The sequence below is a fragment of the Electrona antarctica genome (assembly GCF_951216825.1).
Source record: "Electrona antarctica genome assembly, contig: scaffold_99, whole genome shotgun sequence".
NCBI classification, from domain to species: domain Eukaryota; kingdom Metazoa; phylum Chordata; class Actinopteri; order Myctophiformes; family Myctophidae; genus Electrona; species Electrona antarctica.
In genome coordinates this window covers 254,632-326,720 of record NW_027637089.1, presented here as the reverse complement: position 1 = coordinate 326,720, position 72,089 = coordinate 254,632, and the positions used below count along the sequence as shown (strand labels likewise).

The 72,089-nt window shown below is 43.3% G+C and overlaps 2 protein-coding genes and 1 long non-coding RNA gene across 4 annotated transcripts; 2 read left to right on the top strand and 1 right to left on the bottom strand.

Moving 5' to 3' along the window:
* Positions 1-939: 939 nt before the first annotated feature.
* On the top strand, positions 940-2,503 carry LOC306919170. Its single transcript, XR_013789481.1, has 4 exons — positions 940-1,156; positions 1,529-1,646; positions 2,160-2,251; positions 2,394-2,503. It is a non-coding gene; the product is annotated as an uncharacterized lncRNA (long non-coding RNA).
* Positions 2,504-2,961: 458 nt separating this feature from the next.
* Positions 2,962-14,396, top strand: LOC306919173 (uncharacterized protein; the record flags this gene model as incomplete). The annotated part of the gene is made up of 11 exons (XM_079532003.1): positions 2,962-3,064; positions 3,227-3,403; positions 3,503-3,564; positions 9,633-9,801; positions 10,832-11,066; positions 11,389-11,486; positions 11,641-11,712; positions 12,617-12,694; positions 13,903-13,979; positions 14,091-14,134; positions 14,311-14,396. The coding sequence occupies 11 exons, from the start codon at positions 2,962-2,964 to the stop codon at positions 14,360-14,362; spliced, it is 1,167 nt and encodes a 388-aa protein (XP_079388129.1). The 3' UTR covers positions 14,363-14,396.
* Positions 14,397-38,275: 23,879 nt separating this feature from the next.
* Positions 38,276-54,416, bottom strand: LOC306919171 (protein NLRC3-like). 2 transcript variants are annotated; one of them, XM_079532000.1, is made up of 5 exons: positions 53,079-54,416; positions 51,428-51,604; positions 44,258-44,404; positions 43,607-43,659; positions 38,276-38,851 (listed from the first exon to the last, which is right to left on the bottom strand). In XM_079532000.1, exons 1-5 carry the CDS (start codon positions 54,395-54,397, stop codon positions 38,286-38,288), a joined length of 2,262 nt encoding a protein of 753 aa, XP_079388126.1. In that variant the 5' UTR covers positions 54,398-54,416; the 3' UTR covers positions 38,276-38,285. The 2 variants fall into 2 exon arrangements, with proteins under 2 accessions (XP_079388126.1, XP_079388127.1); XM_079532001.1 differs by lacking the exon at positions 51,428-51,604.
* Between the last annotated feature and the right edge of the window lie 17,673 nt (positions 54,417-72,089).

The window sequence follows — 72,089 nt, the reverse complement described above, 5'->3', positions numbered from 1 at the left end:
TTGATAAGAGGACTGTTCGCTTTGGCCGTGTAAGTACTACTGTCTTCATTCTGCAGCATTGTAAATGTGTTAGTGTTTTCATATGCTATGCACGAAGATTCTTATGCACACCAAATCCTTGTAGCGGTGCCGGCCCACGGGAGAATAAACTGACAAGTAAATCTTGCAAAAACAAAGTGGCCGTCCTAATAAAAAGTTTGGCACTTTGACGTGTGCGGCCACTTTCTTGTGTTTGCAAGATTTTCTTCTCAGTGTTTTGATATGAACATTTCTGTTAAACTGTTTTGTTGTGTTTTTTCATAGACTGGGAAAATCATACCGGACAGCTTTCAAAAGAGCTTCTTTGAGTGGGCTGCGGTAAGACACGAAGTCGATTCTATCTGCAAGGAGAAGCCATTCAGTTGTCCTGCTTGCACACCATCAATGCTTGCAGCCTCTGTTGACGGCAACCGCAAGCTTTACCGTTTCAAGAATACAGCAAGGTATTGTAAACACCTATCGTGGTGAACGTTTGAGTGATCCCACATGATTTGTCTGGAAATGCCAGGCTACTTACACCGTTTAAAATCTTAAATTGAACATCTATTTTTTAGATCTAAGGAGCAAGCCATCTTTGACCGTGTCTTCGTGGCTAATGATGAGGATGTGGGCAGATTTGTGGATCACATACGCAGCAAAACCAAACATGTAATTGCAGACTTGCACTTCTATGTCAATATAACGTAAATAACAGTATACTATGTCTTAGATTGAGTACTGCCATGTAAAATGGACTCAATGTACTCAATATCATTATTTTCTACCATAGGTCCCTGGAAGGGGTGTGTGTGGTGGCGAGTGGTCAGCAGCCAGAGAAACTTCCCAAAGGTCCAAGAGTAACGTGGAGGAGGAGGGCCTGGAACTGGCTGTCTGTAGACATGGTGTCTTGCTGGCTGCCCTTAACATGTTTAGGGGTGAAATATTTGCATACCCCATGTTTTTACAGAAACAACTGGCATCCAAGCATGACATCACGTTCTTTTGTATGGACGTTTCCTGTAAATACTGGCCATACCTACAGAGAGTCTGTACTGACAGTCCAGAGCTCCAGCCGCTTCTGACCATGAGGCCGTTTCTCTCCGTTCTACATGCAAAAGGCCATGACTACAAATGTGAGGTTAGTGTATTGCAATTAGGACTAGGACTCGATTAAAAAAATATATCTAATTAATTTGAATCATTGTAATTAATCACATATTTGGTCAATTAAAACAGATTTTGGTATACAATCAAATCAATGAATGATCAATACATTTCCCATCATCCACTGGGCCAAGCAAAGGTGTGTGTGTGTGTGTGTGTGTGTGTGTGTGTGTGTGTGTGTGTGTGTGTGTGTGTGTGTGTGTGTGTGTGTGTGTGTGTGTGTGTGTGTGTGTGTGTGTGTGTGGGGGAGATTTGTCTTTCATTGAATTAAAGGGCCTTTTGAAACTGGCTGAAGGTATTGGCTGTAATGAATGATTGATATCCAGGTTTGTCTATCTCTGTCCAGGTGAAATGGGGCGGGTCAAATCAAGAAGGTGCTGGCTCCACACTAGGGGAGGAGGTGGAACAGTGTAATGCTTTTCTCTCCAGGATAGGAGTCACAACTAAGCACATGTCAAAAGAAGGTGCTTTTTCTTTTTTTTAACTATATATATATCAAAGCTATTGAATACCCTTTACCTCTGTGTGTTGGTTAAAAACATATTGAACCAATGAAAAGTATTAAAGGCTACTTGTGCTTCTAGTTTGTTAAAACTGCAGTGTAACTATAGAGAGAGAGAGATAATGTCATGCAGCGTCAGGGCATTAATTCACACGTGATGCATTGTGAGCTTGAAGGTCCAGCTGTTCTTATCAATAATGGCCAAAACCTACTAACTCCACTTGAGCTGGATTGGGATAAAGTGCTGATAATATAATGACGTGCAAGTATCTGATATACAGTCACAATACCAACTTTGATGAGGCTATATTGCTTTTTTTTTCTTTTTAAATGTAAGCTTTTCTTTTCCTAAATAATGAATATTTTTGGAGTTAGCCGGTTTCTGCCCAGCAGGAGAGAGAAACTAGTATGAAAGGAATGACATTATTAGAATTACTTGGGAATTGTTGCTGAACTATTCTCTGTGTGCTTGCAGGACGGAATGACATGTTGACCCTATTGTCCATGAAATGGAACCAGCAGAAATGTGACAACCTGGCTAATTCACTTGCACAAAGATACCAGAAGGTATATAGAAATGTGCCATGTGATAAATTCCACACAGACAGCTTTGTGCAATTGCTTATAGCCTTTCGACATGTAACGTTTGCATCTTGACTTGAGTTGCTGTTATAAACTTTGTGTAATGTCAAAAATCTTGTCATTTTAGACTTCTAAAGCTTTAGATGTCAAGTTGGCAGACCTGGAAGCCCTGAAAGCCAAACTTCTTCTGGAAGAAGACAAACTGGAAGAATTTGTGCAAGATGTCAAAGAATGGGCAGCTGGTAAGACAATTATAAACATTATCTGATATGAATATATCTTTTTCCTATTATTGTGACAGTAACCGAGTGTTGGGTCACTTTTATCAGGAGAAACTGACCATCAAGGCACACCACATACGTTGTGTCAGAAGATGGAAGCCCTCTTGAGTAGTATTAAAAGAAGAGATCAACGCCTCTACCGACAAAATGGTATGTTATTATACTTTAGGCATATTCAGACCTGTCTGAAACTATTTCTATACTATTACAATGTCCCTACAATAGTAAAAATGTACAGTTTCATGTGTTGTACCTCCCCAAGTGAATTCTCTCTCTCTCTCTCTCTCTCTCTCTCTCTCTCTCTCTCTCTCCCTCTCTGTTTTATTTTAATTTATTTTTTTATTTTTAGACAGCAACAAAGGACGTCATAGAATCCGCAAGAAACTAAGGCAAGAGAAGAGCACTTTGAAGGCCATGGTAGAAGAGTATAACGGTCTCGTTCCACCTGAGCAAGCAGTGTGCTTCGATCCTATCGTGGACACCGAACATCCCTGGCCGTGGCAGATTACACAAAGTGGTACGCATTTAATGTCCTATGGAATTGTTCATGTTGTTACACTGTACATTATTTCATACTGATAAATCATACATATGAAGGACAGACTATCTAAGGACAGATTATCTATGCAGCTACATTCTTTGTGCAGTTGTCTCAAACTTCCATGTCTATGTATTACAGGTTCTGTAGATTACAGCACTAAAAAGGTAGTCTTTGACAAGGTCATGGCTGTTCGAAGGCTTCAAGAAGAGAAGGTCATCCTTGTGAAAGAAATGAAGCAGCACTGGGATTCTCTCAAGGCCCGTGCCAGTGTCTTGTCAGAGCTGTCTCGCCATCAGAGTGAAGACATGTTGCAAAGTAAATATGTACCTCTACTTTAGGTTTTCACATCTTATGATTATGTTGTAAATGATGTGTTGCTTCCCTGTATAGTGACACATACTGTTCCTTTTTAAGGTGATCTACCAGAGGATGCCAGGAAGGGTCTCACCTGCCTCCTACGCAGAAAGCAGATGGAAGTAAGAGAGCTGCAGAGGCGTGCAAGGACATTGTATCGGCATGACATAGCAGAAGACAGTCCTGTTGTGGATACAGAGATATCAGATGAAGTTCAGTTCTTGAGTTCTGATTCTGAAAGTTCTGATTCAGATGGTGATGCTCTGTGATGGACTCTGGTGCAATGCACGCACGCACGCACACAGGCACACACACACATATATGTGCGCGCGCCCACACACACACACACACACACACACACACACACACACACACACACACACACACACACAGCAGCAGCAGCGTACATCCGATTTCTGAAGAGCTTCTGTTTTCTACCGGACTACCATCAGACTATTGAACAAGGCCTGAACAGGACAATGGACATCATAGGTCTTCAGTATCAAAAGTGTTCGTACAATGTATTGGCAGGGATTATATGAATTAATATAGTACACAGTGGATCAACAAGGATTGTATGAATGAATAAATGTTGATTATATCAACAATAGTACTGTCTCATTATATCAACAACAGTACTGTCTCATCTCAGCTGTCAGCCAGATATGTAAAATCTAAGTCTAATCTAAGAAATATAAATTGAAGGATATAATCACATTTGGTCTATGACTATGTAATAGCTTAGCTACACATGCACTTTAAGTACATGAGTTGTAGTTATATATATTTACTTAAGTACAGTACGACTAGAGTCCAGTTTGGTGAAATGTATGAAAGTCATTAGAGATTTAAGTTCAAGTTTGATAACTCCATCTCATGTATATGGACATTGTACACATTTGCTCAGAGGACAGTCATTTTGTGGAGAATTCAGATGAGGTTCAGTTCTTCTTGAGTTCTGATTCTGAAAGTCAGTGGCCAGTCAGTGTTTATCATGCAGCAACTGTCTACACACTGCCTACATGAGGCCAGGGGATTGACCTGCACCAACGGGAAGCCATGGACGCAGTGGACGCAGTCTCATAATCACTCGGAGGATGTTATGCCAGTATACAGCAGTCAAGCTGGCTTCTGGTACAATATATCTGCACTGGGTCTGAATGGGTGGGTTAATGTACAGTCAGGCAGGCAGTAAGGCTATTGATTTTCTATCTAGCATCAATGAATCAACTAAATGAAGATATTAAATATATACATCTATATCCAATGAATATATATATATGAATGGATATGTGCAAACTAGCAACAGTGCATGTAAGAATGAATAAATGTACAGTGTCAACAGACCTTCAACTGAGTATTGGTGGGATAATGTAGACCTTTAAGCAGTACCATTAATTAACAGAGTGTGCACCCTAGCTGCATGTGCTCAAGCAAGGTCACAGAGCGACAGAAAGATTTCTATATAGGGTCTGAGAAAGTAGAGACACGTCAGAATTCTCCATGACAGAACAAGCCTTCTGTCCTGCTTCCAGGGGCCCCGACCGTCGAGCTGATATGGAGCGAATATGATTCGCGAAATAACAGGTCGTATATATGTATCTCATATTCAAATGCTGTTCTTAGTCATCTTAGGGGAGTGCCCCCGTGTAACCAATAAATATATGCCAGTGTGGGGCTAATTGGTAACACTGAGTTCTGCCTTTCATTGTACGGTGGGATGATTTAGAAGATCAAAGCTTTGGGTAGTGGGCAATCTCTGTGTGTGTATTATGCCCCCGGACCTCAGGATAAACAGAGCACCCGCACACCGTGTAGCATCAGTATCTAGATGAGGTTGGCTACTGTACAGGGTTAAGCTCTGGCTACACTGTACACTGTTACAGTGTAGCCAGAGCTTAACCCTAAATTAAAGACATTGAACCACTATGGCCTCACATACTGTACAGAGGTACATTTTATGAACGGGCAAAGTATAGTACCTATAGGTCTCATTTGGAGTTAGGTCAGGGGAATGACACAGCCAAATGAATTGTCTACTGGCTACATAAGGCCATAGAATTGCACCAGTTTATGTTTACACAACCACTGAGGATTTCATCCCAGTACCTAAGAGCAGCCAGGGTACTATGCTATGACATGCAGCTCTGTGGAACCCTCCCCAGGCCATCAATGCATCAAAGGGAAACTGGTCACATCAGACTCTTTAATCACATTCTGTCACGTTCTGAATTAGGCTCACATCTGTGAAGAGAATGAGGTACCAATGGTGGAACTGCCAAATCTGGTGTTCTCTGGTTTACGGTGCTGGGCTATGAGCACAGGCCCTCGATCATGCCACCTTCATGGAGTCTGTTAGACTGTTTCTGATAGTTTGGTCAGAAACATGCACACCATAGCATGCTGGAGTTCAATTTGTCACCTGTCCTAGGCTATGGGCAGTGGCCTCCCCTTCTCGCACAAAGGAGCAGATACAAGGTCCTGCAGTTGGGTTGATAATCTTCAATGGTCCTTTCATGCTGTACAGTAGCTCTATCCTTAACACGCTATGTCACAGAGTTATACTGCAGAGACTATATCTACAACCTAATAGAGCGTCGCAGTCCCGCCTCCTACCCTGGCCCAGGAAATGAAACCCAATGCATTATTCTCATAGACATTTCGTAAAGTATTTATTTAAAGACGGTTACGCCGCGGACAAAGCCAACTCGAGTCGTGACAACTCATGACAACACAAACAATATTTTGGACCAAACAAATAATTACAAAGAAGAAAAACAACAAAAAAAGTGTTGTAACCTGCCGTTTTTTTCTTCTTTCTAATTATTTGTTTGGTCCAAAATATTGTTTGTGTTGTCATGAGTTGTCACGACTCGAGTTGGCTTTGTCCGCGGCGTAACCGTCTTTAAATAAATACTTTACGAAATGTCTATGAGAATAATGCATTGGGTTTCATTTCCTGGGCCAGGGTAGGAGGCGGGACCGCGACGCTCTATAGGGCCACATGTACCACTTCATGCTAAGAACACTATCAAAACAAAACTAGAGAAGGAACAGAGAGAACAATTCTCTACTCTGTGGGCACTACATTAACCTATTCTCTTTTGTCTTGCTTTTGCCTTCCAATTGGACCTGGTGTCATGTCTGTTTGCACTAAAAGAGGGGAAATTGATTGTCAAATAGCCTGCAGTAGGCCTATTTGTTATGCCTACAGTAAGCTAAATTCACAACTGGTTGTTTATGGCACATATCCCATAGTCCATAGAGGTTTGATGTAGGCTGTGTGTCAGGCTTTAAAATCCATCTCATGTCAAGTGGTTCTATAATGCATGTTTGTTTGTTGATTTAGCACTGTGGGCGAAGGCCCTTGAAGTCAGTGTTTTCCTTGACAATGTTTATATACAGTATATAAGCTTATGCCATTTTAGCCTATAGGCCACACACACACACACACACACACACACACACACACACACACACACACACACACACACACACACACACACACATTCCACTGAGTGGGCGTGGAGGGAGGATAGAAGGGGGTCAGACACCAGCAGCATTGAGGAGCCGGATAGCCATGGGGAAAAAGTGGTTTGAGTTTCGGGCCTTTTGCAGTCTTTAGGGAATGCAACCTCCTGCCTGAGGAGAGCGGGGTAAAAAGACTGCGGCCTGGGTGTGCGGGGTCACTAGCCATGATCTTCCTGGCCCTCCACAAAGCCCTACTCCTAAACAGGACCCCCCCCCCCCCCACACACACACATATATACATATTCTCACTCCCACACGCACGCACGCACGCACGCACGCACTCTCACACACACACACACACACACACACACACACACACACACACACACACACACACACACACACACACACACACACACACACACACACACACACACACACACACACACTACGAAAACAATGTCACTGTTCTCAGGTCAAATAAAGATGCGATTAAAATGTGATTAATTTAAATTAATTAATTACAAAGCCTCTAATTAATTAGATTATTTTTAGAGTCCAAGTGTGTGTATTATATTATATTATATTATATTATATTATATTATATTATATTATATTATATTATATTATATTATATTATATTATATTATATTATATTTGTGTGTGTGTGTGTGTGTGGGGGGGGGGGGGGGGTTGAATGTCAGGCATCTTTTGGTAAAAAGTGCTGTTCAGGGCTTCAGGCATTGTTAAGGACTCCAAATAGATCAGTGCTCAGGGGGCGTCTCCAGGGGAGCAGTGAGGAGAGGCACCAAACGCTAATCACCAGAGCATTGAACCCACCTGGTCTACTCTCTACCATAGCTGGAATACATTTCTGCGTAGAGACCTACCTGTAAACTTGGAACTTTGGAAGGTAAGTTGGCATTTTGAGGATGTACTTTAGTAAAATGCAAGACACGCAATTAGGGTGCAAACATGTTTTGGTTACATTAGAGTGTAATGTTTTTAAATAATTGTGTTTAGTTTTATTCTCAGCCAGGGTCAGGCCTAGCAAGTCAGGCCTAATCCTACCTATATCGAACTTGTTAGCTAAAAAACTATTTATTTTCTTCTTGTTATGCAAAACGGTGTCGTGGTGAAACAAAGCAGATGTACAATCAGTGTGAATGTGTGATACACTCCATCCTATCTCCTTATGAGAGGTTCCAAACGGAGCTATAACTACATGATCCATGAAGCTTGTAGGCCGAGGCTGTTTTGCTTCGCAACAACACCGTGATCATGAATTAACATTACTGAACTCATCATGTCTTTGTGTCAAACGCTGATTTAGTTTTTTTTTATCCATGTTTCTCCGTAAGCCATGACAAAACCCAAGAAAAAGACCTGCCAGTGTGGCCAAATCAACAATGCAAACAAAAGATTCTGTGACCGCTGCTACCTTTCCCTCACACAAGGGAAAAAGAAGGCCAAAGAAAAGGAGTTCCAGGCAGATAAATATGCTGCAAAAATAAAAAAAACACAGGAACGGCAGCAGAGTTGTTGCCTCGGCCCATAAAATGGGTACATACAATGTGAGAAACATTCGTGGGCAGGGTCCACTACCTCAGTGGTTCCCAATTATTGTTCTCACGTCAAGGACCCCCAAATTGAGACTAATTAGCCCATGGACCCCCCCATTTGAAAACATGCCAGGGAGTCGGGGACCCCTCAAAGAGAACATGTTTATAGCAGTGATTCTCAACCAGTTAAATTTGAAGGACCCCTAGTTTGACATGCATTAGTCCATGGACCCCCATTTAATGGAATTTCTATCTCTGGGACCCCCAATGTATATTGTAAAGTCAATGTTAATTTAACTGAGTGTACAAATGGAACCAAATGGACAGTTACAGACCCATAAGGGTCAATTTGGTTACAAGCTATCATTTAGCTGGGGACCCCTGGAACTCCCTCAAGGACCCCCTTTGGGAACCCCTGCTCCACCTCATTGGTTCTCAAAGGGTCCTTGAGGGAGTTGCAGGGGGTCCCCAGCTAAATGATAGTTAGGAACCAAATGGATACTTATGGGTCTGTAACTCAGAGTGTACAAATGGACCTGTTAGCCATTTGGTTCCATTTGTACACTCAGAGCTACATTGAAATATAAATTGGAGTCCCAGAGATAGTAATGATATTTTACAGGGGTCCTGGCCTAATGAATGTCAAACTGGGGATCCTTGAAACTAAAATGGTTGAAAATCCCTGCGTCTTAATGGGGTCTGTGGGATAATAAGTGTCAAACGTGTTAATAGATATCATCGATACAGCACTATCATCAGTGTCTTAACTAGTGTATCTTTTGTTTGTTTACACAATATATTTTATATACATTTTTGGATATACAAGATCTTAATATTTTGTAATTGTATATTAAGAGATTTAACCACTTCAGTCATTATATATTTCACCTTGGTCTACTCTTATTTCTCTCCACACACAACTACCGTGGAGTACTAATTCGTGTTTATATCACACAAAGATATGGCAGCTCCCCTGTAGTAGCTTTGAGGACCCCCTAGGGCTTCCAAACACCCTTTAGAAAACCTATGTTCTTGAGAACACTTTGGACATAGTTTCTTATGTGCTTGAAGATGCTAGGTTATCAGTGTCTAATTATAAACATTTGGAAGCAAGGAGTGTTCTAATGTGTGCATGTTAACCTTTTGTGTACTTGTAGGTGAGCAAGCTTCATGCCCTCGGTTACCACCCAATACTGTTTATTGGGAGGAAAACGGGGGTCAACAACACCTTCAATGCTGAGACCATAACTAAGATCTGTCCTGGAGGCGATGGTCCAACCAAACCCTTCTTAGAGAAGATGACCAGGGCATATGTGCACGTCATAAGTAAGGCACAATTCAATTAAATTGATTTTGAGTGTGCTGTGGGTGTGCTGTCATTGTTGGTCACTAGACCGGTGCCCGGCTGTACAGAACTTTCTATGAAGTGTGTTACGTAATCTCAATGTGACGTCATGGAATCTACAGGTGAGGGGACTTGGGCTCATTAGGTGTACTGGTAGAGCCTGAACCGAACCTTAGGTGCGCATCTCGTGCTTGTTCTGACTCCGCTCCATGTGCACGGTGTTGTGCATCTGTTTGCAGTAGGCTCGGGTACCTTTGAGCATGTTGGCATGAACAAAGGTGTTCTGTAACTAGTACCAGTAAGACGCCCCCTAAAGGGCGAGGTCGTGCATACATACACACGTACAGAGACTTTGTGCATTTATAGATTGATAGATATACATGCTGTAGTTAAATCTGTTGTGTATTGTCAAATTCACATCCCTTTGTATCTGTGTTGCATTGTGAGCTTGCCAATTGGCTATTTTCGCTGCATGGCATGCTCACTGCTCACGCCACTGTTCTAAATTAACCCCATAATGGAGTGATTCAATCACCCGTTCATGTCTTTCCATTTTCTATACTAAATGTACAGTGTTATTTTACATTGATGTCTAACAGATGTTAATTATTTACCTGTTATCCTAGTTTCTTTGAGGCTCTACATTATTCTCTCTGCACTCTTATGTGATCATTTAACATTATGTCAGTTGACTTGAGTTCATGCTTATTCTGCTTATTCGAGTACAGGCTTTAGTTTCAACATACTATTGGTCCGACTGTCCTTGGACCGACAACCTACCTCAAACATTCACCTAACCATAACTGCACGCGGGAGCAGTGCATGTCCGGCCGCTGTTTCCGCATGTCGGACCTTTGGTGTGTCTGATCTGCGTCTGCATCCTGAGCATTCTAATCTTGCACCTCTGCATGAAAAGCATCTGCTAAATGCACTAATTGTAAATGATTGAATGATGATTGATATGCTTTATTTGTATGTATTGTATTTATTTCAGCTTCCGAAAATATGCAGCGACCATCCACCAGTCAGCCAAGTGGAGCCTCCCCTTCTCATCCTCAGGAGACCGAAAATATACAGCTACCATCCACCAGTCAGCCAAGTGGAGCCTCCTCCTCCCCTTCTCATCCTCAGGAGACCGAATATATACAGCTACCATCCACCAGTCAGCCAAGTGGAGCCTTCTCCCCCCCTTCTCATCCTCCGGAGACCATCACTCTGACCACTGTTCCCTCATCTCCTCAAACCAGTAAGTATTAAGGCACTAAGTCAAAACTTTTTTCATTGTCGGCAGGTCAATAAGAACAAAATTGTGTAATTGCAGAGAAAACAAATGTAGCGCTTTGCAGAAGTTCATTTTGGCATGATTTTTATGTCAGCTCGGACGTGATCAAACCCTTATTTTGTAGCATTTAAGTTTTCACTATATCAGCATGTCATTCAATAAATTCATAGAATATTATAAATGCAATATAATTGTAATAAACTGACTTGCATACAAAACATTTCAGATTCTCACAGGACGCAGTGGGCAGAAGTAACTTCTCTCTCTCCCTCCTCTCCTCTAACAGCTCCACAGTCTCCTTCTCCCTCCTCTCCTACTCCACACTAGAGAACTACCTGGAGAACTTCTCCACAACCCACGCCTCACCGTCACCCACGCCTCACAGTACGTATTATTAATTACCCACACTTTGTTTGTCAAGCAGTGATGTGCAGCAAAACTAGGTGATGTTTTCAAATTCTGGGTTATTGGCTGATTATCTGCAAAATACATCATAATACATGTAGACCACTGGAATTTGTTACTTTGTACAACACAGGCGTGTCTCCAGAACCCTCCCCCAGACCCAGTAAGCCTGTGAGAGGATGTCGGCAACGCAAGAGGAAGCGAGGTATGTTGGTGAAGAGATTAAAGTGTTGCTGCTGAGCTTGACCACCTGTCCCACTGAGCAATAGCCGGCTATTAGACGTGCGTCTAAAAATGCGACAAACGGCTAAAAATGAACATTTTAGATGTTTGTTATCGTATTTTTAGATGGCCCTTTAGACGAATATTAGACATCTATTAGACCAAAAAATGCTCAGTGGGCTGGTATTCCAGCAGTCTGTTCAAGATTCTTTGCGTTGATGGAAATGGTCATCCGAAGACCTCTGGTTACGAGCCGGGACATAATTGAATTGGGAGCTCAGTTAACAGTAGGTAGCTCTGTGCCACTTTAAAAGAAAGCAAGCCTTAAAATGGATTCTAAAGGTTATTGGAAAATTGTGAAGAATGATGACGTATGCTGTGGAAAATGGTTGGAAATCACATATACATGATTTGAACATAGAAGGTACATCATTATCAGACCTAACTTTGTACCACTGAAATACTAGGCCTTAAGTATCAGATCGGGTTCTCGGGTGGCGCAGTGGTAAAGAACCGTGTTCTAGCATTTTTAAAGCATGTAATGTATGAAAATGTGTGAAACAATGGCCAATTTAACATTAAGGTGCCCAGACTTCTCAGGTACCCACTCTTCCAGGTACCTTACTCAAGATGTGAGTGATCCACAGATTTAAATAGACACCCACGGGTCACGTTACTAGTCAGTGGGTGAAACCAACACAACATGGTCATCACATGGTCAACACATCATGGACCATGTGTTGGTTCCACCTGCTCGAAACGTTGTCAATAAATAAACCTTTTGGAGCATATGAGTGTGCGGGTTCCCTTCTCTTTTCCTGTTCTACAGTATAAACCATGAGAAATATTGACCACTGGGATTTAAGTTTATACAACCTCTGTTACAGGCGAGTCTCCAGAGCACCCACCTTCAACCAGATCCACTAACCCTGAGAGTGGAAGGAAGAGTAACAAGAGGAAGCAGGGTGCGTTGGTTTTTAAGAGATTTAAAAGTGGTATTCGATCACACTAAGGCACACTAGGGCATTTCAGACGACACACTAAAGTGCCGCGGCACACGGGTTGGGAATCACTGCTCTAATTAAGGAAGATACACCATTCAGATTGTTGTCACTAGAGGCAACATGGTATACAAATGTTTCCTAAGTGGGCGACGGCGTTGGATGCCGAAGCTTGTGAACGTCCAATGGTTACTGTTGCCACGGAAACGGTTGACAGCGTGATGTCAGGCCATGACGTCACGTCACTCTATATAGTATGGCGAGCAGAGCAGAATTAGTATATTAAGACTATAATAAAGGAGGTATCTAGAGATAGGCTTTAGACTCAAACGTGACCAGCCCCGTTCCCTCCCCAGTTCCTAAGAAGACATACAGATCCTTAGGCCATAAGGCCTCCCTGAACGCGAACCCTTATAGACTCCCCTGACCGTCCCCTAAGAAGACATACAGATCCTTAGGCCATAAGGCCTCCCTGAACGCCAACCCTTATAGACTCCCCTGACCGTCCCCTAAGAAGACATACAGATCCTTAGGCCATAAGGCCTCCCTGAACGCCAACCCTTATAGACTCCCCTGACCGTCCCCTAAGAAGACATACAGATCCTTAGGCCATAAGGCCTCCCTGAACGCCAACCCTTATAGACTCCCCTGACCGTCCCCTAAGAAGACATACAGATCCTTAGGCCATAAGGCCTCCCTGAACGCCAACCCTCATAGACTCCCCTGACCGTCCCCTATACGTACAGGAGATCTCGGTTACAGTTACTGTGCTAGATCCCGCAAGAGTGTTGCTGGGACAGAGAAAGGTTAATAGTGTAGTATAAGTTTGGATATAATACAGATGTTTTAAATTTACACTCAAATCAAAGATTAGGATGAAATTCCTGTTCTTCCAGTAGAGCTGGATACACAAACGCACCATTGCTCTTCACCACTGGATGAATTGGTGACATATTTTGTGTGCATTTGTAGCTCTTTTTGTCCAGTTCAAAGAGCAACAAAAACATTTGCATTGATCAGATCTAGCTTTCCTGGATCCTTATTAAGTAACTATAAAAAACGGATTTCTCAATGACTTGTATAAGAGGAAGACTGACTATATATTTTCTTACCTGGCAGATATCAAACCCTCAGCTTTCGTTAGCTAACTTTTATTTTTTACATCCTTTTAGGCTGCAGAGCATGCTTTAAAATGGAGAAACTGAAAAACTGGATATGGGATCGCGTGGTGGACCGAAGGACAACGGAGGTAAGTCATGTTTTTTTTGTTTTGTTAACGTGTAACGTATAAGCCTCAGTTGTTGTTACAATGGCTAACACTTATTTTCTTTCTGTTTGTATGGGTGTCTGCTGTCTGTAGAAAGGAAAAGAGGTCAAGGTCGTGTGGCTGCCTTGTGTTTCATGGTAAGAACTCATCTCATTTTGGTCAGCTTTGGCTGTTTTCAGTGCACCTTATCAACATTTTTTTTCCTTAATATTTTAGTATGTGGTTTTGCTAAACTAAGTTTGATCCCATTTATATGAAATAATCTTGTGATATATGAAGTGATCTTACAGCTGTGCATTTATGGTGTTTTCAGTGGCAGGACATGGGACGACACCTGGGAGCCAGACGCTGCACAATTTTCCTGATCACTACATTTTGCAGAATTACAGTACATTACAAGCACAACTGAATAAAAGACTTAACTGAGTGGACGACTAATAAAGCATTACATTGTTTACAAGAGGTTCCACCTTGTTCAATTCATCAAAACAGGAATTCATCATACAGGAGGGAAAATAAACAGTGAGGGGGGGGGCCCTTTGAGAGCGGTTTTGAAGGACTCAAGGGATTCACATGTCTTAATGTTGGTAGGGTGTTCCACATCGTGGCATAGGAGCGAAAATAATTTAGTCCCTTGTTTGTGCCGAATCTGGGTTGCACATGGTTTGTTGGCCAAGGGCCACTGCTGAGAGAGAGATTAAATGGGGACCTCCTCTATACTGTTTTATTGTGTATACCGGTAACATTGTTTTATAGTGTTGACTGTTTACACAGTACTGTATGTTCTAAGTAACTAAAGTTCAAACAACCAGTCTTGTGATCACATGACTCTCAGTCCACAATAGTTGGCCTACCCATCTTTTTTTCTCTTTTCACTGTTTGAAATGCATTATGTTTTTGTATGCTGTGTCCTCATGTAAGTTTTGTTTAGGGTTCAAGGTTCAGGGAGCATCTCTGCTAAATCTACTATGCTGATGTTCCCCCAGAATGGGATTTGATATACCTTATTAATCTCAGACAGTTCAACCCTGGGCAGATGAATATATCTTTTACCCTCCTGCTCAGCTCTTCATCTGTGTGGAACGGGTGAGAGGAGTTTGCCATGCTGGTGTCCCTTGCTGTGTGTTCCCAAAATAATTTGGGATCCACTGCCTTAGGAATCCTGGACCTGCTGTTGACACACTAATCAAAAAATGGTTTTATTGCAATTGGTGTTGCCTATTTATAATTTCCTTTAAGTATATAATTTGTTGCCTTAGTCTCTTAGTGTCATGCAATTTGTTTTATACTATAGTAGGTAGCAAGTTTACATAGTGGCATGCATATGTATTTTAATATAAGGACAGTTTTAAATATATAAATAATAACTACAGCCTGACTGATAACACATTAGGTAGTAAAGTTTGTAACGCAATCATAACCTGGCTGGACTATAAAAATTCATTCATATTTTTCATTCAAACTGGACGCAATGTTTTCCATTATGTAGAACATAAACAAATAATGAATATCTATAGGCATATAAACCCATTGATTCCCTGAATAAACTCATGTAAGTATTCACATTATGGTGGAATAGTGGACTATTTATTTCTGTCATGAACATTTACACTGGAGCTGAATTAAGTTATACAATAAAGAATCAATGTTTATTTGTCTATACTCCGATGACCATGTAATGTGGTCAATGGTCAGTCTGCTCAAGACAGACTGTTGAATAACTCAATTTCAAGGAACAACAGGGGTCGCTGTTTTCCTGTTATTTGCCGATGGGATAAACATGGTCAACAAATATTAAACTTTATACAGGTGAGAAAAAGCCTTGTGATGAATTTATATAAAAACAGCAACACAATATAATGAAGTGGTTGAACATCTTTTGTGCTATAAAAAGCATGGGGTGACTTGGAGATTGGTGACATCAGACAGGTTTGTTGTGTGGGGGGGAGCGTTCATAGCAACGCCCATAGCAACCAGCAAGTAGTAACAATAAACTATTAACCACGGAAAACATCGTCGTTCTAAAATACCCTCACTGAACGAAGGTTGTTATGATAGAATACACACATCTTGTTAGAAAGTGTTATCCAAATGAGTTTCGATGCTGAAATCATCTATAAATATCGCATTTACACTGTTTTGTTTTGACAGATAGTCACGTGACTGACGTCATTCATCAAACAATAAAATAAAATAATGTTTTGGTACTGTCTTTATCCACTCAAAATATAACTTTTGCGCATGCATTGCACACCATTTGTGTGCAAAATCATGTTATTTTTTACACAGAGTGAAGAGATGAGGGTTGCGTCACAAATTACTGTATAACATTATTTTATATTTAATATCAAGCCAGCCAGTACAAATCATTACCCAGAATGCATCACGACTGCTCTCATAATAAATAATAGTCTTTTTTATCCTATTCTCCACAAATACAAATCTTAATGGACCTACATTTAACAGAACTTATATTTTCTAGTTGGATGTGAGACAAATCCTATTTTAATGTAATTTAATTTCATTACGTTTCAATACGAATTGGATTAGTTGTTTCGCGCATGCGTACTGTGTTCACCATTGCTATATGGACGCGTCAGACTGAAGCGTCCAAAAATGAAGCGGCTGGAGGAACCAAAGGCTTCATAATTTGAAGCATAGGAGTACTGACAGATCTTCAAAAAAGGACGAGTAGGGTGTGAGATTATGTTATCTAGACAGGTACATGGGTATCTTGGTGGTGTATCGAATCTTGTGGACCAGACCCATTGCAAGATGCTGTACTCTGTCGTCGACCCTAAGCCATTCCAGCCTGTCGAAGTGGGCAGGGGTGAGGTGGGTTCGGGGGGCGAGGTCAAGTAGGAGCCTGACCAATTTGTTTTGGGAAGTCTGGAGCCTGGTTTTATAGTGGAGCAGATTACTGAAACGATCGTTCACTTGATCATACAAGCACCAAATTTGGCACACAAGTGCTTCAGAACCTACTCTCTCAGAAAAGTACGTTGTCCACTTGAAAAAATAAAATGGCCACCATTTTTCAAGATGGCCGCCTTTCAAAATGGTTTTAAACAGTGTTTGAACTATGGTTTGATTGAATAATCTTATTGTGATGGCCTATACATCAGAATGTATGTTTCTGAGTATGATAAATCCAATTCTGCATTTAGAAAATCAAAATTATTGAATATTATGATGATACAATGGGAATTAAACGAAAAGCTGGGGCAGATTAAGTCAGTATTCCATAAGAATCTTTCACTTGGTGGTACAAGCACCAAATTTGGCACACATGATGTCCAGGATGTATTTCTATGAAAAGCACCTTATCCAGCTGAAAATCCAAGATGGCTGCCAGCATTCAAGATGGCCGCCTCGTCAAATGCAAGAAAACAAAACAAAGGTTTTCGAAGTAGGATTCAAATGTGTTAATGATCCAAACATCAAAATGAAAGTATTCTGACTAAGAACTTAATGGTGTTGGAATTGAATTCCAATATGGCCGCCAGTTTGCAAGATGCAGTTATTACGTGACTCAAAATTAGCGTTTTCGGAAGCTGTATGATTGTTGAAGGGCAACATCATTATTTTGTTGATCATGCATTGAAATGCTGTGATCAAGCCCTATTGGTTTGTAATTTTGTATATAAGAGTGATGTCAAAGCACAACCAGGACACACTGGTGACATCACTGCTGTGAGACTCTGCATGGGGTTCAGTGTCGGCTTGTAGCATAGCTGTAGTTGTGGTTTACTAACTGTTGTAGTGTACTCACTGTAGTTTGTTGTATACTTTAGTGTCCTAAATGCTAATTAGCCCCTGTATGTATATATCTCCACTAGAAGTTTAGTTAGTTGTAGTATTGTAGTTAGATAGCCGCACCTGAATTGACAAGATGTGCCAGCGTGGGAGAGCTGAGACGAGGGTAACGGGGCTTCAGTTACCTGGATGGTGTACAGATCGCACAGGACTTAAATGGCACTGGATGAACGGTCGGGCTAGGTGTAGGGCACCAGATGCTTGAACCTAGATCAAGGTTCAAGGTTGGACTTTATTGTTACATCTTATGTACAGGTATATAAGAGTAAAACTTATTTTTGTTTGGCTTCCTTACAGACAATGCAGCAGCATAGATAGCATAATATTCAAACAACAAAAAACACAGCAAGCACAGCAAAACAAAGGGATAGAATAAAGAGTGCTAGAAAAATATTAACATATGTACATGTTTCCCTGTAGTAGCAAAGTTAGGTAAACTCGCCCTGGTTCTTATCAGTTCGTTCATGTATCTGATTGTTTGGGGAAAGAAGCTTATTTGCAGTCTATTTCCAGTGGCTTCGAGACTGCGAAAACGTTTTCCATGTGGCAGCATCTCAAACAGTCTGCGGTTGGGATGGCTTGGGTCCCTCATAATTCCACGACGAGCTTTGCTGACACAACGGTCGTCATACAGGGCTTCGATGGGGGGGAGATCACATCCGCTGCACTGCACTCTTTGAATTTTTGCGTGTCCTTCACCAGGATCATTCTGAATTTCAGCTGCTCTCTTAGTGGAACGCTGGAGTTTCAGTTGCTAAACATTTGCCCGACAATTTTGGTGATACTTTGTACTGTTTTGCCTCAATGTATCCTCACTGCCACCTCCATCATCCAATCTGGATGAGTCTAACATGATGGGCAACAGGTGTATTGCCTGAAATACAGGGAGACTTCAACTCCTCTTTCGTATCTGTTTGACACTTCCAATCAGTTTTAGTAGCGGAACATCTTGTGTTATACAGTTAAAGGCCGGGGGCTATATCCTTTTACCACCCAACCGTACAAACATCAAAGCACATTGAAATATGGGATGCATCTACGTTCAAGCATCTGGTGCCCTACACCTAGCCCGACCGTTCATCCAGTGCAAGTCCTGTGCGATCTGTACACCATCCAGGTAACTGAATCCCTGTTACCCTTGTCTCAGCTCTCCCACGCTGACACATCCTGTCAATTCAGGTGCGGCTATCAACTAAAATGCTACAACTAACTAAACTTCTATTTGAGGTATACAGGGGCTTATTAGATAGCATTTAGGACACTAAAGTATACTACAAACTACAGTGAGTACACGACTACAACAATTAGTAAACCACAACTACAGCTACGTTACAAGCCGACACTGAACCCCATGCGGAGTCTCACAGCAGTGATGTCACCAGTGTGTCCTGGTTGTGCTTTGACATCACTCTTATATACAAAATTACAAACCAATAGAGCTTGATCACAGCATTTCAATGAATGGTGATGTTGCCCTTCAACAATATCTGTGATCAGACGGCTTCCGAAAACGCAAATTTTGAGTTGCGTAATAGCCCCCATCTTGAAAACTGGCGGCCATATTGGAATTAAATTGACACCATCAGAATACATTCATTTTGATGTTTGAATCAATGTGTGGATCACACATTTCTGTTCACTAAAGTTCTACTTATTAATTTGACGAGGTGGCCATCTTGAAAACTGGTCGGCCATCTTGGATTTTCAGCTGGAAAACATACTTTTCCTAGAAAGTACATCCTGGACATCAAATGTGCCAAATCTGGTGCTTGTACCACCACATGAAGGATTATTATGGAATATGGACTTAATCTGCCCAACTTTATCGTTTAATTCCCATTGTATCATCATAATATTAAATAATTTTGATGTTCTAAATGCAGAATTGGATTTCTCATACTCAGAAACATATATGTTGATGTATAGGCCATCAAAATAGGATTTTATAGCTCAATATAACTCAAACACTGTTTAAAACCACCTCGAATGGGGGCCATCTTGAAAAATGGTGTCCATTTTGTTTTTTCAAGTGGACAACGTACTTTTCTGAGAGAGTAGGTTCCGAAGCACTTGTGTGCCAATTTTGGTGCTTGTATGATCAAGTGAACGATTCTTATGATATATTGACTTAATCTGCTCCACTATTAAGGGCCTTTGAGGTGCTGTGGTACCAGGAGGTGCATGCATAGTCAAAGAAACCCTGTACAAGGGCTCCTGTTAAGGTCTTCAAGGTGTTTTTGTTGACCAGTGAGGAGACCCTGTAAAGGAATCTTGTTCTATGGTTTGATTACGTTGGTGGCCATTTTATCACCGGAAAGATTAGCCTCCAGGATACAGAGAAGATTGGGAGCAAACCAATAGGAAGTAAAATTGGAACGATACAGAGAAGATTGGGATCATAGGAATTTAAATTGGAACGATACAGAGAAGATTGGGATCAAACCAATAGGAACTGAAATTGTAACGATACAGAGAAGATTGGGATCATAGGAAGTGAAATTGTAACGATACAGAGAAGATTGGGATCATAGGAGATGAAACTGGAACGATACAGAGAAGATTGGGATCAAACCAATAGGAACTGAAATTGGAACGATACAGAGACAATTGGGATCAAACCAATAGGAACTGAAATTGGAACGATACAGAGAAGATTGGGATCATAGGAACTGAAATTGGAACGATACAGAGAAAATTGGGATCAAACCAATAGGAACTGAAATTGGAACGATACAGAGAAGATTGGGAGCAAACCAATAGGAAGTAAAATTGGAATGATACAGAGAAGATTGGGATCATAGGAATTTAAATTGGAACGATACAGAGAAGATTGGGATCAAACCAATAGAAACTGAAATTGGAACGATACAGAGAAGATTGGGATGATAGGAAGTGAAATTACAACGATACAGAGAAGATTGGGATCATAAGGAAGTGAAATTGGAACGATACAGAGAAGATTGGGAGCAAACAAACAGGAACTGAAAATAGAACGATACCGAGAAGATTGGGAGCAAACCAATAGGAAGTGAAATTGGTAGGATACAGAGAAGATTGGGATCATATGAATTTAAATTGGAACGATACAGAGAAGATTGGGATCATAGGAAGTTAAATTGGAACGATACAGAGAAGATTGGGAGCAAACCAATAGGAACTAAAATTGGAACGATACAGAGAAGATTGGGATCAAACCAATAGGAACTGAAATTGGAACGATACAGAGAAGATTGGGATCATAGGAAAAAAAATTGGAACGATTCAGAGAAGATTGGGATCAAACCAATAGGAACTGAAATTGGGACGATGCAGAGAAGATTGGGATCAAACCAATAGGAACTGAAATTGGAATGATACAGAGAAGATTGGGATCAAACCAAAAGGAACTGAAAGTTTACGTTCCTTTTGTCGATACGGCGCTTTCAGCACCAATTTTCTTGTTAGTTAACACCCATCCTGACTCCCACAGTGGCGTTCCCTCCCCAGGTAACCTCAACCGTGAGACTCATGGATGTCCAGACTGAGACCTCTATCTATTTGGTCAAGCCAGGATGCTCCTGTGTCATATAATAAAATTGGAACGATACAGAGAAGATTGGGATCAAACCAATAGGGCCTGAAATTGGAACGATACAGAGAAGATTGGGATCATAGGAAGTGAAATTGGAACGATGCAGAGAAGATTGGGATCATAGGAGATGAAACTGGAACGATGCAGAGAAGATTGTGATCAAACCAATAGGAACTGAAATTGGAAAGATACAGAGAACATTGGGATCAAACCAATAGGAACTGAAATTGGAACGATACAGAGAAGATTGGGATCATAGGAAGTGAAATTGGAACGATACAGAGAAGATTGGGAGCAAACCAACAGGAACTGAAATTAGAACGATACAGAGAAGATTGGGAGCAAACCAATAGGGAGTGAAATTGGAACGATACAGAGAAGATTGGGATCATATGAATTTAAATTGGAACGATACAGAGAAGATTGGGATCATAGGAAGTGAAATTGGAACGATACAGAGAAGATTGGGAGCAAACCAATAGGAACTGAAATTGGAACGATACAGAGAAGATTGGGATCAAACCAATAGGAACTGAAATTGGAACGATACAGAGAAGATTGGGATCATAGGAAATGAAATTGGAACGATTCAGAGAAGATTGGGATCAAACCAATAGGAACTGTAATTGGAACGATGCAGAGAAGATTGGGATCAAACCAATAGGAACTGAAATTGGAATGATACAGAGAAGATTGGGATCAAACCAAAAGGAACTGAAAGTTTACGTTCCTTTTGTCGATACGGCGCTTTCAGCACCAATTTTCTTGTTAGTTAACACCCATCCTGACTCCCACAGTGGCGTTCCCTCCCCAGGTAACCTCAACCGTGAGACTCATGGATGTCCAGACTGAGACCTCTATCTATTTGGTCAAGCCAGGATGCTCCTGTGTCATATAATAAAATTGGAACGATACAGAGAAGATTGGGATCAAACCAATAGGGCCTGAAATTGGAACGATACAGAGAAGATTGGGATCATAGGAAGTGAAATTGGAACGATGCAGAGAAGATTGGGATCATAGGAGATGAAACTGGAACGATGCAGAGAAGATTGTGATCAAACCAATAGGAACTGAAATTGGAAAGATACAGAGAACATTGGGATCAAACCAATAGGAACTGAAATTGGAACGATACAGAGAAGATTGGGATCATAGGAAGTGAAATTGGAACGATACAGAGAAGATTGGGAGCAAACCAACAGGAACTGAAATTAGAACGATACAGAGAAGATTGGGAGCAAACCAATAGGGAGTGAAATTGGAACGATACAGAGAAGATTGGGATCATATGAATTTAAATTGGAACGATACAGAGAAGATTGGGATCATAGGAAGTGAAATTGGAACGATACAGAGAAGATTGGGAGCAAACCAATAGGAACTGAAATTGGAACGATACAGAGAAGATTGGGATCAAACCAATAGGAACTGAAATTGGAACGATACAGAGAAGATTGGGATCATAGGAAATGAAATTGGAACGATTCAGAGAAGATTGGGATCAAACCAATAGGAACTGTAATTGGAACGATGCAGAGAAGATTGGGATCAAACCAATAGGAACTGAAATTGGAATGATACAGAGAAGATTGGGATCAAACCAAAAGGAACTGAAAGTTTACGTTCCTTTTGTCAATACGGCGCTTTCAGCACCAATTTTCTTGTTAGTGAACACCCATCCGGACTCCCACAGTGGCGTTCCCTCCCAAGGTAACCTCAACCGTGAAACTCATGGATGTCCAGACTGAGACCTCTATCTATTTGGTCAAGCCAGTTGCTCCTGGTTTCGGGAGAGAAGCAGGAGGAGGAATGGAGGAGGGGGAAATGCAGTTGTCAGAGGAGGATTCTGATCATGACAGTCAAACGTGCAGTGATGGAAATAAGGATGGATTTAAACAAGAAAAGAAAAGAAAGAAAGGAATGGGATCAAACAATTCAGAAAGTGATGAAGAGAGATTCATTATTGGTATGAGAGCGGAGGCGCAGGTCGACGGCATTTTTAATGACCAATATGCGCTGGGAAAGTTTGTTGAGAAGAAAGTGGGGGAAATTAAATCCTTGAGGGTTACTAGGAGTGGTCTGGTGATTTTTGAGTGCCGTGCAAAGCAGGTGAACAGGGCTCTGAACATTAATAAATACGGGGAGCATGACGTGAGTACCTTTCGCCTTGAAGGTAAACGGAGCAAGGGAATTATAAGTGGAGTTCCAATGTCATTGAAGCCACAAGCGTTTGTGAGCCTTGTTGAAGGTGTGTGTGAGGCAAAAAGATTGTCCAGATTCCGAGATGGGAAACGAGAGGAAAGTGGGTCAGTTTGTTTGACGTTTGCAGGAGAGCATTTACCCCAGAGAGTGTACCTGACTTACATGAGCTATCGGGTCAGGCCATATGAAAGAGCACCGCTCAGGTGCTATTGTTGCCAAAAATATGGCCATGTGTCAGCAGTGTGCAGGGAGAACAGAAAGTGTGGGAGGAGTGGGGAGGAAAATTGCAAAGAAGAGGAATGTTAAGAAAGCCAAGAAGAACTAAAGTGTGTGCACTGTGGTGGGGGACATTACACTGGATCAGCTGTGTGTCCTAAAAGAGAGAAGGAGATTATGGTGAGCAGGGTTAGGGCAGAAGGGAAAGGACTGTCCTACGCTGATGCTGTAAAGAGAGTGGAGAGGAGCAAGGCCAATGATGGAAAAGCACCAGTGGAAGTACAGCAGGCAAATGAGGGGGGAAGCAATGTAGGCTTAAGTGATAACAACATCTGTATGGACAAGAAACGGTTCTTGGCATTCATTGCGATGATCATAAACTGCGCGGCTGACATACAAACCAAGTCGGAACGAATTAAGATGGTGCTGGAAGCGGCGAGGAGGTTCCTAGGTGTACTGGATGTCACTGCAGAAGACGTGGATATTGTACTGAGAGAAGAATTCACACCATCTCAGGCCACAGGGTCTGGGATGTAGCGCACAGAATGGACAAAGGAGAGGGGGGTCACTTTGGAGTGGGCACAATTAAGTTTGCACAGGACGGTGATAAGTTATAGTATAGAAATAAGTTTTAGTTTGTCTGATCCACACACGGATCAGAAGGGGGCGGTAATGCAACTATTTGGATGCCAACCGCCATAAAACCCCACGAAGAAGAAGAAGAAGAAGCCAGTTGCTCCTGTGTCACCTTCTGCTGCACATATAATAAAATTGGAACGATACAGAGAAGATCGAGATCAAACCAATAGAACTGAAATTGGACCGGTACAGAGAAGATTGGGATCATAGGAAGTGAAATTAGAACGATTCAGAGAAGATTGGGAGCAACCCAATAGGAACTGAAATTGGAACGATTACAGAGAAGATTGGGATCATAGGAAGTGAAATTGGAACGACGCAGAGAAGATTGGGATCATAGGAGATGAAACTGGAACGATGCAGAGAAGATTGGGATCAAACCAATAGGAACTGAAATTGGAAGGATACAGAGAAGATAGGGATCAAACCAATAGAAACTGAAATTGGAACGATGCAGAGAAGATTGGGATCATAGGAAGTGAAATTGGAAAGATACAGAGTAGATTGGGATCATAGGAAGTGAAATTGGAACGATTCAGAGAAGATTGGGAGCAACCCAATAGGAACTGAAATTGGAACGATTACAGAGAAGATTGGGATCATAGGAAGTGAAATTGGAACGACGCAGAGAAGATTGGGATCATAGGAGATGAAACTGGAACGATACAGAGAAGATTGGGATCAAACCAATAGGAACTGAAATTGGAAGGATGCAGAGAATATAGGGATCAGACCAAATAGGAACTGAAATTGGAACGATGCAGAGAAGATTGGGATCAAACCAATAGGAACTGAAATTGGAACGATGCAGAGAAGATTGGGATCAAACCAATAGGAACTGAAATTGGAACGATACAGAGAAGATTGGGATCATAGGAAGTGAAATTGGAACGATACAGAGAAGATTGGGATCATAGGAAGTGAAATTGGAACGATACAGAGAAGATTGGGAGCAAACCAATAGGAAGTAAAATTGGAACGATTCAGAGAAGATTGGGATCATAGGAAGTGAAACTTGACCAACCTTCACTCTTGCTGCTAATGAGGGTTCTTCTGGCAAGTTGCCTTTGCAACTGTTCTTCTCCCCACAGAGCGGTCAGTCTGAACCCCAATTTCTCGGGTAGTGACTTTGTCACACTGACTCTATGGGCCCTATTATGCGTGTCTTAAGTACCAGGTCTTATTCCTTAACTTAAGACCTGGAGGCGTGATCAATGCCATTTGGCTATTCTGAGTGGCCAAATGGCATTGACCACGCCTCCAGGTCTTAAGTTAAGTCATAAGACCTGGTACTTAAGACACGCATAATAGGGCCCTGTGGGCCCTATTATGCGTGTCTTAAGTACTGGAGGCGTGATCAATGCCATTTGGCTATTCTGAGTGGCCAAACAGCATTGACCATGCCTCCAGGTCTTAAGTTAAGTCATAAGACCTGGTACTTAAGACACGCATAATAGGGCCCTGTGTCTCTCTTGTGGATGGAAGGGCCTGCTTTGTGAACAGATAAGATAACATTACATTACATTACATTACAGTCATTTAGCAGACGCTTTTATCCAAAGCGACTTACAATAAGTGTATTCAACATAGGTAGGGAACAAAAACTACTAATCACCAGAAGTCTTTAGTGCATTTTCTGCAAAAACAAGCAACCAAGAGTATACCTAGCGCTAAGGTAAAAGTAGAATATATCAGCTACCTATTTCCTTAAGCAGATAAGACAAAAAAGCTAAATCAAATGAGCATGAGCTATAACAATTAAGTGTATCGACTAAACAAGATCCAATAAACAATACAACAATAGAAAACAAGCGTTCGTATAACTAGTTAACAACAAGTTGGTCAGGCAGAGAGGAAGGGTAGTGTTTCCTGAAGAGGTGGGTTTTCAACCTGCGGCGAAATATGGGCAGTGACTCTGCTGTCCTAACATCAGTGGGAAGTTCATCCACCACTGTGGGGCCAGAACAGAAAAGAGTCGTGACCGTGTGGATCGGCCAGAAGGACCCTTGAGTGGCGAGGCAATCAGTCGCCCCGAGGTGGCAGACCGAAGTGGTCGGGCAGGGGTGTAGGCATCGACCATAGCCCGGAGGTAGGAAGGAGCTGTTCCTTTCACTGCCCTATAGGCTAACACCAGGGTTTTGAACTGGATGCGAGCCGCTACGGGGAGCCAGTGTAGAGAACGGAGAAGGATGGTTGTGTGGGAGAACTTGGGGCGGTTGAACACCAGACGAGCCGCAGCTTTCTGAACAAGCTCCAGAGGTCTGATGGCAGATGCCGGAGCACCAGCAAGGAGGGAGTTGCAGTAGTCCAGGCGGGAGATGACGAGAGCCTGGATGAGCACCTGGGCTGCCTTCTCCGTGAGGAAGGGGCGAATCCTCCTGATGTTGTAGAGGAGGAATCTGCAGGACCTTGTCACTGATGCGATGTTTGCCGAGAACGTCAGTTGATCGTCCAGGGTCACACCCAGATTCTTCGCAGTCCGAGTTGAGGTCACCACAGCATTATCAATGGTGATGGCCATGTCTCGGTGCGGACAGCCCTTCCCCGGGAGGAACATCAGCTCGGTCTTGTCCAGGTTGAGCTTCAGGTGGTTTGTCGACATCCACTCCGAGATGTCAGCCAGACAAGCAGCAATGCGTGCCTCCACTTGGGTATCAGAGGGGGGGAATGAGAGGATCAGCTGGGTGTCATCGGCATAGCAGTGGTAGGAAAAGCCATGGGAGTGGATGACAGCACCCAGAGATGTAGTGTAGAGAGAGAAAAGAAGAGGACCCAGAACCGAGCCTTGGGGAACCCCAGTTGTGAGCCTGTGTGGTTCTGACACAGACCCTCTCAGCATCACCTGGTAGGAGCGACCCGTCAGGTAGGATGCAAACAGGGAGAGTGCAGAGCCTGAGACACCCATCCCCTCGAGGGTGGAGAGGAGGATCTGATGGTTCACCGTGTCGAACGCTGCAGACAGGTCCAGGAGTATCAGGACGGAGGAGAGAGAGTTCGCTCTAGCGGCATGGAGCGACTCCGTCACTGCCAGCAGGGCAGTCTCTGTCGAGTGACCCACTTTGAACCCAGACTGGTTGGAGTCCAGGAGGTTGTTCTGGTGGAGATAGGAGGACAGTTGTTTAAAGACAGCACGTTCGAGAGTTTTAGATAGGAAGGATAGAAGGGAAACCGGTCTGTAGTTCTTGATCTCAGAGGGGTCAAGTGTCGGTTTCTTCAGGAGGGGGGTTACTCTGGCAGTCTTGAAAGTAGAGGGAAAGTAGCCAGATGTCAGAGAGGTGTTAATAAGGTGGGTTAAGAAGGGAAGAAGTTCAGGTGCAATAGACTGCAACAGTTTAAATTACTTGTTCAGACATACTTCTGCTCATGAAAACAATAGTGCAGGCTATGTCCTGATCAATAACACCCTCGTAAATCTGCATGTAAAAAATAAAATAATGTGAATGTCCACTTGTAATGGCCTACATAACTGTAGCATCAGTCTTGAGACCGCCCCTTATGCCCCTATACACTTGGGAGGAGGTAAACCCTTACCTGGCTACAATACATGAAATGCACATGGTGTTTTGTGACAGTCAGTGAAGATGCATTGTACATGTTCTATTGTGTTCTGTTTATCATCACCAGAAAAATGTTTTTTTTTCTCATTCAATTTTTATTTGTTTTCTGATCAAGGACAGCATAATCACTTTACAGTGTACAAAATTGAACTCAAAACACTCACTCACACACTCACACGTGTACGTACGTACGCACGCGCGCACGCACACACACACACACACACACACACAAAACCCCCTCCCTCCCCCCCCATCCTATTCACAGAATAATCAACCCACAACACATCCATTACATCACCGGGTCAGTAAGTCTTTCAGGTCTGATATTAGGTCTGTCCACATTGAAATTGTGCCCTCTTGGGCCTGATTGATCCTCGCCGACGACAATTCCAAATAAGCAATGTCCAGAAAGCTTCGCAGCCAATGTGTTTTTGAAACATCATGTGGGGGATTCCAGCGTTGTGCTATGATCTTTTTGGCTGCCGTCAGCCCAGCCAACCAGACCTTCCGTGTCCTTGCCGTAAGAGTTAACATAGAATCATCGTTCAACAGATGTACATATGGATCCATCGGAAATTGTACTCCCAACAGATCTGTCAAAGTCCTTGTAACTCTTCCCCAAAACTCGAAAATCCCCGGACATTCCCATACCATATGAACAAATGAGCCCAGGGTTCCCGGGGCACAGAATGTGCAGTGTGGGTCAGGTGCCAATCCCATTCGGTGCCTAATTCTCGGCGTTACATACGCTCTGTGACAGAACTTATAATGTATATACTGATGATTTGGATTCTTTGATGCTCCAGCCACATTATTCCAAACGACCTCCCAATCTATTTCCCGCCCTTCATCAGCTATATCCCTATTCCAGGCCATCATTCCTGTCGAGGGGGCATATTTCTGGGCATTTAATTGATCATATAAATATGACACAATTCGTTTAGGGGCATTTTGAAACAAGGTAAGAATGGGATGGTCCTTCAATTCTGCTCCCCAGGGAACCCCACAGGCTCTACAAGCAGATCTAATTCTGAAATAAAAGAACAGAGAATGCCTATCAATCCCGTACCTGTTAACTATGTCTTGGAAGTCCATAATATTATTTGAACCATTAATATCTTGAAGGGTCCTAATGCCCTTCTCCTCCCAACTCCTATTAGTGAATGGCCTCCCCCCAGATAGCATATAGTTATTGTTCCACAATGGAGAAGATTTACACCACTTAGTTCCAAACCCTATATATTTCTCTACCGCTCTAAACACTTGAAGTAGATATGAGAACATTGGTCCATAATACAAATTACATTTCTTAATTGAAATACCCATCAAAAGAAAACCTCTCATTCCCACAGTGTCTAATAATTCCTGTTCTAATTTTTCCCAAGAAGCTGTCTTATCCTCATCCATCCAAACAATGAGATTTCTCAACACATAAGCCCAATGATACAGTTTGAAATTAGGACATGCCCATCCCCCATCAGACTTCCCATATTGAAGCACTGACCATTTAATACTAGGTCGCTTATTATTCCAAATATATTTCCTTAATAATGTGTCCAGCTTTTTCCAATAATTCGCTGGGGGTGCCAGCGGCACCATTGAGCTAATAAAATTAATACGGGGCAGGACATTCATTTTAACCACTGCTATACGTGCCGGTACCGATGATGGTAAGTGTTTCCATCTGTTAACATCTTCTTCTACCTTTTTGGACACCAGTGAGAAATTTGTTTTAGCTATAGTAGCCAAGGAAACACTGATTTGAATACCCAAATATAGCACTTCAGTTTTAACTATAATCTGAGAGGGGATGGTCACGTCACTCCGATCAACATTTATAAGCATTAAAGCAGATTTCGACAGATTGATCTTGTAACCTGAGAAGTACCCAAACTTCTCTATAATTTCTAACACAACCGGGAGTGATCGTTGCACATCTGCCATATATACAAGTGTGTCATCCGCGTATAGCGAAATCGAATGTGATGTTGTTCCCACCGTAATCGGAGAAATCCGAATACAGCTCTTAATCAACTGTGCCAGTGGTTCAATGGATAAATTGAAAATTAAAGGTGAGATCGGATCCCCCTGGCGGACCCCACGTTTTATGTCAAATAGTTCTGAAAAACCTCCTCCGACGTTCACACGGGCTGATGGATTAGCATATAGGGTTCGAATCATTCTGATAAATCTTTCTCCAAATTTAAATTTCTCTAATACCTTCCAAAGATAAGGAAATTCCAGACGGTCGAATGCTTTTTCTGCGTCGACAAACAGTAGGCCGCAAGCAGGTGGGATTTTGCCTGTTGCACTTAGGATGTGGAGGAGCCTGCGAATATTGTCTGCCGCCAGGCGGTCCTTAATAAAGCCGGTCTGATCCGGACTAATTAATTTCCCAATAACCGTCTCAAGCCTACTGGCCAAAACTTTGGAAAAGATTTTTAAGTCTGCATTTATTAATGAAATTGGCCTGTAGTTTGCACATTCCATAGGATCTTTTCCGGGTTTTGGAATGACCGTGATCAGAGCTGTATTCAGGTCTCTATGAAAGAATCCACTTTCTATTGCGTAATTCAAAGTTTCCAACCAAACTGGACCAATGATCTCCCATATTGCTAAATAAAGCTCCACTGGAATACCATCTATACCGGGTGTACGTCCCTTATTGGTGTCTTTAACTGCTTTGAGTAGCTCTCCTAACGAGATGGGTGCATCTAATTTAGTGGTGTCCTCCGCTGTTAAACTAGGAAGATCTAGATCTCCAAAGAATTCTGTAAAGTCTTCCTCTGATGGGGCACTACCGCCCGTATACAGCTCCCTATAAAAGTCCTTAAAAGTATCATTTATTTCCTCTGTTGAAGACACTACACCTTTGTTGACACATCTAATAGCTGGTATGTTCCTTTTGGATTCCTGTCGTTTGAGCGTTAGCGCCAGTAAATGGCTTGGCCTGCTGCCCTCTGCATAATACTTGTGTTTAGTTATATGAATCATATATTCTGCCCTGCGTCTTAACAAATCGTTCAATTCAGCTTGTTTGGTTTTGAGCTCATTTTCTGTTGACATGGTGTAGCCTCCTTCAAGTGAATCTTCCAATTCTTTGCATTGTTGTTCCAAACGGGTGATATTTTGAAGTCGTGATTTATGTAAATGAGAGCTATACCATATTGCGTTATTTCTGATGAAACCTTTAACAGTTGCCCAAACCACTGTCACATCCGTCACACTATCCCTATTTATGGAAACAAATTCAGACAATTTTGTCTTCAATTGTGAAATAAATTCTTCATTTTTCAGCAAAGTATTGTTAAACCTCCATCTAGACGTTTTATTTTTAATATTTCCATAGTTAAAGGAAGATATCACAGGGCTGTGATCAGACAGTAGCCTAGGCAAAAAGTCAATAGAATGCACCGAGGACAGCAAGCCAGATGAAATAAGTATATGATCGATGCGACTGAAGCTCTTGTGTCTAGGAGAGAAGTATGTGTAGTCCTTTACAAGTGGGTTGTGCACCCTCCACACGTCCACTAAATTTAGATCTTTTATAAAACCATTCAAAGCCTTAGACGCAGAATCTTGAGAACTCGCCATAGTTAAAGAAGATTTATCTAATTTTCCATTAATCACAGCGTTCATATCGGAGCCCACATATAATTGGTAATCATTCAGTTTTAGCAGTTGTGCGGATATTGAGGGAAAGAAATCAGCTTCAAAAATGGTTGGTGCATATATACTGATAAATGCAACCTTTTTACCTTGAATGGTTGTACAGCAAAATGTCATACGACCCTTCCTATCTGAGCCTATTTTATCAACAGTAATGTTTATGTTACGTTTCATTAGTATCATCACTCCCTTTGCGCGAGAGCCATCCGAAGAGGCCGTCACCATTTTATAGAACTTATTTTGAACCCTGGGTGTGTCTTCAAGTTTAAGATGTGTTTCCTGTAAAAGCGCAATGTTAATATTCTTCCTGCGTAAATAATCTAAGACCTTTGAACGTTTTTGTGGTGTATTTAGACCTCTGACATTAAATGATATAACATTCAAACTCTCTAACCCTCCTGAACCTTGGTACTGTTGTGAGTTAGTAATGGAATTAGGATGCGCCCCCCCCCTCCCTCCCCTGCCCCTAAACCCCCCCGCCCCCCTCCCCTGACTTTGTAACATCAGTGAGCAACACTTAGCAATGTCTACCACTGAACCCTGTCCGCCCCCCCTAATATTAATAAAACAAAAGTAAAACATACCCACAGGCAGTTATCAAAAGTAATAAAAGAAAATTAACATGTAAAAACCCTGAAATCGCCTTCTAAATCGTATACAAACACAACTCAAATAACCCCGTCCGTCAGAATACACTCAATAATAACCTAATTAAACCGTTGCCCAGCTATGACGTCAGCCCCACTGCATCCACCTCCACGATCCCCAGAACAAACATAAAATAAAAACATCACCCGTGGCGCATTATAAAAACAAACCTTACATAACCATCCACATGATGTAAAAACATGAACCCTACTCCCTGGTAAAAAATAAAATAAAATAAAAAATAAACACATTTTCAGACTGTATTTTCTCTCGTCCCATTGTCTCTGTACAATAGTGCAATTGCTATGCATTGCCCAAAGCAATAATAATAATAGTAACGTATGATATAGGTGCCTTGGGCTTTCTTTGAATGAAAAAATAAAAATAGGAGCTACAAATTAAGCCCCCGATACAGCCGAATGTCCGCGTCTATTCTTATCCTGGTCGCAGGGATAGATACAGCTCACCCTTCGCCATTACGCCTCGCTGGTTTCCTCGTCGCCTCGTCCCCCGTCGTCTAGCCGCGCTCCGTCCTCCACCGCCTCGTCATGTACGTTCTCGACCCGTACCGGAGCCCCCAGAATGTAGATCGCCTGTCTCGCCTCCTCCGCCGAGTTGAACGTCATCTTTTTGCCCTTGTAGTTTACCTTCAGAATCGCCGGGTAGACGAGATATGACTCTATTCCATTCTGCCATAATTTAGAGCGGATTTCTTTAAACGAGCGGCGATCCTTTGTCGTACCGGGACTGTAATCTGCGAAAAATAACAGCTTGGCTCCCCCCGGGAGGACCGGGTTGGCCTTCCTCGCTCCCTCCAGTATCGCCTGCCGGTCGGGGAAGTGTAGTAGCCTGAAGATCATCGTTCGCGGCCCGGTCTGCTTGTTGGAGTAGATCCTGTGCGCTTTATCCACGGTGACCACCGCGTTACGCAGGGTTTTCAGGGTTGGAATCCACTTGGGTAGCATCTTCTGGAGATAGCCTCTCGGATCATCACCCTCTGCCCCAAGCGGGAGTCCAACCAATCTCACGTTATTAAGCCTGGACCTATCTTCTAATTCGTTCAGCTTCTTCTGCATTTTCAACATCTCAACACAGCCGGCATCATTGTTTCTCTCGGTTTTACGCACGTTGGCCTCCACGCTATCCAACCGGGTGGAGAGCGCCTCAAACTTCTCAGCGTGGTCGCCCAGTTGCCCTTTCAATGACTTGAGAATCTTGCCATTTTCTGCCAAACCTTTCTGTATCGGTTCCAGAGCTTGCCCAATCGCCTCTTTCACGAGAGAGGAGACCATTCCTTGCCACGATGCTAGCTGTGTCTCAATCGTTTGCTTAATTAGCTTAGCCATATCCTCCGGAGAAATGCTAGCTTCAGTAGCCAGTGCTACACGAGGTTGATTTCGTTGCGGTGTGAAGGCGAATGGATCATTTGCCCCGTCCATAATGTGAAACTGGGTCTTTTGGTTATATCAACGTTGAAAAAATGAACAAAATAAACGGTCTGTGAGTCAGAAAAAATACAAAAAAGAGGAAACTTTATCAGAGCTCAGTGCCGTGCGGCCATCTTGCTTCGTGCCTCACGTGACTCACCAGAAAAATGTTTGATACTTTGGCAAATTATTTCAGTGGACAACAAAACACAGGCATAACTTTATCAATGAGCAGAGCGCGAGATTTCCAAATTACTCATATCCAGGAAACACACTGCAACCAGACTAGGCTACTACCATCACTTTTCGTTACGGTGCAATACTTTCTGTATTTGGTCGATGGTCAAATCATGGTTGGTTGCACTGTGTTACAGTGGATGATACGATACACACTACAAACGCTACGTAACATTGACCATTTTGTCGTTTAGCAGAAAATAGAGCCCAAACTACTACACATAAATAAAAAAGTATAATTATAATAACAAGTACTGCTGGAAACTTACATGGGAAGCAACAGGCCTGTTGACGACGGTAGTGATACAGGTGGGGGGAGAGGTGTTGGAGGGAGTCCGGCCCCAGCGGCGATATATATGGTCGGCTCGGCACCACTCACTAACATCAGTGGGTTGTCTGTAAAACCGAGCTGTCTCCGTTGCCAGTTTGAGAAACAATCGGAGGTGAAATGTTGGCTGCAGAGGTAGGCAGTGGAGGTGGTGATTTGTAAATCTCTCCCGCCGTGGCGCTTCACAAACTCCATCCACCTCTGTCTCATTTCCTCGTTTTTGGGGAACGCGAATAAACAAATGGAACCCCCTTGGCGAGCATGGAAGGCAGGTAAAACGCATTTGCGCCAAGGAGCCATGACAACGATAAAAAAGGACAACGAGCAAAAGCTAAACCAACAAACAGGAAAAAGTACCGTCTACTAGCTGTAGGGACTCTGTAGTGGTGGTGGTAGAGGGAGCGTGGGGACATCAACCACACACAGCACAGCAGGCTAGTAGCTAGCCAGGTAGGGGGCGGAGCTTCGGCAGTAGGCTCATCACATTTAAATATCACCGTGATACGTCACGCGGTGATATGATAATCTCGACCCCCCCGCAGATAATGATCAAAAAAACGCAAAGTGGTCTAATTCCATAGTGCTGTAAAATAAAGTTCCAATTTATTTTCCAGGGTTTCATAGATGACCATTTTACATGTTTAATATGTCTATAAGAAAATAGCTTAGTTTGCTTTACAGCCACTTTAAGTTATGATGACTAAAACTAAGACTGTATATTGCCAAGATCCAGTAGAACTGAAAGACAAGTAATTGTGTTTGGTTGCGCCCGGGTGTGAAGCTCAGCTTGTAGATCTGCTATTTTCAGCATGCAACCAAGTGCAAAATCAGCCATTACGACACCATCAAGGCAAAACACATTTTAGTAAATTGTAGATTTAGAAGAACTTGCACTATAGTTGACTAAAACTAGACTAACACTAAAGCATTTTTAACTGGAAATAAATTACATTTTACTCAAGACTAGCCTATGACTAAAACTTAATCAAAATGTGCTGTCAAAATCAACACCACTCAATAATGAACATGTTGTTCATTATTTTTGAGTGGTGCAACCACTCCAAGGAACAGCTTTGTCCCTATGTCCTAACCTATGTCCTACTCCTAACCTATGTCCAACCTATGTGACTATGTCCCTGTGTCCCGATGTTTAGAGTACCAATAGGGGGTAATGTTAACGAAGTCCACACCCACAACACCAGAGGGAGTGCAACGAACCATGTACAACCCAGATTTGGCACAAACAAGGGACTAAATTATTTTCGCTCCTATGACACCAAAATGTGGAACGCCCTACCAACAGTCATTAAGACATGTGAATCCCTTGACTCCTTCAAAACCGCTCTCAAAGGGCACCTACGGACGGCTGCAATTCGAAACTGGCCCCCGTAAAATCTGAATCCCCCCCCACTGCCCCCCCTTTTTATCCTCACTGTATATGTTTCTGTTCCCTTTTTACCTCCTTTATGATGAATTCCTGTTCTGTTCTTTGACTATATAGAAGTGTCTATTTGTACGTCTCTAAATGTTTTGATGAATTGAACATGGTGGACCCTCTTGTAAACAAGTGTAATGCTTAATTGGGTCGTCCACTCACAGTTAACAGCCTTTGTATTGAGTTTGTGCTTGAAATGTACTGTAATTCTGCAAACTGTTAATATTTCAATCAATCAATCAATCAATCAATCAATCAATCAATGCTGTTGCACCACTCGCTTCAGACTGGTCTGATTTTTTTCATTCTATCTACATTTATACTATCCATTTTAGCGATCTCTATGTTTCTATCTTCCATTTAGGCTCTGTATTCCATCCGGTATGTATTATGTTTCTATTAATGGGGTGTAAGGGGTATTCTGTCTCTATTATGCACTTCTCCATTAGGGTGTAAGGTATATGCACACACTTTGTTGTGATGTTACAAAAATCAGTGGTTCACAAAACATTTCATGTCAAGGACCCCCAAAATAATGTCAGGGACCCCCATCTGAACACGATGTTGTACCAGGGACCCCCATCTGACACTATGTTGTACCAGGGACCCCCATCTGAACAGTATGTTGTACCTGGGACCCCCATCTGAACACTATGTTGTACCAGGAACCCCCATCTGAACACTATGTTGTACCAGGGACCCCCATCTGACACTATGTTGTACCAGGGACCCCATCTGAACACTATGTTGTACCAGGGACCCCCATCTGGCATTATGTTGTACCAGGGACCCCCCAATCCCCCATTTAACACTATGTTGTACCAGGGGACCCCCATCTGAACATATGTTGTACCAGGGACCCCCATCTGAACATATGTTGTACCAGGGACCCCCATCTTAACACTATGTTGTACCAGGGACCCCCATCTAAACACTATGTTGTACCAGGGACCCCCATCTGACCATGTGTTGTTCTAGGGACCCCCATCTGGAAATATTTTGTTCCAGGGACCCCCATCTGGAAATGTTTTGTTCCAGAGACCCCCAGAAGAGAAGATTTGTGTTATTTAAAATAGTTTAAAAATATCAGATCTACAAGACCCCTGGGGGTCCCCAGACCCCCTGCAACCCCCTGAAGGCTAAATGTGTTGATACCCAAAACTACATAGAAATCAATCCAGAGACACTTCTATCATGCATAAACATTTATTTGATGTTATGGTTTCAGAAATGCTTCCAGAGCATTAGGAATATAACATGTGTATCTGCTTATGAACGCTAGACATTTACAATGTACTTTATGAACGCTAGACATTTACAATGTACTTTTATACATCAATATTGTAACAAGAACATTACAGAGTACAACTGATCCATTTTTTTTTCTTATTTTTTAATGAAATAAAATACATGGAAAAAGTAATAAAAAACATGGCCTCCTCTCGCATCAGAAGGACAATGTCAAAAGCAGAGACGTGTGTTTTCAACCAGTCTAACATTCATTAGAGTTGGAAAAGCGTCTGAAAGAGTCTCCTGCCGACAAGCTCCCGTCGCTTGCCATGGATATCGCCGTGCCGACTGGTCAGAAACCCGTGGATGAAGAAGCTAACATGTTGGGTGGGTGGCCGACCTGGGGAATCGTGGCTGTCTGCGTGGTCGTTATGAGAGGGTCAATATACACCTGGGGAGTCGTGGCTGTCTGCGTGGTCGTTATGAGAGGGTCAATATACACCTGGGGAGGCATGACTGTCTGCCTGGTGGTGATGAGAGGGTCAATATACACCTGGGGAGGCGTGGTTGTCTGCCTGGTGGTGATGAGAGGGTCAATATACACCTGGGGAGGCGTGGCTGTCTGCGTGGTCGTTATGAGAGGGTCAATACACCTGGGGAGGCGTGGCTGTCTGCGTGGTCGTTATGAGAGGGTCAATATACACCTGGGGAGGCGTGGCTGTCTGCGTGGTGGTGACTCCACTGTAGAGTGGATCTCTAGTCTGCTCGTCATGTTGTACAGAAGGTCTGTCTGGACCATATTCTCACTTCCTGAACCAATCCATCAACTCCAATTAAGCTCCAACTCCAAATCAACTCACAAAACTAAAGTGGAAAAATAAATGCTGTGTGTGTTTTGTAAAGTATAACATAATGCTTAAAACACCAAAAGGGGTTCCTGCCCTGAATGGGTTAAAAACCAGGAAGTGACGCCTGGTGTTTTACACTTCAGAAACAAGCCCAACATTAAACAACCCGCAACTATGGATATTTACAAGAGACTTTACAGGAAAACACGGCCAAAGTCGCTTACAATAAGCATACCTGGCAACACTGCAAACCAGCGCTGCAAGCTAATTTGCATATGATCAAAAACCATGTTTCATTGGCCGACTGGCTCGTGCTGAACTAAAGGACCTCAACGTTCAATAGAAGGACAAGGTATCTCTCTCTCCCCTTTAAATGATGTCTCTCTCTCTCTCTCTCTCTCTCTCTCTCTCTTTCTCTCTCTCTCTCTCTCTCTCTCCTCTAACTCTAGCTGATCAGAGACATTATCTGTCCTCACAAAGACACACTGAGGAGGAGTCATAAAGCGTAAACCCAGGGTAGAGAGGTTCAGTGAATGTGGTCTGGAAGGTGTAAATGTGTCTCAGTGAGTCAGAGGACACTTCATAGAAGGACAGAGTCCCTGCAGGGCAGTCTAGATACACTGCTACTCTGGAGACAGGCCAACCCCTCTCATCCACTGCTCTGCTGGAGTCAGAGGGAACAACAGGGAGGCGAGTCACCCTACTATTGTGAATGACATAGTAACCACCTCCAGTACAGACCAGACTCCAGGAATGATCATTGTATCCAAGCCTACTACCCTCTCCTCTCCTGCTGATTGGTCTGTAAGCCCCTCCTATCACAACCCCTCCACTCCGCTCTACCTCCCACAGGTAACGACGTCCAGACAGACCTTCTGAACACAGAACCTGATAACGACTATCATCAAATCTATCAGGATGGTCAGCGTATGACTGAAGCTCCTGTGACCTTGTGACCTTCCTGTTGTCGTCAGACAGACAGAGTGTTCTGCTTGCTGTGTTTGGGTCCAGAGTGAGACGATGGGAATCTGATGAGAAAACAATACAGTAAAAAACATTAAATATTAAACATATTTACCTGTCTCACCCTCCTCCACCCCAGCTACCCCCTGTCTCACCCTCCTCCACCCCAGCTACCACCTGTCTCACCCTCCACTCCAGCTACCCCCTGTCTCACCCTCCTCCACCCACCCCAGCTACCACCTGTCTCACCCTCCTCCACTCCAGCTACCACCTGTCTCACCCTCCTCCACCCACCCCAGCTACCACCTGTCTCACCCTCCTCCACCCCAACTACCCCATCTCACCCTCCTCCACCCCAGCTACCTGTCTCACCCTCCTCCAACCCAAATATCCCCTGTCTCACCCTCCTCCACCCCAGCTACCACCTGTCTCACCCTCCTCTACCCCAGCTACCCCGTGTCTCACCCTCCACCCCAGCTACCACCTGTCTCACCCTCCTCCACCTCAGCTACCACCTGTCTCACCCTCCTCCACCCAAGCTGCCCCCTGTCTCACCCTCCTCCAGCTACCACCTGTCTCACCCGACCACCCCAGCTACAACCTGTCTCACCCTCCTCCACCCAGCTACCACCTGTCTCACCCTCCTCCACCCCAGCTGCCCCCTGTCTCACCCTCCTCCAGCTACCACCTGTCTCACCCTCCTCCACCCAGCTACCCCCTGTCTCACACTCCTCCACCCAGCTACCACCTGTCTCACCCTCCTCCACCCCAGCTGCCCCCTGTCTCACCCTCCTCCAGCTACCACCTGTCTCACCCTCCTCCACCCAGCTACCCCCTGTCTCACACTCCTCCACCCCAGCTACCCCCTGTCTCACCCTCCTCCACCTCAGCTAACACCTGTCTCACCCTCCTCCACCCCAGCTACCACCTGTCTCACCCTCCACCAGCCCATCTACCACCTGTCTCACCCTCCTCCACCCCAGCTACCCCGTCTCACCCTCCTCCACCCCAGCTACCCCCTGTCTCACCCTCCTCCACCCCAGCTACCCCGTCTCACCCTCCTTCACCCCAGCTACCCCCTGTCTCACCCTCCTCCACCCCAGCTACCACCTGTCTCACCCTCCACACCAGCTACCCCATGTCTCACCCTCCTCCACCCCAGCAACCACCTGTCTCACCCTCCTCCACCTCGGCTACCACCTGTCTCACCCTCCTCCACCCCAGCTGCCCCCTGTCTCACCCTCATCCAGCTACCACCTGTCTCACCCGACCACCCCAGCTACAACCTGTCTCACCCTCCTCCACCCAGCTACCACCTGTCTCACCCTCCTCCACCCCAGCTTCCCCCTGTCTCACCCTCCTCCAGCTACCACCTGTATCACCCTCCTCCACCCAGCTACCCCCTGTCTCACACTCCTCCACCCCAGCTACCCCCTGTCTCACCCTCCTCCACCCCAGCAACCACCTGTCTCACCCTCCTCCACCCCAGCAACCACCTGTCTCACCCTCCTCCACCTCGGCTACCACCTGTCTCACCCTCCTCCACCCCAGCTGCCCCCTGTCTCACCCTCCTCCAGCTACCACCTGTCTCACCCGACCACCCCAGCTACAACCTGTCTCACCCTCCTCCACCCAGCTACCCCCTGTCTCACCCTCCTCCCGCTAGCACCTGTCTCACCCTCCTCCACCCAGCTACCCCCTGTCTCACACTCCTCCACCCCAGCTACCCCCTGTCTCAACCTCCTCCACCTAAGCTAACACCTGTCTCACCCTCCTCCACCCCAGCTACCACCTGTCTCACCCTCCACCAGCCCATCTACCACCTGTCTCACCCTCCACCACCCCAGCTACCCCCTTTCTCACCCTCCTCCACCCCAGTGCCTGTGTTATGACACTATAGGGTCATTATGTATTTTAGTGTTGGTATTACTCTGCATTTTCTTCCTTCCGTGTGTGTGTGTGTGTGTGTGTGTGTGTGTGTGTGTGTGTGTGTGTGTGTGTGTGTGTGTGTGTGTGTGTGTGATGAGGGACTGATTGAGTGGGTGAGTGGTTACCAGCTTGCATGAACAGACAGAGTGGTGTATGTGTGTGATTGGCTAATTTCTAGGAGGACAAGTGATATATATGATATATGATATGATATGATATGATATAGTACTTTATTGTCAGTTCACACTGAAATTTGTCTTGCGACACAGCAGCCAAGTATGCATAACACATATACACACATTTGACATTTGACACAAATAACAAGACAATTTACACACATAAAGACATGAAGACAAGAGCAATATCCACCGCTTAGATTACCCTGTCTAGATTACCCTGTCGCTACTACAACTCCTGATTAAGCCTCAAGGTCGACTGGTGGACAAAGGACCTCTTTAGTCTGACCTTATTGTATGCGGGTACACCATATCTCCTTCCTGAAGGTAGCAACCTATATTCTCCATACAACACATGCTTAGTATTAGAGGTGATATTCCTTGCTAACCTTAGGATGCTGTTATCATACGTGGATGTATAAAGTTTCTGAAGTTGTTGTCCAACAATCTTTGAACAAATGTTCAGTTTTTGCAGCAGTTGTGACTTTAGGGCTGCAGACAAACATCCATACCAGGTGGTACTACAGTACTGAAGAACCCTCATAATAACAGAAGTGAAAAACAAAAGAAGAATCCGTCTACTAGCACCGAAGGATCTTAGACGGCGAAGGAAGTAGATTATTTGCTTTGTTTTCTTACACACTGAATCAATCTGATCGTTCCATGACAATAGATGGTCTATTACTACTCCTAGGTATTTGTACGAACATACCTGGTTGATCGGTTCACCATGAATAGTAATGGGGGATCTGTGTATCTCTGGTCCACAAGATTCGATACACCACCAAGATACCCATGTACCTGTCTAGATACTTCCTTAATGTTAACGAAGTCCACAACCACAACACCAGAGGGAGTGCAACGAACCATGTACAACCCAGATTCGGCACAAACAAGGGACTAAATTATTTTCGCTCCTATGCCACCAAAATGTGGAACGCCCTACCAACAGTCATTAAGACATGCAAATCCCTTGACTCCTTCAAAACCGCTCTCAAAGGGCACCTACGGATGGCTGCAATTCGAAACTGGCCCCCGTAAAATCTGAATTCCCTCACTGTATATGTTTCTTTTCCCTTTTGACCTCCATTATGATGAATTCCTGTTCTGTTCTTTGTCTATATAGAAGTGTCTATTTGTACGTCTCTAAATGTTTTGATGAATTGAACATGGTGGACCCTCTTGTAAACAAGTGTAATGCTTAATTGGGTCGTCCACTCACAGTTAACAGCCTTTGTATTGAATTTGTGCTTGAAATGTACTGTAATTCTGCAAACTGTTAATAAATATTTCAATCAATCAATCAATGGTGGTGTACCAAAAACAATCTCTTATGTCTTTTTTGTGTTAATGATGATAGCGTTGTTATCACTCCATTCAACCACCTTATTTACTCTGTGTTGGTGCAGTCCAGGATCACTGGAACTATCTAGGAGAGAAATCAAAACTGTATCATCTGAGTATTTTAGAATGTATTGGTCTGGTGTGTCAGTGCGACATTCAGACAGGCATTTCTCAATACGACAGCTGTCAGTATAAAGGGTGAAAAGTACAGCTGAGCTCACACACCCCTGGGGAGCACCAACATTGGTAGTTAATGCTGATGAGAGGGTTGTGTTCATTTTCACCATCTGTACTCTCTTAGTAAGAAAAGAAGCATACCAGTGAATTAAGTATGGTTCAGTTCCAACTGTACCATTTTTGACACTAGTATATACTAACAAGATGTTGTAACAGTATTCTTTCAAGTGATTTCATAATCACTGAAGTGAGAGCTATGGGTCTTATGTTCTTAGTGGTTTTATGTGTGAGTTTTTTTTAAAGCAGCCAGCTCAGATGCAAAGTTTTTAAGGAGAAAAGCACTAAATTCATCTGGCCCATTAGCTTTCCTTGCGTTAGTACAGAAACACTTTCCTTATATCCTCTTCAGTGATGGTAATTCTGTCTGAGGGGGCAGGTGTTACAGCCTTCAGTATTTCAGTGCACTTTGAGGAATTGTCCAATGATTCAAATCTGGCGAAAAAGGTATTTAGGTCATTAGAAAAGCCAAGTTCATTTCCGGTCACAATAGGTTTCGTTGGGGTTGACATTCCTGTCATAGATTTCATAGTATCCCATGCCTTTTTGTAATCATTGGCATTAAACGCATCCTCCAGACGCATCTTCCAGACGCAAGTGATGACAAGTGTTGCATCGCAATGCGTTGTAGAAGCTTGTAAAAGCTTGTAGATCTGCTATTTTCAGCATGTAACCAAGTGTAAACTAACACTAAAATATAACTAAAACTCAATTAAGTTGTATTCAAAAGTCTATGACTAAACTAAAATCTAAACGTTGCTGTTAAAATCAACACTGATACGTTTTGCAGAGACCTGAGACCAGATTCTACAAAATGTATTTTTCTGTTTTCTGAACTTTAGTAAATGTAGTTAGTTACTTTCCACCACTGCACATGCCAGTAGCAACACATAGCAGACAGACAGACAGACAGACAGACAGACAGACAGACAGACAGACAGACAGACAGACAGACAGACAGACAGACAGACAGACAGACAGACAGACAGACAGGCAGGCAGACAGACAGACAGACAGACAGACAGACAGACAGACAGACAGACAGACAGACAGACAGACAGACAGACAGACAGACAGACAGACAGACAGACAGACAGACAGACAGACAGACAGACAGACAGACAGACAGATACTCACATTGTGTAAGGAGTTGAGGATTAGTCCCGTGTTCATGCCCTCCATGTTTCACTCTGTAGGAAGTAGAACATCAATGTATCAATGTCTGACTGTCTAACACAACGTCTCTGACACTACAGTGTTTCTGCTACCATTATCTTCACCAGGGCAGGCAGCCTGACCGGACAAACTCACTGCCACCTGGTTTAGACCAGAGGATTTAGGAATTCTTGTTGTTTTTACATTTCTACAGAATAATGTGATTTCTTCCCATGGTACTGGCCAGCAGGCTGTGGTCATACAATGGTACACTGAGGACACTCAAATGGAACTGCAACAGTATGTGCTGCTGAGAAACTGTCATGAAATGACTGAGAGGGAACCTTCTGTGTCCTCTCCTGTTAGACCTGCTATTTGAGCTTATCTGCTATTTGAGCTTGTAGATCTGCTATTTGAGCGTATCTGCTATTTGAGCTTGTAGATCTGTTATTTGAGTTTCATCATAATGTTCAGGCATACTACGGTTCATGTGGTTAATCACTGACTCTAAAAAGTTGTTTCATGCCAAATTACAGTTTACATGTGAAGTGCTACAACAATTTTGTTTTTCTTCATATAATTGTATGTTTCAATTAAAAGTACATAACAGACAGACAGACAGAGTCTACTCACTTGAGCGTTTCCAGTCCAGAGAAGTTCTCCAGTCCAGACACCGGCAAGACGTTGAAGGTCAAGTCTAATTCTCTCAAATGAGGATTAGATCTGAGAGCTGAGGCCAGACGTTCACAGCTTCTCTCTGACAACCAGCAGTTCATCAGTCTAAATGAGAAAAAAAACACCACATGTTTGATTGTCTGCTATAAAATACATGATTCTGGATAGAAGACAGTGAAGCTGATAACTGGTGATGTCACAGACACAAGGACATCTGCTGGAGCAAAAGACAATACCATTTTTTTGTATTGTCACTGTCATTTTTTAAACATGTTGATAAATCAATTCTCATCCCTAGCAGAACATATTTTCAGTCTGCAGACAAATGCATTTCAATTTGGGGATACTTGACATGAAAACGTTTGACAACCAATGCTGTAGACTCAGAGCAGGGGTCTTCAACAGGGGGTCCGGGACCGCCAAGCGGTCCTCTGAGTTACTGCAGGGGGGTCGCCAAATCTTCTTATAATAGAAGTGTATTACTATGATATCAACCTTATTCACACTCTACCAATAAAGCATCACCACAATATTAATAGTAGTAGACATAATAAACTAGAAAAGTCGCAATTTTGAAAAATTGCAAAGTGTGGTTGCCACAGTCGCTTACATATGCCCCTCCCACTAATATTGCTAGCCAGTTACAATGTCACGTCACCCCTGTGATCATGTGTAAGTAATTTGGAGGGGATTCATCCCCCCAAAATCATTTTTCTGCAAGAAACGGTTACATTTTTCGCATTTGCGGCGCCCCCTATGGATGAAAATAGAATCGCTATTGGCTTTTGGTTGATTAAACCATCCGCGACATCTGATTCGAATTTGGGATGGATGGACATTCCGTTCGTGATTTGTGGCATTTTTTGTATTATTGTATTTTTTGATTTTACGACCTATGGTTCAAGAGTTATAAGCCAAAATGTAAAGTGGGCTGTTATAGCGCCACCATGAGGCCGACCGATATAATTATAAGTTAAATAATTGTATTAATTATTTTGAATTTACCCCCCAAGTTTTTTAACTAGAGTGCTTACGGTCTCCGAGCAAAAAATACTTCAATGTGAGTTTTCGCATTTTCCCATTCATGTCAATGGGGACATGTAATGCACGGATAAATTAATATCAATTAAACTATACATTTCTCTTAGCAAAATACAAGCACACAATTCCCGATTTTTCCGGTCAATTTGACATATGGCTCAAGTGCGTACAGTCAAAACTGTGGGAGTAGTGCAGCAAAGTTTGTCTTACTCCAGTAAATGAAATAATAACTAGAAAGCAGTTCCTGTAGAAACTGCGTGGGCTCGCCAAAAAACGCAATGTATAAAGTTAAGTTAAGCAATTACAGCTTGTTCGAATTGGTGGTCTAAATCCATAAATGAGATTTCGGGACTGTAGCATGCTGCAAACAAGAGTTATAATTGTGTAAAGGCCAGCCAATAGGAAGACAGAGGGGGCGGGGCTTAGGCAATTACAGCTTGTTGCTATTTGTGGTCTACGTCCATGTACCAAAGTTTGAGGCTGTAGCATGTTGTAAACAAAAGTTATAGCTGTATAAAGGCCACCCAATAGGAATACAGAGGGCTTAAGCAATTAAGCCATTCCAGCTTGTTCCTCTTGATGGTCTGTCCATGTACAAAATGTCGAGGCTGTAGCATGTTGTAAACAAAAGTTAAGAGCTGTGTAAAGGCCAGCCAATAGGAAGACAGAGGGGCGGGGCTTAAGCAATTAAGCAATTACAGCGTGTTCCTGTTGGTGGTCTAAGTCCATGGATCAAGTTTCAAGACTGTAGCATGCTGAAAACCAAATATATAGCTTGTGTAAAGGCCAGCCAATAGGAAGACAGAGGGGCGGGGCTTAAGCAATGAAGCAATTACAGTGTGCTCCTATTGGTGGTTTAAGTCCATGGAGCAAGTTTCATGACTGTAGCATGCTGCAAACAAAAGTTAGAGCTGTGTAAAGGCCAGCCAATAGGAATACAGAGGGCGGGGCTTAATCAATTAATAATAATTAATAAGCAATTGGGGGATTCAGATTTTTACGGGGGCCAGTTTCGAATTACAGCCGTCCGTAGGTGCCCTTTGAGAGCGGTTTTAAAGGAGTCAAGGGATTCGTATGTCTTAATGACTGTTGGTAGGGCGTTCCACATTTTGGTGGCATAGGAGCGAAAATAATTTAGTCCCTTGTTTGTGCCGAATCTGGGTTGTACATGGTTCGTTGCACTCCCTCTGGTGTTGTGGGTGTGGACTTTGTTAACATTAAGGAAGTATCTAGACGGGTACATGGGTATCTTGGTGGAGTATCGAATCTTGTGGACCAGACCCATTGCAAGATGCTGTACTCTGTCGTCGACCCTAAGCCATTCCAGTCTGTCAAAGTGGGCAGGGGTGAGGTGGGTTCGGGGGTGAGGCCAAGTAGGAGCCTGACCAGTTTGTTTTGGGAAGTCTGGAGCCTAGTTTTAAGGGCCTTTGAGGTGCTGTGGTACCAGGAGGTGCATGCATAGTCAAAGAAGCCTTGTACGAGGGCTCCTGTTAAGGTTTTCAAGGTGTTTTTGTTGACCAGTGAGGAGATCCTGTAAAGGAATCTTGTTCTTTGGTTGACTTTTTTTATTACGTTGGTGGCCATTTTATCACCGGAAAGATTAGCCTCCAGGATGGAACCTAGGTAGGTAATTTCATCAATGTTATCACACGTAAAGTGTGATAACATTGTCACCCACTCTAACCAAGAAGCCATTTGTCTTGCTGAGATTACTATTAGATCCAAAGAGAATGGATTCAGTTTTTCCCAGGTGTAAAGATAGTTTGTTATCAGCGAGCCAGGTGCAGATTCTACCGAGTTCAGAGCTGAGGGCATTTTCAACCTGCAGTTTGTTCCTCTCCGATACCAGCAGTGCTGAGTCATCTGCGAACAGGAACAAGTTGCAGTCACAAGCTGAAGTCATGTCGTTTACATATATTAGGAACAGTAGAGGCCCTAGTATGCTTCCTTGTGGGCTCACTGGGAGGGGGGGGGGACAGTGTTCCGTTCACTTCCACCATCTGTTCTCTCCCCTCCAGGTAGGATTGCATCCAGCTCACTGATGTGCTATCGAAACCAATTGCTTTTAGCTTGTTAACCAGTATGGAGTGGTTCACGGTGTCAAAAGCCTTTTGGACGTCCAGCATGACCATGCCGCAGTATTTGCCAGCATCCACCTCTTGTTTGATGTGGTCGCTCAAATAGAGAAGGCCTGTGTCAGTGGAGTGGGATGTTCTGACGCCAGATTGGAACTCGTACATTAATTTATTAGTGGCAAGATACTTTTCAACCTGTTCATAGACTATTTTTTCCATCACTTTCGAGTTGGAGCTTAGAATAGAAATAAGGCGGTAGTTGCCGGGGTCTAATTTACTCCCTTTCTTGTGCAGGGGGGTTACTTTGGCCAGTTTGAAATCTTGGGGGACCTGTCCCTGTTTGATGGAGAGGTTTACTATGTGGGTGATGATTGGAGCTATAGAGATGGCTGAGTCTCTTGAGAAATTTGGAGGGAATATTGTCATGGCCAGTGGCCTTGTGGGGTTGGAGGGCACTCAGTTTCTTAAGTACCTCATCAGTTGTTACCATAACTAGTTTAAAATCGTCTTTACAAACACCTAGGTTTCTGTAGATGGTTTTAATGTGCTCTACACCGAAGAGCCCAGAGTGGGAGGGCAGATTGTTAACCAGCGTTGTTGCTATGTTTGTAAAGAAGATGTTCAAGTAGTTGGCCACATCAAGCTTGTCAGTGATGAGAGTGTTGTTCGCTTTAATGTTTATGTTTGAAAACCTGGTTTTCAGTTTCTGACCGCAGCCTAGTTGGTTGTTGAGTAGCTTCCAGAGCTCTCGAGGATTGTCTTTGTTTTCCTCAGCTTTATTATTAATAAAGTTTATTTTGGCGGATTTGGTCATGGCAGTAACAATATTTCTTAGCTTGTTTCGTTGGGTTTTTAGGTTGTCCAGCTGAGCTTGGAGATCACTGTCGAAGCACTTGGCAAACTTTGACTTGCATTTTAGAATGTCTCTGGCTTTCATTGCAGTCAGTATGTCTGAATTCATCCATGGCTCTGAGCGGGTTTTGACCCTGATGGTTCTCAAAGGAGCCATGTTGTTCAGTACTGATGTAAATTTGGTTTTGAAGCCACGCCAAGCATCTTCGACAAGTGTGCTTTTAAGCTCATCGGACCAATCCAGACTCTCCAATTATTGGTTAAAGACCTCACTAGAGTAGGTTTTGAGGTCCCTTGATATGACTGCTTTGTGGCAGCCAGACTTTAGTTTTTGTTTTTTGCGGGTACAGAATAGGATTGGAGAATTGGAGATTCTGGATTTGTCCGAGGTCAGAATGAGATCAATGCTGATGAAGCTGTGTAAAGGCCAGCCAATAGGAAGACAGATGGGCGGGGCTTAATCAATTAAGCAAGTACAGCGTTCTCCTATAGGCCTATCTCACAGCCCGCTTTCCACGCCCACTTCCGGTAAATAGTGGTGTCATTTAACATTAGCATTTACACGTTTTTTTCTCTGGAGAATCAAGTACATTTTCTAATGTAAAAATGTGATATTATTATGAAGCAAACAAGATGGTAAATCAGCTCGAACAGATAGAACAAACCTTACCTTGAGAAAACAAAAGTTGTAGACTTCTTAAATTACCTCTGTTAACATGTAGTGTCTATGGAGTGACGTCACGCTATCACCACTAACCCCGAAAGGGGGTGTATTAAAGGGGCGGGGAAATTCTGTGAGATAGGCTTATTGGTGGTCTAAGCCCATGGAGCAAATTGCAAGACTGTAGCATCCTGCAAGCAAAAGTTAGAGCTGTGTAAAGGCCAGCCAATAGGAAGACAGGGTTTGTGTGTGTGTGTGTGTGTGTGTGTGTGTGTGTGTGTGTGTGTGTGTGTGTGTGTGTGTGTGTGTGTGCCTGCCTGCCTGCCTGCCTGCCTGCGTGCCTGTGTGCGCTTGCATGCGTGTGCATGCGTGTGTAGAGCCTAATTGCACAAACAGCAGATCTACAAGCTCACAAGGTTTCGCAGAGCAACTTATTGAGATCTTGTAACTCTAATGTCAGCCCTGTAATTAAGCCCTTATATGTCTCAGCTGTGGGAGAGTAAAACAGTGCCAGCACTATGACTGGGAGATTTCAATGGGCCTCAATGGGAGAAACCTATGCCCGAACAAATTGCTCTATCGCAAAAAGTAAAAGTCAAATGCAAATATTTCTTTCGCTGTGAGTGGCCTGAGACAATGTGCGATTGTGGTGTTGGTACGATCAAAAATGTGGTTATAAGCTTGACTGTATTTGTGTCACTTAAAGGGCCATAGTTCACATTCTGTATGTATCTGTGCTTTGGTGGTCACATTGTGTGAGAGAGGAGGACATGTGTGGCTACAAAATGACCAAAGAACATGCGTGTGAAGTGAATATTTTGTCCGGTACGACAATTTGTTTGTTCCAAGGAAAGAATTTCAGTTTCCACCCACTAGTCTACAAGGGCCCGCACTCTAAGCGTGAACTAATTAGGCCAAATGGCCTGCGGTTGAACTGTAAAACTGTGTAACGTATTCGAATACGGTTTGAACCACGAAAAAGTCCAAAGTCGTGTGAGCTTGCTAAAGTTTAAATCACGTTTCTACGACAAAGTATGCCAGAGTAATGAGGCTGCAAAAGTGAGGTTGATTTGGGATAAAATCCCATTCATTGTCTATGGGAGAAGAGAATAATAAATCATACTATAATTAAGCCAATGTCTGAATGTCTGAATGTCAGAAACACTCACATAGCTCCACACTGCCTGCACCAAATCACTCCCACTTTTCACACATAATTGACCATAATAATATGGAGGTCTTAACGAAGCCCCTTTTCCCATTTCACAAATTAAGAATTGCTTTATTAGTGAATTAAAACGCCGACCTAAAACGCGCAACCTCGCACCCTCACACACCTCCGCCCCTTAGCGACACCTGCATCACAGGCCACCGTTCTCACTGTTACCCCACTGGCATGCTTCCTCTAGCTACCGCCGCAACACAACAAACAGTGCCCTATACAATTTGGCACTGCCGCCACGGCACACACACGCAACAACCACGGCGCGCACACACACACACACACACACACACACACACACACACACACACACACACACACACACACACACACACACAGCTACCGCCGCAACACAACAAACAGTGGCACACAGTACACAGGACAACACACTTTCTTTCACCCGTCGCAAAGTTCGACTTTCGCAACGCACGCATGCGTGGGTCCATACACACACTGACGGAGCCACAGCTTCATTCACACGTTCCTTCCGCCAGCCCAGGTAAACAATTCCTTCCAGCTACTTTCGCAACGCATGTGTGTGTGTGTGTGTGAGTGTGTGTGTGTGTGTGTGTGTGTACGGTGTACTTTCGCAACGCACGTGTGTGTGTGTGTAGCTACTTTCGCGACACGCGCACGCGCGTGCGTGTGTGCGTGCGTGTGTGTGTGGCTCAATCATAGTTTAGGGGTCCTGCATGGGGGGAGTTCCCCCATGTCCCCAGCTAAATGATAGTTTAGAACCAACTGGGGTCTTTCATACTTTTCAAATGGGGGTCTGTGGGCTAATAAGTGTAAATGTTACAGTCCTTGCCATGAAAACATTTCCCTACCATGCATTTATACGAATACTTTCATGTTATAGTACTGTTTTTATTCATAAAAAAAACCCCACAAAAATATATTATACAAGTTAAAATGAATGGTAATTACTATTTCTGGGGTCAATATCTCACAACGGGTAAGGACTAGTAAAGTTAAATATCTAAAAAAGCATAAATACCTGCAAAGAGCTGAACATGTTGAAATTTGAACTACATTTCTAGCATAAAGTATGTGGAAGTAGTAGGATTTCGAAGAAAGTGAACTCTGTGGATAACAATAGTGTGCTCGCTATAAAGCGAGCCCATAATAAATATAAACTGGCAATAACTAGTGTGTGCTCGCTGGAGCGAGCCCACAATAAATATAAATTGTCGATAACAAGTATGTGCTCGCTGGAGCGAGCCCACAATAAAGTGTTACAATTACAATAGTCTGGTTTAATAAAACTAATATCTGACCGTAGAGTCTCCAGTCTACAATGTGGACTCCTCAGTGCTTCACAGAGCAGATCCAGGTTATCGCCCAGGTGGTTGTAACTGATGTCCAGGTGTCTCAGATGGGACGGATTAGAACTGAGAGCTGAAGCCACAACTTCAATGTGTTCCTTCTGGAGGTCACGGCCAAAACCAACAAGTCTGTAATGACATATTAAATGTAAATCAGAGATGATCAAAACAGGTCAGACCAAGTTCACTGTCAAGGAAGTAAACTTAGAGATCTTCTATTGCAGATCTACAAGCTAACAATGTGTCACATTGCGAGGTTGCAGATTGGCTATTTTCAAAAACATATTTAAGTAAATTGACAATAATAAATTAACACAATTATGGTGTGGGGGTCCCTGGCACACAATGTATTCAGATAGAAGTCTGTTACATAATACATATTTATTTATACAAATTAAGTCCTTGGTTTGAGAACCACTGGTTTACATTAAACACTGTAGAATGAACCACCAAGGAGTCTTTTAACAGACCTGAGGCAGATTCTTAGAAAATGGCTTCTAAATCATCAGTTTTCTGAAAAACCCTATGTTTCTATGTTCAGTGTACTAGTTCTCAAACTATTTCATGTCAAGGACCCCCAGAATTATATGTAATTGGCTGCGGACCCTATCTGACAATATGTTGTTCCAGGGACCCCCCAGAAGCAAAGACATGAGTTAAAAATGTTCGCTCTGTTTTCACGATTTTTCAAAAATAGCAGATCTACAAGCTCGTAGCGCGTTGTGCTATGAGCTTGTAGATCGGCTATATTTCAATAGTTATGTATGTAGTATGACATACTACATACTAACTAACATATATCGCGGCACTAGGTGCGGCGCTACGAGCTTGGAGATCTGCTATTTTTCAATAGCTAAAGTATAACATAATGCTTAAAACACCAAAAGGGGTTCCTGTCCGAAATGGGTTAATTTGTGATGATTCCACCTCTGTGTGCGTGTGCACTGTGCACGTGCATGTGAGTGCGTGTGTGTGTATGCGTGCGTGCGTGTGTGCGTGCGTGCGTGCGTGCGTGCATGCAGCCGTCCATGCATGCGTGTGTACAGTACGCAAGTGTGTGTGTGCATGCGTGGCATGTCTGTTTATTATTTGTATTAATTTGTAATGAATGAATATAGTAGAATAATATTAAATAGGGATGTACCGATGAGACATTTTGTCCGATATCCGATATAATTAATTGCTGTTATGGCCGATATCCGATATAACCTATGTCGATATGATCTCATTCTGTATTAAGAAAATATAATCATTTTTGCCATTCTGAAAAAGGCTTATAATCCAACTTGTTGACTGTTTTGAAAGCTTCCCCAGAAAACATTTTTTCAGCCTTCATCATAACAAAAGGCTTTTCAGGCTTTATTATTTTTTTCAACATAATAATTATAAAATAAAATATCTGCTAAAACCGATATATAATTTTACCGATACCGATATATCCTTTTAAGGCCAATATCGGCCGATACTGATGTGTTTGCCGATTAATCTCCCATCCCTAATATTAAATATACCGGTAGTAATATTTATAATGAATGAATATAGTAGTAATATTATATACGAGTCATTGGTGCTCAGTAATGTTGTTATTCACAGGACTACTAACCTGGCTGTTGTGCAGTTCCTCACAGCTGGGATCAATCTCTGTCGCCCCCCTGGTGATGTGTTGTATTTGTCCAGGTCCAACTCCTCCAGAACCTCCTCTGACATCAGCAGCATGGAGGCCAGAGCTGAACACTGGGTCTCAGAGAGTTCCTTCCCTGATCTGCTCTCTGACTCCAGGTACTGTTGGATCCCCTGACTTACTGATGGGGCGTTCATCTCCATCAGACAGTGGAAGATGTTGATACATCTGTCAGGAGAGGCACGGCGATCATCCATCTCCTTCAGGTTGTTGATGGCTCTCTGGATCTCCTCTGGACTGTTCTCTGTCTGACCCAGCAGGCCTCCTAACAGACTCTGGTTGGACTGCAGTGAGAGACCATGAAGGAAGCGGACAAAGAGGTCCAGGTGACCATTCTCACTCTGTAGGGCTTTTTGCATGGCTCTCTTCAAGAAGTCCTCCAAGGAACTGACACGGCTGGTTCCCAGGAATGTCTTCAAGACCTCCCTGTTCCTCCGAGTCCTCTGAGTGAAACGGTGGAACCATAGACTCTTGTTCCACTGAGTGAAACAGTGGAACAGGTAGACTGCAGCCAGAAACTCTTGGAGGCTCAGATGAAAAAAGCAGTAGACAGTTTGGCGGAAAAACACATCATCTTCTTTGAAGAAGGTTGTGCAAAAGCCAGAGATCAGCAAGTCCTTGTCCACATCAAGACCACACGCTTTGAGGTCCTCCTCATAGAAAATGATGTTGCCTTTGTACAGTTGGTCAAACGCCAGCCTGCCCAGCTTTAGAAGAACTTTCCCTGCATCCTTTATGAGCTTCTTTTTGTCTTCCTCATCTACTTCAAGATCTTGTGTCTTCTCCCGCAGTATCTCACCGATCAGGAAGTAGCGGTACATCTCAGTCAGGGTTTTGGGCAGCTTGTATTTCATCTTCATGCTCATCACAACTCTAGCAAGGAACCAACAGAAGACTGGGATTTCACACATGGTGTGGAGGATCTTTGATTTCTGGATGTGTGAGTAGATTGAGCTGGCCTGGTTCTCATCACTGATGCTCTTCGTGAAGAACTCCTTCTTCTGGTCATCTCTGATGAACCCTCGTACTTCTGTCATTCTGTTAACAAACGCCTTAGGGATCTGATTGGATGCTGCAGGTCGTGAGGTTATCCAGATGTGAGCAGAGGGGAGCAGCTCTCCCTTGATGAGGTTTACAAGCAGATGTTCCACTGGGTACGAATCCACCAAGTTCATGAGGCCAAAATCTGTTTTGAAATCGAACTGGAAATAATTTTCATCATATCCATCCATAACAATCATGACTTTGAAGGGGCTCTTGTTGTAGTGTCCTGACTTCTGCAATACCTTGAAGATGTCATTAAGAACGTCTTCTGCAATACTTCTGGTTTCCTTGATGCATTTGTGCATTAGCTGTGCCAAAGTAAAGTTATGTCCCTTGAGAACATTTAACTGGCGGAACTTGAGCAGAAACACAAGGTGTGGATCTTGGGGGAAACATTTCTTGGCCCAGTCAGACAAAAACAATAGTATGAGGAACGTTTTGCCAATTCCTGCACAGCCAACAGTCAGCACTGATCTTATGTCTCTTCCAGAAGGGTCTTTGTGCATTTTACCAGGTTGGATATGTGTTCCATCTCCTGCCTTATTCATCTCCATCTGTCTGACCTCATGGTGGCTGTGGATGTCTGTGTCTTTGATGTCTACATTGTGGGGCGGGATGAAGACCTTTTCAGGCTCTGTGCCCAATTTTACACATAGACAAGTACTGCTCATGTTGTCCTGAAGCTGGTCTTCATAGTAAGTAATGGGAAGCCCTGATGTTTCCACCAACAGACCTGTAGGAAACAAAGCAATTCCATGTTGAGAGAGAGAGAGAGAGAGAGAGAGAGAGAGAGAGAGAGAGAGAGAGAGAGAGAGAGAGAGAGAGAGAGAGAGAGAGAGATTTGGCACATCTAACACATCCTAGAAGGGGTGCCCAGAGGAATATGAAATAGGAAGTGAGTTTTTGACACAATTGATTGAAAGTCCTTCATTGGTGCTACTTAGCCCCGCCCCCTCTTCTCATACGTCCATATTTCATATTTTTTGCTATGAAGTTCTATCAAAACTTATCACGCTTTCAATGAATTATGCAGTCAAACAAAGTAGACATTACTTCCAAAAAAATCTATAAAATGTATTTTCTTTACTTTCTTACCTGGCAGCGCAACAGAAGGATTCCATTCGCTGAGTTGTGGATACGTGACGAGAATCTCTGGTTTTTGGAGAAGTGTAAGGAACTGAGATGAAGTTCCCTCTCCTCTACTAATCACTGTATCAATAAGCTCAATACAAACATCTTCTGGCTGCGCTGTATGCTTCAGTTTTGTATAAACTCTATCATCAATAATTCCCTCACAATGAGCATGCTGTAGAATGTGGAGATCTGATCTGAGCCACTTGATCAGTTCCACCTTGTTGGCCACCAATATCTTCACAGACGAGCCCTATAGAAATGAGGTATTATTATTATATTTTACACTATGCAAATTAATTGTAACAATGACACCTTATTTTGAGGGTATCCGGAGAACTCGCCAGTTTACCATCTTGTTGGGGCGAAAAGGGGACAGCACTCGCACAAATTTAAAAAAAGTGAAGACATGTCGCCGGAACTGTAGACAGCTCGCCGGGATCTGGACAGCTCGCCGTGGTGTGATATGATATAAATATGAGAGAAGACTTACTAAATTAAGTTGTGATTGTGTCTCACAATCTAATGAAATATGTGAACCAAAAATGTCTCACATGCTAATGTCTTGATGGAAGTACTAAACAACTATGAATAGAGATGCTCCGATCGATCGGTGTCCGATCATGATCGGCCGATAATGCCTCTATCGGGTCGGATTTCTCAAAATAAATCAAAATCCTTTCCGATACGCCCTGCTTAATGTCCTGATTGTCACGTATCCGACAAACTTTAAACTGAGCAGATTGGACCTCCCGTTCCAGAGATAACGGCCAAAACGTCTTGAAAACCACCACCACCACCACCACCACCATGAAATAGCTGGGTGACAAACGCAGTGTTGACAAACGTGCCTCTGTTTAACGTAATCAAAGCCCCCCTTGCAAATAATGCACTCCCTTCCCAGACCCCGGATGTTTACTGCAGTGGAGTACCTGCCTACCATTTACATTTCACTGCAACTATCATTAGCATTCTCCCTCTGGGAGAGCTCTCCCGCCCTCTGGGAGAGCTCACCCGCCTCTGCGACATGTTAGGTGAGATATCCGGCGACATGTCAGGACATTCTGGGACCTTCGCGACGACATGTCCGGACATTCTGGGACCTTCGTGGCGACATGTCCGGCGAGATCTCTGCACTTTTCGCGGCGAGACGGAAAACTGTCGAGTTCTACGATATTCATTTTGAGTTGCTATTTGCCAGTAAACCAACCTGTATAGAATCTACGTGAGAGGAAGCCATGGTCTTCTCTGGATGAGGCACAGCTGTTGAACAAAGAAGAAATGTAACCTTTTCTCATTGGAAGGTGTGTAAACTCCACATCAATGGACAGAACTCGACGCACGCCGCGATCCCGTCCTCCCGACTCCCGAAAATTATCTCGCTTTTATCTGAATGACTGTCAAAGCACTTATTTAAATGGTGAATGATTAAGCCCCTCACGCCTATAGCCTACAATTGCAAATAGGCAAGCTGTATGCTTGTCATTGTCACTTGGAAATAAAGGCGTGCAGTCCATTTATGCCTAAATATCTTTTTTTATAATATCACAGGGATTATATAGGCATCTGATGTCACGCTCATGCGCTCCCAAATCATCTCACAAGTGCGTTCACGTATGCATGTTTAACAAGGCCAGTAAAGCACCAGCTGTTTGATTAAACCCTGTAAGACCCAACGATGCTTCTCGGTAACATTTTTATTTTAATTAATTACTTAATTATTATTATTTTTGTCTGTTCTTTTTTCACCTAAACATCATCATTGATGTTCATTGTTTAGTCTTGCAATGCCATTGGTCATGATATTTGCATATAAATACCCCCCACAGAGGCACACATTTACACAATTTCAAAATCTCTGGACTTTTTAATCTAAATTAACCTATGACCTTTAATCTTTAACCCTGATAAAAGTAACTAAAATGCATGTAATACATATATTTGTGTGATCATTATAATGTCTAGAACATGTATTATGTATTATTGTGAAAGATATCCACCGAATGTAAATTATTAATGTATTATTATTATTTTAATAATTATTATAAATGTGCATACAATTTCCTTTAAATTGCACAAACTAGTACATTGTAAACTCAATGAGTCTAAATGTTGTGTGTAAACTCCATATCAATGGACAGAACTCACGTACGGCTTGCGTACATTTATTCAGAAGGTTTTAGTCTTCATGCTGAATCAATAAATAGTTCCCAAATCTCAGATAAAATATGTAGGCATGTGTCCCCAACATTGGTCAGCAAATAAAAAATGATAGCCTATATAAAAGCCAAGTATCACTTGGCCTAAATGCATGCATTCTAGAGGCAAGTTAGCCTAGAGTCCCACACAGAAACTTCCCCTGCAAGCCAGACACCTTTTTATTTATTTATTAGGATATTTCTAGCATGCGTGATTGCGCTGCTCACTCGACAGCTTTCTACTCGCAGTGCAACGTGTTGTGAGCTTGTAGATCGGCTCTCGCGGACTCACGCTGCTCACAATTATAATAAGAACATGCACTTATCTGCATTCTGCACTGTACGAATCCAACGTTGTTTAGTGTAGTAATGTCTGCAGTAGGCCTATTTAAATTGTTTTGTTATGGAGCTCCTTTGAGTCAATCAGACCGTCGGTGTGTGTGTGCCGCTGAACCGAGTCCAATCTGGGTGAAATTCACATTGGAAAATGAATATAACGGCGCACCTTAATTAATTATAATATGGGCAACTGTAGCTGTGTAGGCTGTAGGCTACTACATTGATCTCATCATGAGATCAATCAAGTTTGACATCATGAAATGAACCTGCACTTACATCTGACAAAGAGGATATAGGCTACCCGCCGTATATGCAGGGTTGGGAAGTAACGGATTACATGTAACGCCGTTACGTAATCAGAGTACAAAAAAACGGTAACTGTAACGTTACAGAAACGTTACAGAAACGGCCGTATAGTAACGGGGGTTACAGGCTTGATTACAATCTCCCCTTCCCCTCATCAATTTTAGGGCTACAAATAAGTTAAAACACCAAACAATAAAGTAACATTGCGCTAGAAAGCTGTGTGTGTGTGTGTGTGTGTGTGTGTGTGTGTGTGTGTGTGTGTGTGTGTGTGTGTGTGTGTGTGTGTGCGCGTCTGCGTCTGTGTGTGCGTGCACCTATCTGTCTGTCTGTCTGTCTGCCTGCCTGCCTGCCTGCCTGCCTTCCTGCCTGTCTGCCTGCCTGCCTGCCTGCCTGCCTGCCTGCCTGCCTGTCTGTCTGTCTGTCTGTCTGTGTCTGTGACAACATGGTGTTAAAGTGCTAGTGTTTTCCTTCTTTTGTTTTAATCAATATTATTTTGTAGTCTTGCCCTACAGCCTACAGCATGACTTTGGCTAGGGCCTATCTTTATCCAAACCGACCGCAGCTTAAATAGGTGAAATTCAACTGCGACGGCACGGACTGCGATGCGATTATTGTTTCTTTAAAAAAAAAACACTGCCTAGCGCGAGGCTTCGCATGCGCGAGGCCCTGTGCGGCCGCACCACTCGCACTACCCTAAAAGCGGCCCTGACTGTAGGGGATTACTTTTTAAAAGTAACCTTCCCAACCCTGCGTATATGGTTGAACATATAAATAGCTATATGCTTACGTGTCCATGATCAGAACAAATCCATTCTCCACATGACATTCAGATAGATGACAGTGAGATGATATTATATAAGGCGGACTTCCCCGCATGAATCAATGCAGCTCTGATAAAAAAAAGTATTGGATATCTATTTGAACTCTGCAGGCGAATGTGCAATTGTTCTTTCCTTTTTTTTTCAATTCATCAGTAAGGGCTTTTATCATTGCCGAGTTGTAATATAGCATTTGGTCGTGTGGTGAACAGTACAAATTAACTTCTTTCTCGTTTTGTGAAAGTAACTGTAACATCAGTTAACTTATTAACGTTCTGACATTTAACAAGGAGTGAAGCAATGCGTGCCAAGTTGGCAAGTTTCGTTTATAATTATATACATATAACTCGCGCTGTTTGCTTGAAGATCTGTCCGTGCAGAGACCCGCCTGTGAAAATTAACTTCTACAAGCTCATCGCGGCTGTTGTATATAATTTAAAGCTTGGGAATCCTCTGTGCAGACTATGATGACAAATTTCGATATTTCCTGTTGCCTTATATGGTGTGGAATGGGCGTGGATGTTCCATCTAACCAGGCGACACCAGGCGAATCGGAAAAATGCGGAAAGGATACACTCGGCGATCTGCACAAATTAAGTGATTACACCAGCTTCCCTGAATAACACGGGAGCTAAGCGTAGGTTGAGAGGACGGATTAATACGATATCATTACGCATCTGTTTACACATCATTTACACTGTGACGTATTTCTCCTTTTTGAATGAGGACCACTGAGTCTAAATGTTGTGTAAACTCCACCTCAATGGACAGAACTCACTGGCCCTCATTTATCAACTCGGTGTACGCCAAAATATGGGTGCACGCCGGAATTACCGCATTTCCGCAAAACCTTGAACTTGAACGTGTGCCAGCAAATCACGCTGGGAGCTGTCGTACGCTTTGTCCTCACCTGTTTTTCTGTCGTACACAAGCGGAGCAGCATTGTCTGAACTGCTGGCATGCTGTCACAGGCATCTAAACATATGTTTTCACTCCTAAAATGTATAAAACTAATAATACATGTGAATAAAATATATTTTGTAAAGGCATGTCATATGAAATTGGTAGGATATTTCCAAGTGTGCAAGCAATTCAAATTGCGCAATTAAAGTTAGATGCTTAACCCTCTTATGGCCAAGTCTAATTAACAGTGGATTGTGCCTTCTGCCTATTCATGTTTAATTTGTAATTTTAATGCCAATAGAAAAATCTGTGATATACAAACTATATCTCATTCGGAAACGGCAATCCTATAGTATTATACCCAGTCCTGATGGTGGCGGTAGCGTCACCACTGTGCCGTTTTTGACCAAATAGAGCGAATCTGGCGATGTCACTTCCGGTTTAAGGAATCACAACATCCAGGACTAGTTTGGACTGGTGCAGCACTATCAGATGTCCGGAATGCTAAGCGATCATTGTTTATTTTAATAACTAAGTCAAATTAAGCTCTAATCAAGCCCAAGCAGATTTTGGCCGGTTTTAGGTAGATTACATCAGCCGTTAGCCAAACAAGCTAATAGTTGCTACATTTTGTTATATTAAGCTCCCGATTATAGGGGATTAAACGATTACGTCAATTACGTCAGTGGCCATAAGGGATTTATTGATATCAATACGCATAATATGTCACTGGCCATAAGCCGGTTAAGCCATTTAAACAGTGTTTTGCATGAGCGCATACATGCGAGGATTTGTGCTGTCTGTGCTGGAATATTTCCATGACGGGACGTTAGAGAGTATAGTGCAGTGCTGCAGCTGCACTATACCCAACACGGGTAACCTACTGTAGCCTAATCTACAGCAGGCCGATGTTTTTCTGGAGTTACGGTATGTGCAATCTCCTCCTTGTTTAATAAACCTGACGCGTCGCTCGAATGCCAAATGTACCGTGCCAGCGCAAGTGGGAACCAAGATAGGTATAGGCTAACCCAGCCAGCCCACCACCACCAGTGCCAGTGAGTGCCACATGAGGCTACGGTTTTGGCTGCACATTCATATAATTGACAGTTGACAGCCCAGCCACTGCAGCGACTAGCGACTGCGAGGCAATCTAAATAGACTGTTGAACGTGCATGGTCAGTTGGTCACAGACCACGGTGTCACGGACGGACCACAGTGAGACAGACAGACAGACAGGACAGGAGGGAGGAGATGCACCTATTTGCAAAACAGCAGCGTGTGTGTGCGCCTATTTGTTATTTAATTCATGGTTCACAGGTTCAGGTTTTCGTTCACTAATATATCTTGTTGTATATTAAATTAATAAAGACTTTAATAATTTAATATACCGGTAGGCTACAACAGTACAACTAACTATAGGCATGCCACGGTATGAGATTTTACAGTACGGTACGGTGCCGGTATTGATAACCTATACCTCGGTATTCCACGGTATTTATATATAAAAAAATAAAATAAAATAAAAAGATTGCCCCCCCCCCCCCCACCTATGTCTAGTGACTACCCCCACCTCCTTATAAGCCCTTCTTTGTTCCCCAACCTGTAGGCCTACATATCTTATTTTTTTATTTTTACCTTTTATGATAATTTTGTTATTTGTCATGTGACTTGTCATGATTATGAATTGAAACCGAATGGAAACAAGACAGCAAGGACTTTTTTCAGTGATCCCTTTGGACATGTGTTTGACTGTACCCTATACTGATTACATTTCTGCCAATAAAGTATTCAATCAATGAATCAATAGCTATTCCCCACTGTATTTCACTGTACTATGGCTCCCCCTAATGGCCGTTTTGTACCCTGCACGCTGGATCTAGTGATCTACGCTGGAGGTAGTGCAATCTGCGCATGCTCACAACTGCGTGCCTCTGTGTTGACAGTTCACACTTTTAGTTTAGTACATGTGGAAATATGGAATATACAATTGGATCTGGGTGTCTTTCAGCAACACTAACTCAAAGGTAGGAAGCAACTTTTCAATCTACTGCAGCTGTGGTGAAAATAAATGTTTTGCCTTAGTCTGCGAGTGGAGTTGCACTGCATGCGCGCAGCATGCGCCGCCCACCAACGCTGTATTATAAGCTCGGAAATCTCACGGTATCAACACCGTGGCTGTTCCTGTCGCGGTATTACCGAAATTCGGTAAACCGCAGCATGCCTACAACTAACACAGCAGGCGCGTAGCGTAGATCAAATAATTGACTGGGCAAATTAGCATCCCTGGCCGATAGGTGTGAAGTGTGAACTGTGAATGGTTTGGGGGACCATTTAAAACAAAGGCGGCCTGCATGCTGTGGTTTACTAACCAGAAAGGCAAGCGAGGCGAGAGGAGAAACAGACAGGGTAGGCCAGGGTAGTTACAGCTTTATTTAATTCATGCAGGTGTTCGTTCTTTATATATTTAAGATACAACACACCAGTTGGGCTTGCAAGTTGCATGTGCGTGCATCTGTGTGTGTGTATGAGAGGGGGGGTGAGGCGGGCAGCAAGGCAAGCGGGGGAAACTTTTTTATTAGCTTTTTCCATCGTGGAACTATGGTTACCATGCGTTGTTTGGTCGTATTGCAGTTGTGCATGTCGCAAAAACGAGGGCGAGGCTTGATTTCATAGGGTGTGCCAGATTGATTTCAGCCGTCACATTTATCACTACTAGGAATGAAATTAAGTCACAGGCATCTAAACATATGTTTTCCCTCCTAAAATGTATAAAACTAATTATACGTAAAAGCGCTTTTCTCTTCTGGGAAGCAATGAAAGCTATAGCTGCTGTCTCAGCTGTCAGCAACATTGTTGTGAGGAGAGCTAGCTCTTTGAGTTAGCCAGGTGGCTAGGCTAACCCCAAAGGAACAGACTGCCTGCCTGGGAACTACTATTCTTGGAGCCATGGCAACACTGTGGACGCTGCTTGTGTTGTTCTTGGTCTTTGGGGAACTCCTGTGCACAAGTGGGTTTGAAACTCTTCCCACAAACACGGCAGTGCTCCGTGCCTATACGAGAGAGGCCCTGCTCGCCCTTCGGTCTAAAGGGAATACACCGCCAACGAACCTCCCCGGGCCGTCATCAGCAGCTCTGCCGGGGGAGCCAGACGAAGGAAGAGGGGTAGGAAAGGTGGCGTCCGGCAACGCGTCCGCAGAAGAGGAAACAAACCTCCGCTGCCTTCGATCATCTTGAGCAACGTGCGGTCGCTTCGAAATAAAATGGATGAGCTCCACGTACACACAAGATTTAGCCACGAGTACCGGGAGGCTAATATCTTGGTGTTTACCGAAACGTGGCTACGAGAGGACATACCGAACTCCATGCTGGAGCTGGAGGGTTTCTCATCAACACGGGCGGATCGGGAGGCTACGTCTGGGAAGTCCAAAGGAGGAGGACTCAGTGTGTATGTGAGTAACAGTTGGTGTAGCCAATACACGATCAGAGAGAAGTACTGTGACCCGGACCTTGAACTGCTTTGTCTCTCTATGAGACCGTTCTACCTTCCGAGGGAATTCGGTAATATTGTTATTTGTGTAGCTTATGTACCGCCTAGTGCAAATGCAGCTAGAGCTGCAAATAGACTAGCGGATTGTGTACACTCACAAATGCAACGTACGCCTGGAGCCCCTATCTTCGTACTGGGGGATCTGAACCACTGTAGACTGGAGCCAGTACTACCTGGGTTTCACCAGTATGTGAAATGTGGTACAAGAAACAAAAATGTGCTAGACAAATGCTATGGCAACATCAAATATGCGTACAGAGCCAAGGTTCTCCCCCCTCTTGCCAACTCGGATCACTCTACTGTCCAGCTCATGCCCACTTACAAATCTGTCTTAAAGTCCAGTAAGCCTGTCCAAAAAACGGTGATACAGTGGTCAGAGGACAGTGTGGAGGCTCTTAAGGGCTGCTTCCTATGCACGGACTGGAGCATTTTTCATGATCTCGAACTGAACGAGGCTACAGAGACCGCAACGGACTACATTAACTTCTGTGTGGACAATGTCGTCCCTAAAAAGTCCATTCGCCACTTCCGTAACAACAAGCCCTACATCACCAAGGAGGTAAAAGCCTGTATTAACAGCAAGAAAGTGGCTTTTAAAAATGGGGACAGGGGGGGCATGGCTGTGGCCCAAAGGGAGCTCAATAGGATGTTGTCCCTGGCAAAAAGAAACCACCGTGCTGCACTAGAGCAGGGGTTCTCAACGTTTTTGGCCGGGGACCCCCGGAAATGCTTTGGCAATGTCTCGGGACCCCCGCCCCGCCCCCTCCCGACCCCCAATATAAATTGACTGCTACAATAACCTTAACCCATTTTGGGCGGGAACCCCTTTTGGTGTTTTAAGCATTATGTTATAATTTAGCTATTGAAAAATAGCAGATCTACAAGCTCATAGCGCGCCACCGAGTGGCGCGCTACGAGCTTGTAGGTCTGCTATTTTTGAAAAATCGTGAAAATAAAATTTAAAAACCTTTTTTTTTTTTTTTTTTTTTTAATAATTTGGGGATTCCCTCAAATATTTTGGCGACCCCCCGAGGGGTCGCGACCCACGGGTTGAGAACCCCTGCACTAGAGGAGAGTGTCGGCACCATGAACACTAAGGGTTTATGGGATCATATGAAAAAAATAACGAACATGAACACAAACCGAAATCCCATTGCTACACTTGATGAACTAGCTAAAGCCAATGAACTGAATGACTTTTTCCTCCGTCATGACACTGACTCCTTAGAGCAGGAGTCTGTGGACTTTAATATTGATTCTATCATGTGTAACGCTTCTGATCGACTTCTCATTGATCCCAAACAGGTCCAGAGTGTCTTTAGCAGGGTATGCAACAAAAAATCAACAGGGCCTGATGGTTTGCCTGCCTTGTTGTTGAAAAAGTGCTCTGAAGAGCTTACAGCTGCCTGGTGCCCTATTTTCCAACAGTCTGTAGACAAACACATGGTTCCTGATATCTGGAAAAAGTCTTTAATTATTCCTGTTCCTAAAGTATCTTGTCCCTCTGTGAACAAAGATTACAGACCTATTGCTTTAACTTGTGGGGTTATGAAATGTTTTGAGAGAATCATTGTAAACTCACTTAAGTCTCAGGTGGCTTCCTTTATGGATCCCCTTCAATTTGCTTACAGGGCTGGGCGCAGCACGGAGGATGCTGTAGTCAGTATAACCCATTTAATTAGCAAGCACTTGGAGGAGCCTAACGGCCGGGCTCCACCGGGCGCGTCAGCGTCGCGTCTCCGTCACCGTCAGGGAATGTTCCCTTTTTAATCAATGAAGGGTGGCTCCACTGCCCGCGTTGACGGAGACGCGACGCGTGCATTAAAATTGAACCGGTGCGTTTTTTGACGCGACGCGACGGAGACGCAACGCGTCCGGTGGAGCCCTGGCGTTAGGCGTATGCTCGTGTCCTTTTTGCAGATTTCAGTTCTGCTTTTGATACTGTAACGCCAGGGCTCCACCGGACACGTTGCGTTGCGTCTGCGTCGCGTCAAAAAACGCACCGGTTCAATTTTAATGCACGCGTCGCGTCTCCGTCAACGCGGGCAGTGGAGCCACCCTTCATTGATTAAAAAGGGAACATTCCCTGACGGTGACGGAGACGCGACGCTGACGCGCCCGGTGGAGCCCGGCCGTTAGGCGTAAGCCCTCTGTTACTTGTCCAAAAGCTAAATAACATGAATGTAAACCCATTCATCATTAGATGGTTCTACTCCATGTTAACAAACAGATCTCAACAGGTCAAGGTGAACTCAGTACTCTCAAGCTCTACATTGTGTAGCACAGGTGTGCCACAAGGGGGGGTGAGTTCACCATTTATTTTCACTGCCTACACAAATGAATGCAGAAGCAGTCAGCCAAACAACTACATCTTGAAATGTTCTGATGACACTGTAATAGTCAGCCTGTTAAGGGGTGTTGAACACCCTGTGGGTTATATCAGTGAGATCAATAACTTTAAAGACTGGTGTGATAATAGCCACCTTATGTTAAACACCACAAAAACCAAAGAGATGATCTTCGATCCTAAAGGTGTCCACATCCATGACCCAGTGGTCATGGGGGGCATGCAAATTGAGCAGGTTGTATCAAGTACCTGGGGATCCAAATGGACAACCAGCTCAAATGGAACATCCATGTGGACTATCTGTGTGCCAAATTGGCACAACGCTTGCACTTTCTCCGCAGGCTCAGGCTCTTTGGTGTGAGTAAGGGAGTCATGTCAACTTTCTATGATGCAGTGCTAGGTAGCATTATTAGATATGGCATGTCAGCTTGGTTTGGGACACTCTCTGTCCAGCTCAAATCTAGAATAGCAAAAATGGAAAAAACAGCCATGAAGGTAATTGGTAGGAAAGATTCTCCATCTCTTCAGACAATCTTTGAGAAAACGGTGCTCAGTCTGTCAAAGAGAGTGTTGTCTGACCCTTCACATATATTATCTTCAGAGTATGAGCTGTTACCCTCTGGTAGACGCTACAGAGCGTGTCGTTGCAAGAGCAACCGCTTTAAACTTTCTTTTCTTCCCACTTCAATTGTCCTACTAAACAACCGCCACATAGTTCTTAGTGGGGAAGGGACTTATTGACCTTCATCAGTTAGTTAATGCACTTATACCTGTGATACTATAAACTGTGAATACTCTAGTACTTTATATTTATATACCTCCTCTGATTGCAATTTTGCACCGTTCTTGTGATACTCTTGTGATACTGTACTTGTACATTGCTGCTATTGTGTATTGTCTACTGTGTATTGTCTGTCTGTTTTAAAAAGCGTCATGTACTACTGCACTTTTGCCCAAGACAAATTTCCCCTTGTGGGACAATAAAGTATATCTCATCTCATCTCATGTCATATGAAATTGGTAGGATATTTCCAAATGTGCAAGCAATTAAAATCGCGTTACCACGCGTTGTTTGGTCGTATTGCAGTTGTGCATGTCGCAAAAACGAGGGCGATGCTTGATTCCATAGGGCGTGCCAGATTGATTTCAGCCGTCACATTTATCACTGCTAGGAATTAAATTAAGGAAGGATCAGCTGTTTGCGATCACTTTATAAATGCCGGGGCGACGTGGGTGTACTACAAAACTGACGCTCGAATTTGGGGCAGATTTTACACTCAATTGATAAATGAGGGCCAGTGAGTCTAAATGTTCTGTGTAAACTCCACATCAATGGACATAACTCACTTGGTACAGATTTTGGCCTCGCTCTGCTCCCTTTCTTATTATGGAAGCCGTGGTGAACACTCACTCATATGGCATACCACGTTCCTGAATATTTTAGCATTGGGGGAGTGTCCATATGTTAATTATTTTCGCTTTGCGCAATTTGCTATTAAGCCCCTTGACCTAAAAACACTCAACGCATAACGATTCCACCTGGGTCTGACCACCTCTTAAATGCAAAAAGCACTGTTTGATTTTACACTTGAGCGGCTCTGGAGTGGAGCGGCTCGCTGCTGGAGTGTTGCCATGTCTGTTTATTATAAGCGGCTTCTTTTTCTGTAAAGTTGCTTGTAAATATTGGTAGTTGTGGTTGCTTTTCTTGTTTCTAAAGTGCTTATTTGGACTTTTCTCCTAATGTTGTTTAAACCAGTGATCCTCCTCACACAGCGACATTCCCATGTCAAGGACCTCCAGATGATTGCATTTGCCCAACTAAGCTAATCCAAAAATATTTTGGGCCAGTGACCCCCATGACAGATTTGTGTTTTTAAATGTTTCAATAAAATGTTTCAAAAATATTCCACAATTGTCACTTTTTTCAAAGATTACTTTTGAAAATAGCAGATCTACCAGCTCACAATGCATCACATTCATTCATTAAAACTATGAACTCTGACTGCAGGGGGATATATATTTATAATGATCATTATAACAATGTGCAAGAAAATATGTAAAAATAAGGAGGAACTTTATATTTGTGGACAATCAAAATATGTTGGAAATTTTAATGTGGTGTCATTAAAATTAATCTTGATATGGCAGACTCACTATCTAGAAAATAAAAACATGGCACTTCATTTAAAATAGGTTGCAGACCCCTGTTATATGCGCTTCTTTTGGGATTATTTGTATATACCTATTTACTTGTTTATATGAGACATGGCAACAGCTCGCCTGCTGTTGCAACAGAGGGGCGGCTTTCTGTTCAAACGTTGAGATTGTAAAGGGTCATATATTGTTCATTTCTCAACCTTTTTTAAAGATTAAAACATCTCCATAATCCTTGGGTCGTTTGCTTTCATACGCTGTATCACACCCGACTCAATTCTTCTTCAATAAAATGCTACGAGCGAAGACCATAACATCGGGGCCGCAGCATTACGCATGGCGCACGTAGTAGGTGCGGCGGTGCCGGTGGCATTTCAACTCATTCCTTCGTCGTGACTCGAATTAAATAAAATACAATACACGTTATTTTACTGTAGTGGAGCAGATAAGTGCACGTTATAGCAAGAATCGTTCAAATGGTGATACAAGCATGACATTTGGTACATATACTCTTCAAATCCCACTCTTTTCAAAAATACCGCTGGCCACGCAGAATTCCAAGATGGCGGCCCCAAAAATCCAAGATGTCCGTCCAGAAATGAGGTTTTTCCTTTATAACTTGAAATGCATTGATGTTAAGCCACATAAATGTATTGAAGGCGAATATAAAGTTGGCATCTATTACGGGTCTTGAGATACAGCATATAGGTACTTTTACAGACTCAGGAAAGCTAGAAATTTGTAACATTGATTGTTGTTGTGTGAAATGTGAATAAGTGAATATGGTAATACAAATGTTATTTTCGTAACCCCATATTTTCAGTAAGGTTATAACATAACATTCTAAACGCAAGATGGCGTCCAAGATGGCTGCCATTAACTTGACGTAATCATATTTTAGCAACTATGACACATTACTTTTTGGCGTGCACCTGTTTTTGGTCTATGAATCGAATTATAGGTACTTTTACAGAATTGGGAGAGCAAAAATATGAGTTTGAGACCCACACAAGTGTAGTGTTACACCTCACAGAGCTGTACACACGAGACCCAGTTTAGCACTTGCACCTGCCTTGCTGTTCGCAAGATTTGGCTATTGGAGAGTTGGCTGTCCAGAAGACCTGCCATTCCTCACCAACCTTCTGCCATTCCCAGTCTGCAGGGTCCTCTGCTTCTGGCTGACACTGGTTTGCCTGGGCCTACACACAACCAGCCTGGTACGCAGCACGCCCATGGTGTGTTGGAGCAGAGCTGCTCTGGTTGGTGGGATTGACTCATAAGGCCTCTGCTTTCTGGTGAACATGTCAAGCCTGGCCTCATCCACAGTAACAGCTGTGCTGGATCTGTCATACATAGTATGACAAACTTCTCCAGAATCTCTAGGTCACTATACTCCACTGTGGGAGGGTAAATACCCAGTTTGGAGAATACAGGCGAGGCCTCTGGACATGTCCCATGTCTGCCAAGCAGCCCCATATCCATTAGCTAGTAAACCATAGTTGTTAGTTAGTGATATAGTTAGATAGCCCACCTGAATTGGCAGGGTGTGCCAGCGCGGGAGAGCCGAGCCAAGGGTAACGGGCCTTCAGTTACCCGGATGGTGTACAGATCACACGGGACTTAAATGGCACTGGATGAATAATCGGGCTAGGTGTAGGTTAAACAATAACTGAACCTAGTTTTATCCCATACAGGAATGTGTGTTATTTGATTGAACCCAAAATGGCAGATTCAAACCCCATGTTTGTAAAAACACAAACTGACTTGTCTAAATGTTGTCTTTGTCAAAAAGACAGCACAGACACAGACCTACAATTAATTTGTCTTTCATACTCCCTATATATCTGGATTTCATAAACATACCGATGTTTCATAAAATCCAGCAAATGCCATTGATCCTGGATCCAGCAAGGCTGGATGAAGGTCCTTCCCTGTTGCATTGAGCAAGGGTGGAAGATTGTACTCTTGCCAGAAGTCTCAGCTGAACTCTATCCGTGAGACGTATGTCCCACCAGTTGACAAAGAACCTGAGGCAGACATTCTCATTGTAGATGGGTCAACTTTGGTCCATGCCCTGCCACCAAAAAGATCCAAGACATTTGAGGACTATGCAGATCTCGACTTCCTACCAGTGATACACATGTACACCAGCAAGTATCTGGTCTTTGATGTGTACAGCCCATAAAGTCTTAAAGCTGAAACCAGGTCCAAACGTGGCCAGGGAGGAAGACGCAAGGTGACAAATAAGAACACCATGCCATCTAACTGGCATAACTTCCCGAGGCACAATGACAACAAGACAGAGTTGTACCACTTTCTTGGCGACAAGATTGCACAAATGTTTGCTCCAAATATTATGATTGTCACAAAGGGATCTGTCCTCAGCACTCATGAAACTAGTCTTGATGGACTGGATAAATGCTCTCACGAGGAAGCTGACAGCCAAACATGCTGCAGAACATGGTAGCCAATCCATCATAATCAAGGTAAATGACAGATGTTCTTGTCTTAGCACTAAGTGTCATTGCTGCTCTTCAAGAGGCTGGACTACAAAAGATGTGGGTTGCATTTGGGCAAGGTCAGACACTGATCAATGTGCATGACCTATTTCACTATGTTGGCCAGGAGAAGGTCAAAGGCATGCTATTCTTTCACGCGTTTACAGGATGTGTCACCGTGTCAGCCTTCCGTAACAAAGGCAAGAAAACTGCTTGGCAGACATGGGACATATGTCCAGAGGCCTGTATTCTCCAAACTGGGTATTTACCCACCCACAGTGGAGTATAGTGACCTAGAGATTCTGGAGAAGTTTGTCATACTAATGTATGACAGATCCAGCACAGCTGTTACTGTGGATGAGGCCAGGCTTGACATGTTCACCAGAAAGCAGAGGCCTTATGAGTCAATCCCACCAACCAGAGCAGCTCTGCTCCAACACACCATGGGCGTGCTGCATACCAGGCTGGTTGTGTGTGGGCCCAGGCAACCCAGTGTCAGCCAGAAGCAGAGGACCCTGCAGACGGGGGATGGCAGAAGGTTGGTGAGGAATGGCAGGTCTTCTGGACAGCCAACTCTCCAATAGCCAAATCTTGCGAACAGCTCACCAAATGTGGCAGTAAAGCTGGCTGTCGTGGCAGGTGCACTACACTTGTGTGGGTCTCAAACTCATATTTTTTAACTCCCAATTCTGTAAAAGTACCTATAATTGGATTCATAGACGAAAAACAGGTGCATGCCAAAAAGTAATGTGTCATAGTTGCTAAAATATGATTACCGGTACTTCAAGTTAATGGCAGCCATCTTGGATGCCATCTTGCATTTAGAATGTTATGTTATAACCTTACTGAAAATATGGGGTTATGAAAATAACATTTGTATTACCATATTCACTTCATTTCACACAACAACAATCAATGTTACAAATTTCTAGCTCTCCCGAGTCTGTAAAAGTACCTGTATGCTGTATCTCAAGAACCGTAATAGATACAGACATGTACCAAAATATCTGCAATGCCCAACTTTATATTCGCCTTCAATACATGTATGGGGCTTAAAATCAATGCATTTCAAGTTATAAAGGAAAAACCCCATTTCTGGACGGACATCTTGGATTTTTGGGGCCGCCATCTTGGAATTTTGCGTGGCCATCGGTATTTTTGAAAAGAGTGGGATTTTAAGAGTATATGTACCAAATGTCATGCTTGTATCACCATTTGAACGATCCTTACACTTATCTGCTCCACTGTGTTTTTCAATAGAAACAAATAAAGAGGGTGTGTGCAACAGTACATGCATGCGTGAGTGACGGCCCGACGGGATGTAGTGGTAGGGTCTCACATAAAACTGTTGAGATTTAGGATGTCCATAATTCTCTCGTTTCTCAACCGTTTTTTAAAATGTAAAAATCTCCATATTCCTTAGGAATCTGGCTTTCATTCGCTGTATGGTACATGGTTCAATAGAGCACCGAAGTCCTGACGTCACTGCCCTCTACTATCAGTAGAGGGCGCCAGTCCCATGGTTCGTGTATTTTTTTATAAGCATTGTACTCTCCATAGGGGGATTTTAGATCGTCTCATATAAGAACTGTGTTTGAAAAATAAACCGATCACCCCGTCCTTTTCACTCATATGGATATGAAGCATC

Excerpts from the sequence above, each read along its gene's own strand:
- LOC306919171 (XM_079532000.1), bottom strand. The coding sequence starts at position 54,397 with ATGATTGTTATGGATGGATATGATGAAAATTATTTCCAGTTCGATTTC. Across the intron at positions 44,405-51,427 it reads TGTAGACTGGAGACTCTACG|ACTGATGAACTGCTGGTTGT; the intron begins GTCAGATATTAG and ends TTTCTCATTTAG. Across the intron at positions 38,852-43,606 it reads TCCTCAACTCCTTACACAAT|ATTCCCATCGTCTCACTCTG; the intron begins GTGAGTATCTGT and ends TTTTCTCATCAG.